The sequence below is a fragment of the Chiloscyllium plagiosum genome, chromosome 19 (genome assembly GCF_004010195.1).
Source record: "Chiloscyllium plagiosum isolate BGI_BamShark_2017 chromosome 19, ASM401019v2, whole genome shotgun sequence".
NCBI classification, from domain to species: Eukaryota; Metazoa; Chordata; class Chondrichthyes; order Orectolobiformes; family Hemiscylliidae; genus Chiloscyllium; species Chiloscyllium plagiosum.
The window spans coordinates 45,387,831-45,459,919 of record NC_057728.1 but is presented as its reverse complement, the minus strand read 5'-3'; the positions used below and the strand labels follow the sequence as shown (position 1 = coordinate 45,459,919).

At 38.7% G+C, this 72,089-nt stretch overlaps 2 protein-coding genes across 2 annotated transcripts in view; both read right to left on the bottom strand.

Annotated features, from left to right (window-relative positions):
- Positions 1–15,440: 15,440 nt before the first annotated feature.
- alx1 (ALX homeobox 1) lies at positions 15,441–41,799 on the bottom strand. Its single transcript, XM_043709693.1, has 4 exons — positions 41,308–41,799; positions 32,124–32,428; positions 25,746–25,874; positions 15,441–19,386 (listed from the first exon to the last, which is right to left on the bottom strand). Exons 1-4 carry the CDS (start codon positions 41,537–41,539, stop codon positions 19,066–19,068), a joined length of 987 nt encoding a protein of 328 aa, XP_043565628.1. The 5' UTR covers positions 41,540–41,799; the 3' UTR covers positions 15,441–19,065.
- Positions 41,800–46,478: 4,679 nt separating this feature from the next.
- Positions 46,479–72,089, bottom strand: part of lrriq1 (leucine-rich repeats and IQ motif containing 1) — a 180,313-nt gene continuing 154,702 nt past the window's right edge. Inside the window, exons 25-27 of the mRNA XM_043709694.1 lie at positions 52,508–52,568; positions 51,903–52,023; positions 46,479–46,940 (exon numbers count right to left, since the gene is read on the bottom strand). Coding sequence (XP_043565629.1) covers positions 46,816–46,940; positions 51,903–52,023; positions 52,508–52,568 — 307 coding nt within the window. The 3' untranslated portion in view covers positions 46,479–46,815. The remainder of the gene's footprint in view (positions 46,941–51,902; positions 52,024–52,507; positions 52,569–72,089) is intronic.

The window sequence follows — 72,089 nt, the reverse complement described above, 5'->3', positions numbered from 1 at the left end:
CACATTCACTAACTTTCTGAAACCTAAAACAATAACAAAAAGCCTTTGACTTGCCATATTTTTCCTGTGGGTACATGATGAATTTTCTTGCATTCCTATGAGTATATAGTTGTATATTTATCTGAAGCAAGTACTGATGAGAATTAATTGAAAGCTTATGAAGAAATACCCTAATTAATTGACAACACCTGTATTTTTGAAAGCTCTTTCTAAGAGTAATACTTTCTCATGTTGCAGTGCATTTAATATTAGCTGTTTTTGCTGATAACCAAGAGCATTCATAGTGTCAGCTAAATATTGAAATAAATTGAAATAAACAACAATAAAATCCTAACAAATCCCTTAAAATGAAGAAAGGAATAAATATATGTGAATATTAGAAAATTGAAATCGAACTTTTTAAATTAAAAAAAAAATTGACTTCATATTAGGCATGTATATGCACATGAGCATTTTTTAAAATCAGATATGAGCATGCATAATCGTAATTTACCATTGGATGGTTGGTATCAGCAGATACTTTAATATTTGTAAATGTGCTTTCATGTAGAAAGGTTGCAGTACAACAGTCTTGGCCAATCAGATTAGGAGAGTAGAGATTTCACATTTATCAGCAGCTGGGATTGTCTTTACGGACGTTCCCACATTCTCTGTTTCCATCAATTGTCATAATTAAAATATAGTTTGAAAGATGTAGCTGTTTGCAATTTATAGAATTTTGAGCGTTTACAAATGCGACCCAGTAACAATACTGATAGCACTTTGAACTCCCCAGGTACAAACTAATAATTTCATACTGAGATTTGCCTGATGTTGAACAGATTGCAGATATTGGCTTAGTTCCATTAATTGTTATCCAGACTGCTGAAGTCAACAATACAATACAGAACAGCATGCAGTCACAGGACTTTGTAATGTTAAAACAATCAGGATCAATATCTATCAAATAATCATACATTTTTATTGATGAATTACAGATAATCCACATATGGTGTAAATGCAGAAAATGGTTAATCTTCTTTGAAAAAGAAGTTTTTTTTCCATCATCAGAATGCAGGATTCAACTCAGAAACAAATTGAGAGATTTCAGGGAAGGTCAAGCTCTTTGTGACACCCACAGGATTGGAGTCTTTTCAGCATCTGGGGCATAATTTTCAACTCTTGCTGACATACAAAACTGACAAGATTGGATCAACCACCCATTAAACACCCTGGACGATTTTCCTTTCAGGAAAGTCAACCAGGGTGTCCAAGTGTTGCCATTTTTATACTCCTGTCCAATTTGAAAATTCCAACTACAAAGTTGGGATAAAGGCAGTGACCAATAGAACAGAGAAAAGTACAGCACAGAACAGGCCCTTTTGCCCATGATGTTGTGCCGAGGATTAATCTTAATGAAAAATGAAATAACTTAACCTTCACAATATTTTCAATGAGTATGATTGGACTATGCCTGCATTATGTTGTATGCTGTAGCTGCAATGATAGAAAGAATTTGACTTGCATCGCAGCATTGTAACATTTCAGCAAGTCTCATACTGCAAGGCTCATAGTGAGCATACATTTATGAACAATTCATAATATTTCCTCATGTTTGAGCCAGTGAAAATGTATTTAAACAGAAAGTGTGAAATACCAAACTGTCATAAATTCATATGTATCTTACCGAAACATTTGAAAATTAAAAAAATAAATATTACATGTAAATCTAGATTACAACTTATGAGCTTGATTTATTGTGTTGTGTATTTGTTGTTCTTACTGAAAGAGATAATTGTAGTTCCTGTAAAATTTATAAAACTGTGTTAAAGTTCTTGCTCACATTTAGACTACATTCTATAGGTCATTGCCAAAATCAACAAGGAAACACATTTGTTTTTTTCCATTTTTCTTCTTTGTAGATTCATTTAATAGAATCCCTTTAATCGAACAGTTCTATTTACACATATGTGATTGTGCTTGAATTGTTCCTGTGAGGGATCAATCATAGAGGAAAGAAAACACTTCAATTTAAATAGCGCCTTTCATGACCTCACGGTGTTTCAAAGCACTGTACAGCTAACACTGTATTTTATAAAAGTTGCATTGCAGTTAGAAGAGTAGGCAATTTGCACATAGCAAAATTATACAAAAAAATTAATGACATACCCTGCTTTATTAATGTTGGTTGAAGAATAAATATTGACCAGAAAGGCAGGGTTGGGGGGAGGGAGTTGGAGGTGGGCACACTCTGCTACACCCTATCCTTTGACAAACAGTGGCAAGGGATCTTTTATGTCCCCTTATCAATGGTGCTGACTCCGTTAGACACCTCACATCACTCAACTGTCTGATTGACACATGATATCAGCAGGCCTTCCTTGGAGGAGGCGATGTGAGTCTCTTGTTGGCTCTCTAGACAGTGACTGAGGTCCCTATCATTTTTATGTTTTAACATGGCCATCCACAAGTGTTGCTAAGTTGCTTTATATTTGATCATCATGAATTTTATGATGTGGTCAGTACATTTTGCAAGACTGTTAAACTGAGGGTAGTGAGGATAATAAATAATATGTTAGATGTCCCATTTCCTGTGCATTTCCTGAAAGGTTGCACTTGTCACAGAGAGTCATACAGCATAGAGATAGACCCTTCAGTCCACCATGTCTGTGCTGACCAACAAACATCACACTTGTCAGACACATTGTGGGGAAGAACAAACATGCTGAATGTGGTGGTCAATGTGTCAACAATCATTGCACTGGTGGGTATACTTGATTTGTTGTATTTGGTATTTGGTAAAGTAGGTAATGGTCAGAAGGTAATCATGCCTTCCAATATGGAAGAGATCAGTCACAATTTTGCACCATGACTCAGAAAGTATCTTGTGTAGAATGAGAGGTTCTTTCGATCATTGAGTTTGATGGGGTTAACATGTTTCACACAATTTAGTCAGTTGATAGAAGTTAGGCTATTACATGGACTCAAATGCCAATCTCTTCCTTCTGTGCCTATTTACATATATTGACTTCGAACTTCAGTTGTATGCCTTTAACAATTACATTCCTGAAGCATCCTAACCTTTAAACAACTGGACAAAATGAGCCTTCTTGGAGACCTCTCCAATGTGTCCCATCGACCGACTGGTTATGATCATTTGGAGCTATTGCAGCTGGTCATCATTTAACATAGTTTGTAAAATCTGCTGTGTTCAGCTATGACCACATTGTATGAGGTGATGGAGAGATGATCTCTTAACCCAGATTTAATAATGTCCATTTCTATGTTGAAAGAAATTTTTCACTTTTCATGTGGCTCAGAATTTGGCTAAGAGCATCAAACATGGTTATATGGGAACCTGCTTTTTACTGTATTTTTATATCATGCCCCTGGATCTTCACAAGCAGTCATCCGACTCCTTAGGAACATTTATGAGTGGCTTTCAACAGATCATTTACAATGGTTTTTTGTTGGAATACATCCTGGCTAGTGGAAAATTCAAATGGAAATCTGAGAAACAATAGTTATTGAAAGGTTTTCTAAAAGTTGTCATTTTCAATCAGTCTGAGGAAAGATGTATCAAGCTATATCCATTCTTAGCATCAAACTTGGAGAAATGTTTGCCAACTGTGAAGAGGATTAAGCTCTCATGGGCTATGGATCTTGTGTGGGCATGTCTTTAATCCAGTATCCAATAGCCTTGGCCTTAAACTACATATAGAGTGCCATCTCTCTTCAAAGCACAATTAATGGAGCTGCACCATTCAGTAGATGACTGACATTGCAAATGCTTTCAATTATTGCATGGAATCTAATTCCAGTTTAAACTTGTCTTCAATGCTTCTGTTGCAGTTACGAGGAGGATTGATGCTGTAGTTGGCATCACCTTTCAGATGCAACACTCAGCCTTTAAAATTACCTAAACATCATCTGGTCTGGGTAAAGTTTAACCTGATCATGGAAGACTCAGTGTTGTGATCTGGAATCTTTGGTGTTGCAATGAGTAATTTTGTTACCTCAGGGATCATAATGATATGTGGATCCAACATGAACCAGCCGTTTAAACAATGTAAAAAGTTATAGGTGTTTATCCCAAGGAACTACATTGTCGTATAAGATGGATAATGTCAATGCATGGTTTTCCAGACCCGTTGTAAGTAACTGAATTGAATTGAATTAGGTGACTGTCATATCTACTCACATAAGTACAATGAGATGTTTACAAGTCACCACTTATGGCACCTTCTTAGGTACCTAGCTACAGAATTGTAGTTACAAAGCAGAAAATAAGGAAATGAATTTGCTTTTCATGTATGGTTGACACATCTCTGTTCTCTGAGTGCTTCTTATCTAAGATGTGTAAAAAGATGATGTTCACACATGTCTAAGTCAATTTTGCTTATCTTTTCTATTTGGGGTCTATCACTAGGATGGATGTAAAGTTTTTTTAATGGTGTTGAGTCAAGCTGACGACTTGTGGAAGCTGGAAATCTGAAATGAAAACAGAGTGTGCCGGAGAAATTCCACAGCATCTGTGGAGAGAGATGTATAGTTAATGCCTCAAGTCTAAAGATGCTTCTTCAGAATATAACAACTGCAATAAGAGTAGGCAATCAATAATTTAATCACAGTTAATTCAGAAACAATTTGTTAAGCCCAGAGGCATGTTTGTGAAAATCATGGAAAAAGTTTATTCAGCTATAAATGGTGGGAAATCATCCATTACATCTAGGCAAAACTGGGAAAATAACACTTTGCCCTCGAAAGCAAAGAAACCTCTGTTTTAACCTTCAGTAAACACTATAGAGATAGAGTATTGCCATGCGGCTAAGTTTAAAAGTCTTTAACACAAGAGAAATGTAACAAATTAATAATTTACTTTAGAAGTAGATCAAAACATCATTGATATAGTGCAAGACTAAAAACTCTTAAAGCCAAGAATGGAGGCAGAATTGAGATACTGCAAAATGAAAACTTCTGAAGCAAGAAGAATAAGCAATCACATTAAGAAGAAATGGCAAGAGAAATAATACTGTCTGGAAACTTAACTTTGGCGATAGGCCAAATAAAGACAGAATTGCACATCTTGAAGAAAAGAATTCTTAAGATAACAACTTGCTGCCAAACTAGACACTAAATCCATAGCTTAACAATTAATTACACTATTGTTTTGAATAGGCCAGTGGCTGATGACATTATAGTTTGTCAAAGCATAAACAAAGACACAGATACTTTTGCCAAAATTCTATAAGTTTTAGGATTAAGAATTACCAAAATATAAAATAAGAATTCAGCATTCAGGTGAAACCACACATAATTCAGTCATTGATCTCTGTGGATTAATGGAAACACAGAGGATCAGATGGATTTTGGTGGACATGTTGACAGACACTTGAAGGCACAAGACAGATTGGTAAGGCAGTTTTGAAGATATTTAGAATACTTGCTTTTGTTTGTCAAGATGTAGAGGTGCCAGTGTTGGACTGAGATGGACTAGGTCAAAAGTCACATGACACCAAGTTATAGTCCAACAGGTTTGTCAAGATGTTGAATACAAACACAGGGAGATTATGATGCAGCTGTATAAGATTTACTTGGCAATAGCTGGAGTACAGTGTGCAGGTCAGATTGCACTAGAAAGTGTTCACAGGAGATTTGTGAGGCTGTTGCCTGATCTGCTCAGCTGTGAAGAGTGACCTAAATAGACTGTTGTTGTCTTCCTTAGAGTAGAGAAGGCTGAGTGGTGGGACCTAACTGATGTCTAAAACATTACAAGAGGTATAGGTAAGGTAGATAGGAGAAAAGTTTTCCCCTCAATCATGTGGTCAATAACCAGAGGACATTGATGTAAGGTAAAGGCAGAAGGTTTACTATGGATTTAAGGGAGAACGTTTTCAGCCAGAGAACGTTTTCAGCCTGGAGCTTACTGCCTGTTTGACGTGAGAACCATCATGACATTCACATGAACACTTGAGACCATCTAGCTTACATGGCAACAGACCTAATACTGGAAAATGGGACTGGGATACATAGTTAATGGCCTAAAGAGCCTCTTTTTGTGCTGTCAAACTCTCTGACTCTATTTATGGCTGTGTCTTCCTTCTGCGAGTGGAGAACTAAATGAGAATCCTGAACAGCTTGGTACTCTGCCTCTGAAAATTCCCCTCTTGAAAGGAAATATGGAAAAGCCACTTCAGAGACAGTGAAAGGTCGAAGTCTCAACTGGTGAATGAAAGCTTGGGTATTGGTGCATTCACAATTTCATGTCCTCGTCAGCAGTCAAAGGTACCAGAAGAAATCCGAAGGAAAATATCACATCAATGTCTGCAATCTGGACTTTTGCCCGAACTGTTTCTTTGATTTTTTGGGGGGGTTTCTTTCTCACCCTTAATATGTGTTGGTGCCACTGTTTAAGAAAGGTGGTAAAAACAAGCAAGGGAACTATAGACCGGTGACCCTGATGTCGATGGTGAGCAAGCCGTTGGAGGGAATCCTGAGGGACAGGATGTACATGTATTTGGAAAGGCAAGGACTGATTAGGGAGCGTCAACATGACTTTGTGCATGGAAATCATGTCTCATGAACTTGAATGAGTTTTTTGAAGAAGTAACAAAGAGGATTGATGAGGGCAGAGCAGTAGATGTGATCTATATGGACTTCAGTAAAGCATTCGACAAGGTTCCCCATGGGAGACTGGTTAGCAAGATTAGATCTCGTGGAATAGAGGGAGATTTAGTTATTTGGATACAGAACTGGCTCAATGGTAGAAGACACAGGGTGGTGATGGAAGGTTTTTTTCTGACTGGAGGCCTGTGACCAGTGGAGTGCCACAAGGATCAGTGCTGGGTCCACTACTTTTTATCATTTATATAAATAATTTAGATGTGAGCATTAGAGATATAGTTAGTAAGTTTGCTGATGACACCAAAATTGGAGGTGTAGTGGGCAGCAAAGAAGGTTACCTCAGATTACAATGGGACCTTGATCAGATGGCCAATGGGCTGAGATGTGGCAAATGGAGTTTAATTTATATAAATGTGAGGTGCTGCATTTTGGAAAAGCAAATCTTAGCAGGAAGTATACACTTAATGGTAAGGTCCTAGGGAGTGTTGCTGAACAAAGAAACCTTGGAGTGCAGGTTCATAACTCCTTGAAAGTGGAGTTGCAGATAGATAGGATAGTGAAGAAGGCATTTAGTATGCTTTCCTTTATTGGTCAGAGTATTGAGTACAGGAGTTGGAAAGTCATATTAGGACATTGGTTAGGCCACTGTTGGAATATTGCATGCAATTCTGGTCTCCTTCCTATCGGAAAGATGTTGTGAAACTTGAAAGGGTTCAGAAAAGATTTACAAGGATGTTGCCAGGGTTGAAGGATTTGAGCTATAGGGAGAGGCTGAACAGGCTGGGGCTGTTTTCCCTGCAGCGTCAGAGGCTGAGGGGTGACCTTATAAAGGTTTATAAAATCATGAGAAGCATGGATAGGATAAACAGACAAAGTCTTTTTCCTGGGGTGGAGGAGCCCAGAACTAGAGGGCATAGGTTTAGGTGAGAGGGGAAAGATATAAAAGAGACCTAAGGGGCAACTTTTTCACACAGAGGGTCGTATGCATATGGAATGAGCTACCAGAGGAAGTGGTGAAGACTGGTACAATTGCAACAGTTAAAAGGCATCTGGATGGGTATATGAATAGGAAGGGTTTGAAGGGATATGGGCTGGATGCTGGCAGATGGGATTAGATTGGGTTGGGATATCTGGTCGGCATGGACATGTGGGACCAAAGGGTCTGTTTCCATGCTGTACATCTCTATGACTCTATGACTCGATTGTTCTTTTTGCTGCGTGTGTCAGTTTGCATGCATGTGGGAATTTCTTAAATGTCATAAGATGAAGTTATAGAGAATTACAAATTAGCAATTCACGTTTCTTTTCTGCCAACAGTTAACAACAATCTGCTTGCAATAAATAACTATTTAAATACTGAGATCTGGCAAATGTTTCCTTTTAACTTAGTTTTGGCAATAGTTGGAAAGCTTGAGAAAATCTCTTCACATTTATGACAACTTTAGTTATAGTGGGGCTTGCTTCTTTCCAAAGCATTACGCCAGTGAGTAATAAGGAATAGAGGAACAAGTTCTTGAGGAACACAGAATACTGTAAGTGGAGGGCTAACAGCACCTATGCAAATTAAATATGGCTCAGCTTTTCTGCTGGTCAGACATTTATTATTCCAGCTAACTTGGGTGTTGCGAATGGGGAACTTGTAGAATCACCATCCTAACAGACTTTGAAAGAATTGTCTGAGAAATTGATTATTTCAATGGGCAGTTCCTCTTCGCTTGAAACCCTTCAAACGTTTCAATTTAAATCAAAGATTTAGAGGGTTCTGATAAAGTTAATAAAATAGCTGCTCTAGAAAAGTTAGATGATTAAATATTTGGTCTAATTTCTGATCAACTATTAACTGACCCCATACTGACTTCACACACCTCTAACTACAGGTTGCCCTGAGATCACTTGCATGCTGCAGACTTTGATCTCACATCTCCAGTGTCCGACACACCTTCTCCCTTATGCCCCTAAATCCTTTCACCTGTCACCTGATATCCCTTCACCCACCACCTAACATGTTCCCCCCCTCCTTCCCCCACTCTGCATCCCGAGCCCCTTCTCCATTGGAATGACTTGACATCCTTATTCTATCTTGCAACTGCTCTGTGAGAACAGTAAGAGAAAGTACACCACCTTAATAATGGGATGATTCACCACTGACATCCTTCCCTATGAAGTGCCAGGTGTATGCTCTCACAGTGGTTACTGCTGTATATAGACAAGATAAACAGTGTTCCTTCAAATAATTCTGCATCACTGTGTATATTGACAGCACAGGCCCTTTCTATGAACTGCATAGGGGCTTGAAGGTATTTTCTGCTGTAGGATTTCCTCCATGTCTAATAAGTTCATTAAACATCCTGGACTCATGTAAGGAGGCCCAAGAGAGTGATTTTGGCATGAAATAGCTTTCAGAAGACCAAAAGCCACATTTACATCACACCACCACTGTCCCAGTATGCTTTATCTAATATGTGAGACTATGACAGCTGTAACGTGATGGCTTACAGCCCCTGAGACTGTGTACCTTAGCCAAAGGAGACGATGAGCTATTGAGTGAATATGGCTGTCTCCATTGACTCCTGATGACCTGAGGGATCACAAAATGTCAATCAGGACATAATATCTTCTCAATTATTACTTCATGAGAGCAGGTCAAAATTTGATTAAATGAGGAAGTTCTTTTCAGCCATTTCAAATTTATTATATCCAACTAAACCAAATTAAACTGGATTAAAGGACACAAGCCCTTTAAACAGGCACTGTAATTTAATCAAACATTGTAAAGTGAGCTAACAGAATTGAAATTAAAATCTCATTTGGGTCATTAGCTTTGCATAGTCTGTATTGCTGACTATCTATGTAAGGCCTCACATGTGGCAGTGGACTTGGATGGGTGCAAGGAATTGTGGGATGTTTTCTGATCAACCTGTTACTACACACTTCTGGAACAGGTGGGTCTTGAAACCAGGCCTCCTAGTTCAGAAACTAGGGACATTATCACTGCACCACAAGAACCCTTAAGAGGAAGCTTGAGATTTGCTTAATTAAGTTGCCTGAATTGAAGGCAGATGTGTAGCATTGCGTAATCACTGAAGTCTTAATTTTACAGGAGTAGCCCTTCAGAGGCCTCACATTCCAGCCTGAGTTCCACACAAAAAGAGTTAGTTACTCCTCCCACATCAATTGCAGTTTTCCAATTTTGTTCCAGTCAGGTGAAGAAGGGAAAAAGCTCCCCTCTTTTTTTTACTCCTCATTGGTGGTTGCAACAAATATTTTTATTTCTTTTATCTCATGGATACATCAGACAGTAAAGATACAGTTATGGGTTATAATGAAATAGCAAAGTTTACTATTGTAAAAGAAAGAAGAATTTTATGGTCATCTAACCACTAGAAAGATGCATAAAATGAAACATGCAGCTGTTTCGGCAAGAACTAAGTTTAAAAGGGTGAGTGTCTGACACAGAGAGCAAGAATAAAGGTTATGCAGTTTAAAGATCCTTGAAGTGTTTGATTTTTTAACCTGAGGTCACTGTTGCTAATTCTTGACTGGTATCCTTAGCAGTGATCCAAGTTGTAGATCTCCTTTAACTTCTCACTGAATGGCTGTTTTGCTTATTTGTTTTTTTCATGGTATGTGATTTCCAAGCTGCTGTTGGCAATGGCAGGAAGACAGAGAATCTTTCAATCCTTACTGTCACAAATCCATTTCTTTCTCTCTATTGTGCTGCTCACAGTAGCTGTGAAATATTGATTGATGTGTATTCCTGAGTTTGGCTCCATTATCTTTCCAAAATGACTAATTAGCCTATCAGTTTTGTATCTCTCAATATACAAAATTAACATACAGGTGTATAATTTCTTGACAATGACTCTGTTGCCTGGTTTGATATCTTTAGATAAAAATGGTAATTTTATTAAATCTAAATGGATTTCACAGTGTGCCTCAATCTATGATTAGATTACTTTTTTGGTCAATGTTTCTTTCTTTTTACAAACCATTTTTTGAAACCATAAAAGGTTTCATGTATAACAACAATCAAATGATGGGATTTAAAATTCAATGCTGCATATTTACCATAATCATAATAATTGCAAAACTTCATTGTGAAGATATCTTTTGGATCAATATCATGTGATTTCATTGTTATCTTTTCTGCAGTGACTTGCAGGGTGTGTGTGTGACTCATGGGTTCCCCACTATTCCTCACATTCACTATTATGTAGTGCTTCCCATGCCCCTAATAACACTTTATCAGCCCCCATTTTGTTTGATCCCATTACATGACTGTTAATATCCATGATTATTTCCTGGAACATGTGACAAAAAAACGATGCTGAAGTCCTTATTGGCCTGTGTCCTCATCATTATTCTCAAGACACGAGGGGGTAAGTGTACTTTACTTTGAAGGGAATTCACCGTTAAGGAATTCATATGCTGTGTATACACAATGTTCTGTCTCTGTGTGGCAGTTTGGAAATAAGGACAAGAACTTCAAATTTGAGGCTCTGCTTAGTAAGGGAAGTCTATGTTAGTCAGAGAGCGCAGTGGTAATAGGTGAAGGTAACTTGATGCAGCTTACAATGGATGAATTCAAGTTTCTACAATGTGTGCAATATGCAAGGAGAGACAGGAATGCAATGGAATAATCATGAGTCGAGATTAAAAAAAAGGTGTGGATGAAGCTTTCATCTGAGGAGTTCAAATAGTGACAGAGTGAGTTGATGTAATGGAGGTGAACATAGGTGGGCTCACTGTTGGAGTTTGGCCAGAAGCTCATTGTAAAAGTTGTAAATTGCCTGGTTCAGTCTCAAACAGTTGCCAAAAGGAGGAACACAGTCAGCAGCTGGAAAATGGGACTCACTTTTCTTGATTAATCAGTTCTGTTTGGACAATCTGGAAATTTTGAGAGATGGCATAGTGAGGCAGGAGTGAGTGTCATCAACATACATGTGGAAACCCATTTGTGTTTTCAGATGATGTATCCAAAAGTAGCTTGTAGATAAGAAATGGAGGGTGCCTTCAGATGGATCCTCAGGGAACACCAGAGGAAAAAAATGCATGATTTGTCAGAGCAACCAATGAAGTTAATTCTCTGGCTATGATTTGGATAGAGTTGAATGGAATCAAGTGAATGCAATATGATCAAACTTGACGAGAGTGGAAAATTGTTGCTGAAGGCAGGTGTGGTCAAATATCTCTTCTAGACATGAAGATACAGTATTTTGACTTGGTGTCTTTATGCAGGAAATCCTCTGAGAGTAATGAAAATCTAATGAATTTGTGAAAAGTCTACTGTTATCACTTCAAATTTTCTCTTAAAAATTAATGAAAAGCATATTAATAACACAGTAGACTTCTCACAAATTCATTAGATTGTGCATAAAATCTTCTCAGAGTAATGAAAGAGTGCAAACAGTTGTGAAATAGTGTTGATATTGTTCATGAAGTATAATAAACAGATTCACACTGCATTCAGCCAAATACTGGAATAGATATTGCTTAATCAGAATATTTGTATTTCATTTTGAAACTGTTTGAGAAAATCTTTAGAATTGAAATTCTGTATTTGCGAAATTTATCATAAATATTTTTCACTTGGTAATTTTCTCAAGAATCATCTTATTATAAACAATGTAACCACAAACTAAATGCATAACATTTTTACTTCAATGTTAATCACTGCATAATATTTGAAGCCTTTCTGATAAATTTGACAGCCGAATACTTTACATTCACCGAGTTGTATTATTCTTCCAAGTAAAGTATTTACTCCTCCATTTCATTTAGCCTGTGCCAGGTGAGAAATGTTTGACCTATGATCTTGGGATCAAGTGCCCAATCTTTAAGGATGGCAACTGCGTGGGGTTGTCTCTTGACATGACCCAGCTGGTAGACAAGAGGTACCCGCTCTACATCTGCTAAAGCATGATAGATTGTAAGCTACTGAGTCTTCCACTCAGTGAAGTTATTGTAAGGTAGCGACAGACGCGGTGAGAGCACTCACAACTCATTACTCAGCAGCAGCAGCCCCAAGAGAGGATCATTTATTAATTGCTTTAGTCTGCTTGACAAGGTCAAATCCATTCCTACAATGATGTATCTCGTCTGCTGCAGGAAAGAAGAAATGTTTTCTTTCACTTGTAAGTGCTGTAAGAGGCCATCCATCTCTGTATGTTCTGCAGAGAAATCAAGCTACATCTGTTTGGGAAAAGCTGTTTTAAGGGCAACTGATGGCCAGTTTGATATACGCCTCAGGACCATATTCTGCTCCTCTTTGCACTTAATTGAAAATGATCCTTTTACTGCACATTATTCTGCTGATTCTGTAATCCAGCAGTATGCAAACTTTATGTCTTTTGTGGGCTGCTTAGAGAATGCATACCATGAAGCCCCAGGGACCATATACAAAGTTTAAATCAATGTTTCTACTAATTTGCATGTACATCAAGATGCTGTAACTAACAAATCTCAGGATTTATTCACCAATAAGTTGACAGCACAAAGAAGACTCTTTTCAAACTTCCAGAGCTCTGAAATTCAAATTGGATAAATCACATTAACAACACAAATTGATTTGAGTTGCCTGGTCTTTGTGGACACTTATTCAAAGCCAGGCTGCAAACCATAACTTTCCTTACAGTCTTCCTACATGGACAATCATTGCATGTTTTGGGTTAACATTACTTTAAGCTTCTATATCATTCTGGGATTATTTTAATTTCTTTTGATCTTTATGGCAAATGCTTCAAATGCAAACTCAGTCTTAGACAGTAAGAAGATAAACAGCTTACTGTTAACAATAATTTCCTTAAAATTAAAGTTGAAAGTTTCTCAAGTTGTACTCATGAGTACTTGTAACTGTTCCAGTAATTATTTCTAATTGCAATTTACAACCAATTTACAACCAATTCACCGTTCACCCATTACATCCTTTGGTGGGAATGCTGTGGATGTTCGTTGCTGGTGTGGGATATGACATCAGGTAAATGAGACAGATTTAGAGATGCATAAGATGGAAAATCATTAGTTTATTTTTCCTAATGCATTCTCTCTCACCTTTTCTCCTATGACTTCAGATGTAGAAGGGCTTTTCTGGCCAGATGAGTTGGAGCCTAATTTAAATAATAACGCCATTTTAAAAATGGGGATAATTGTGACCCTTACTGTCTTCTGCCACCAACAATGCTGACAGCAACAAGGACTCAGGCCCAGGCAACATTTTTTAATTAAACCTTCTACTCCTTTAAGTGTACCTTGGGCCTGCCCGAACCCAGACCCTTGTTCTTGTAACTCCTCCACCCCAACTCTCACACTCCCAAGCTCAACACCATCCAGGACAAAGCAGCCACTTGATTGGTATCCCATCCACCACCTTAAATATTCACTTCCTCCCCCACTGACACACAGCACCAGCATGTGTGTACTAATATACAAGACCCACTGCAAGAACTAAGTGAGGCTTCTGCAATAACGCTTTCCAAATCTTTGACTGATCATCCAGATGGACACGACAACACCACTAGTATCAAGCCACACTCAGCTAATTTGGAACGACAATGCCATTTTTACTCTGTCATTGGATGAAACTCCTGGAAGTCTGTTCCTAACAGCACTGTGAGTTTATCAACACCATGGGACTGCACCAGTTCAAAAACACAGCTTACCATAACCTTCTCAAGGTCAATTATAAAGAAGCAACAAAAGCTGGCTTACCAATGATGCCCATACTTTGTGAAAAACTTTTTAAAAATATAAATTTCACAAAACCTACCAATTGTACTTAAGATTTCTATATGGCCCAGTGATGGCCTGATGCCATTCCATCCTTGAACCACTGTCATTCCAATTGGTTTCAGCTGGGAATTAGAGTCAAGGCATGCAAGTGTGGCTTTGGAGTTTCTGCGATATCTGGTTTCAAAGGTCTAGCTCTTTCATCACTCTTTTATCTTCTGTACTCCTGATTCTAATCCTGAGATAAAATTAACTCTTCAATTACAGTTGCTGACATTTTTGACAGAGGTATTTGTGTTACAGTATAAATTTTATTCTCCAACACCTCATCTTTCATCTGGGCAGCCTACAACCCGGAGGACTCAACATTGAGTTCTCCAATTTCAAATAACCTCCCTTCCTATCCTCTGTCTCCCTACCCAGCCCCTAGCCATCCCTTCCGTTCCTCCCTGTCACCAACCGGATTAATTCCTCCCATTGACCAACCAGGTCGTACTATCTATCTGTCTTCACCTATCCCCACTTCACCACCTTGCCCCACTACCCCCTTTAAGTAAAAACCATTAATGCAGATGCTGGAAACCAGATTCTGGATTAGTGGTGCTTGAAAAGCACAACAGTTCAGGCAGCATCCGAGGAGCAGTAAAATCGATGTTTCGGGCAAAAGCCCTTCATCAGGAATAATGAAGGGCTTTTGCCTGAAACATCGATTTTACTGCTCTTCGGATATTGCCTGAACTGCTGTGCTTTTCCAGCACCACTAATACACTACCCCCTTTAACTGCAGCTCCCCCTACATCCATACCCCAATCCCAAAGAAGGGGTCAACTTGTCCACCTCCTGTTGCTGCCTGGCTTGCTGTGTTCTTCCAGCCTCCTACCTATCCATTTTAGTATCTTCAGCATGGTTTCCAAGCACAATTTTAACGACCAGAGATCAATTAATTCCATTGTGCCAAACTCACACTGATTGGATGGTGGAAATGCTACAATTGCTGAATTGCTTCAACTGAGGATTCACACAGCATAAGAAAACAACAGATTGTTTCTTGGACAAACCTTCATTAAAATTGCACTTTTTTTCCAGAAATAAATAAACAGAAGTGAATGATGTTGATTTATTACTTAATTATTTTTATTTTGGACCTTGTTCCAAATTTATTTCACAGACACGAAAACCAACAATGACAATTTGAATTGTGAGCAGTCCAAAGGAAATGGGATTGGCCCAGTATTTAGCTGTGAATTGACTTCTCAATTGACCTTGGATATTCACTGTTCAATAATCAAGTCAAAACTTTCAACATTCTTCAGACTAAATGTACATAAAAATGAAAATGAGGCACAGAATTCGAGTACAGAATGCACAGGCTGCCAATAAACATGGAACATGGAGAAAAGTGAGCTGGATGATGGACTTGTACACTACACTTTCATCTTTGTCCCTGGTTCTGTGACATAAATAAACCTTCCTCCTCATTAACACTGACTGGTTCTAAAGGGGTGGTTTCATTCAAAAAGGTCTGAGGATGACTGGAGCAGAAATTATGTTTATTTAATGTTTAAGAAATCTTGTAATTCCAAAGTATCACAAAAAGGTTAGATTGAGCGCAAGATGAAATAATTCATACTTCCATAATATAGTCAAACTGTACTAGTGCTCAGTTAAGCTTCAGTGTTCAAGTATGTTAAAGCAATCAATTTAATGGAAACAAAACCTGTGGATGCTGGAAATCTGAAATCTGGAGAAAATCAGCGGATCTGATAGCATCTGAAGAGAGAAGTCAGTTATGACGAAGGGTCACTGGACTCAAAATGTTAATGCTGTTTGTCTCTCCAGTGATGCTGCCAGATCTGCTGAGTTTCTCCAGCCCTTTCAATTTTTAAATCAATTTAATGACATTAAAAATTTAAAATGTGGTTCTAATGGGATAAATATAGTCAAGTCAACTCTGCTCCTCATCCTTTGATATAATGCATGTAATGGCCTGAAAGTTACAATTGTGCTTCTAAATTCTGATCTGTAGATTGTTAAATTGAATTTTACACATTAGCCATTACCCCAGTCCCAGGGGTTTGAGGGCAGGTGTAGGGTGGGCAAGGGAAAGAGGGTTGCCATATCATGTAGGAAGGTAGCTGGGGCTCACCCTCAGCAAAGAGAACTATCTTCATTTGGACCCACCCCACAACCTCTGGGCTGTGCCCTCTTCCTCCCAAACCACCCTAAGAAGCCTGACTGACTGACTGACCCCACTAAGCTTTTAAACTTTCTACTCCATAGTTCCTCATCGGGATCTGATCATATGAAGTCCCAGCAATGGCCGCCAGTCCAGGAAAGCAATGGAGTGCTGCTGGCCTTCTGACTCAGTGGCCTCTCTTGGGAGGCAGGATATCCTCCCAAGTGGGGGGGGGGGGGGCAGCCACTTTCTCACTGTGTTGTCCTCAATCTATTTATGGCTGAGTCACAATCACTTTGGGCTAAAAAGTAAAATCCACCACCTTCCCCCCCTCCCCAGCATCCCCAGCAACACCACCCCAATGAGAAACATCAGATTAAAAATGGCATTTCACCTCAATATTGTCGTATTCATTTTCTCAAATGTCAGCTTGAAACAGAGAAAATAAATAAGCTATTTTTAAAGATATAAGCAACTACAATGCATCAAGGAATAAATATTTAACCCCCATTGAACCAACCTCTGGTGTTATTTTACCCTTTTAAGGAATGATAAATAACAGTCACAGCAGTTTTCCATCAGTTCAGTTTAAAGCTCGACCAGTGATTTTTAATTCTCAAGTATTCCACAAGATAAATTTAATCAGAATTTAGATTTCTCAGACCGAAGCTGTCCTTCTTGCAGTTCCGAAAAAAAAATCATGCAGCTCCAATAATTAACAGAGGTTTCCCCAGAGCTACATTAAAAACGATTGGAGATGGTTGATCTCTCTTATAAGGAAATCTTCTAATAATCTTTATTTCCTTCAACAGAATTTTAAAAAGAATATTCAGCCAATTTGAACATTTTAATTAAATGTATAGGCAAGTTCTGTGATACATATAGAAATGTCATCACGGAACAGAAATAGTAATAAGCAATAAATGCATTCCTATTTTTAAATCAATACATGGAATTTGTTATTTTGTAAATGTATTGAATAGAAAAATGAGCACATGTTGGACTTTACTACTGAAATGTGAGAACCTTATTTTGCTGAATTGATTGCACTAGGGATTACTGAGGAACAGGAGTAGGCCATTCAGCCGCTGAGTTGCAATCCTACCTCCCCCACCATTGGATTGTGGCTCATCTATTAGTTTACCTTCATGTATCATTATATGTTTTGATTTTAGTTGGGCAAAGATATCAAGCAATCTCAGTTGTAGAAATTTAAACTGGCCCAGCATCAATGGACTTTGGCCAAGAGGATTCCAGATTTTCAGTATTGTTTGTGTGAAAAAATGCTTAATGGATTTACTCCTACAGTCTGGCTGTAATTTTTAGATTCCATCAATGGAGGATATGCCTTATTAAATATTGTTATCATATTCAACACTTCAATTAGATCAGCCCTTAAACTTTTAATATGAAGGGGTTTTAAAGTGTTCATGTACAGTGTGTCTTCAAACTAACATTATTGGAACATACCATAATGTTGCCGTATAATAATTTTGTAAATGGTTTGAATATGGATGTGGATGCTTTCCACAACAATGGTGTTATGTTTTTCAAACAGTGATTTTATTATTAGCATTGGGAATATTCAGTTCCAAAAGTTAGCATGAGTAAGATTGGCAGGCAACCCATTCTGGAACATATAGTTGTCAATAACACTCTATATAAAAATGATCTGTTCTTGGGTTTAAAGAAAACAATATAAAAATTTGCAGATCACACAAAAATTGTTTCACAGTGAAAAAGACTGTTAGTGATGGCAGGACAGATAAAAGTGTGATCCTGGATTTTATACAAAAGTTAAGTAATAACGTTAAGCATACTTGAAGCATTGTCAGTGGTACCATTTGAATATTATGTTCAATTTAGGCCCCTTTAGGGCCTTGGGAAAATATCACAAATGAGAAGCTTAAACTAAGAGGAGACTTTTTTTACAGAGACTTGTTGTGAAAAGGTTAACAGGAAGTCTAACAGAAATGTTCAAAATTCTGAGAAGTGTGATCATGTACATGTACATTCACCTGTCAGTGAATCAGTAATTAAAGAGATTTGAATTAAGAATATTAAAATTGTAAAACAAGAAAAGCTTCAGAATTTTATTTTATACAGAAGGTTGATAGGACCTGTCGAGACTTGCCAGAATCAGTGGTGCAAGAAGTAAGCCAAATAGCCTCTAAATCAGAGGCAGATAAATATAAGAGAAAGGAGAGCTAAGAGGATATAAATTAAAGGCAGAGGAATGGGGCTGATGAAGATTGCTTTCTGAGACTATTATATTGAACCAAATGGCATCCTGATACATTTTAAAACTCGGTGCTTCAATGAGTACAGTACGCTCTTTAAACAGCCACACACAACATTTGATCAACCAACTTAGCTTTTGATTTGGTACTCTGTGTTAGTATTAAAAGAGCTCTACAAGAAAACCTTGTGTATTGCTCTCCTCTGATGTGCATTCAACTACTTCCTTATTTAAGATGTAGCAGCTTATTAAAGTTTTCCAGGAGCAGAATGGCCCAGATATGTTCATTAATCATTTGTTTTCTGTTTTCATTAAGTTTCCATTACATGGCCCATGATATGTTGGCAGTATGTTCCTTGGCTTTCATCCGAAGCACAGCAATGCTTGATGATCTCCGTTCACACTCTGGCCTTGGTTCGAAGGCATGTCCATCAGATGAACCAGACAGTACTGAGTCATTGAATAGGTTGTTGAGAGCAACTTGATTGAACTGGCTTTGGTGATTTGATATGCCCATGTAGGAAGTGCCATTTCTGTGTGAGTGAGGGTAAGGTGACATACAGGGGGATGATTCACGTGGTAATATACAGGACGAAACTGCTGAGCCAGTGGAGTTATTGCCTGCCCACAAATTGTTTTGCAACTGAGGAAAGAAAACAGATGAGAGCATGAATGTATCAATCTTCTATTCAGACTTATAATTCAGCAGTTGCTGGAAACCCAGTAAAATTTCAAACCACATTGTTTCTTTGGCATTATTATTTAACTTTTTACAATACAGATCCTTTTACCTCATTGACTGAGGGAAAAAATAATCACACAGAATTCTGTGTTGTTTTCCCAGGTAATACTTAATAAAGAAAGTACATGGAGGAAATGTTTAATTTTAAAATCTCATGCTTCTATTACCTTCTATAAATAACTTCTTGAATATAGTCAATTCTTTGTTGTAATTATAAGAATTTAAAATCTGCTTTTTTCTGTTTAATGTTCTAACTGCTCATGTGAGGATCTTCCTATTACATTCCCAGTAAACCAAAATTAAAGTGTTCTTTATAATAAAGATCCTGAAATTGTGCCAGCAGAACTGCCGGTCAAAATGTCAAAGCAGTGGCATAGTTATAATATCACTGAAATTGTCATATAGAAGCTCTACACTAATGTTCTGAGAACATTAATTTGAATCCCACCATGGTAGATAGTGAAATTTAAATTCAATAAAAATCTGGACTGAAAAATTTGTCTAACAGTGATCATATAACCATTGTGAAAATCCACCTGGTTCACGAATGTCTTTTAGGGAAGAGAATCTGCCATCTTTACCTGGTCTGAACTACACCTAACTCCAGACTGCACCAATGTGGTTGACTCCTAATTGCACTCTGACATGGCTTAAAGAGCCATGCAGTTCGAGGACAACTAGGAATGAGCAACAAATGCCAACATTGCCAGCAATAGTCGCATCCCATGCAAGAATCAAAAGGAACTGGCTTCATGTTGAACCCAACCAGAATGCCTGGGTCAGTGAATATACATTGCTTAAGCACAGGTGTTTGTTCCATTGCAGCACAGTTGAGAATGCCTGAACTCAGAGAATGCGGAAGTGCTCCTTGTCTTCATTGTAAAAGATCTCGGCAGACAGGGTAAAATTAATGAAGAGAATGAAAGGACTGAAATGTGAAAAGCAAAAGTTGTTTGCCATGGGAAACACAGATATGTTTGAGGAACTAAAGATCCCCACTTCCATTCTTTTAGTTTTAAAATAAACAATGTTCTTGGGATGTAGATGCCATTAGCAAGCACTGGTATTTATTGCCCAGCACTCATTGGCCTGTCTGCATATGATGTATGCTAAGCTACTTCAACGGGCTGTTAAAAGTCAGCCACACAATAGCATTGGATTAAACTGGGTCAGGACAACATGTTTGATTCCCTGAAAGGACATAAATGAAGTAGTCAAAATCACTTCTACACAGTTTTTTTTACTTCTAGATTTTAAAAACATTTTGAGGTAATAATAGGCAGTCAGTTGCTTGGCAGCTAAAGGGAGACCAGTATTGCTTTCAAGGGATGGTATGATCAGTGGAAAGAGGAACTGTGAGTGACAGAAATATTTCAGAAATTGCAGAGAAAGAGAGAGAGAAACAATGCGAATGACAGAAGACATTATGGAAACTGTAAAATGATGAACTGGGTGCAGAGAAGAATAAAAGATTCTGAAGAGAAAATGCAGACAGAAAAAAAAGCAAGTAAAGACCAACATAGAAAAACAAAAAGAATCAGAATTTCTTTTTAACCGGAAAGAAAATATATCAACTACAGTTAAAATCGAGAAGTTGGAAAGTAAGTGACCTGGAGTTTCAATGAGTTTGGATGACTTGAGATGCAAGAAGGATCCAAATTCTGGGATGACCAAACACACTTCCATGGCCTCTGATTCTCACCACATTCTTTTAAGGGTGTAGGATGGTTTGGATATGAGACCAACCCGACTGTCCTGACTTAGCCAGTTCCATTGCAGAAATTGGATTCTGGGTAATTGTGGTTGTAAGAGATGCTCTTTTCAGCATTGAAGCTGATTTTCTTGAGTTCGAGGAGCGCAAATTCCTGTTTTATAAGCTGCTGCATTGTTTAGGAACTTTGGGGAAAAAAGGATCAAGACAATGACACTTCAAAAAGGAGGAAGACAGACAAATGCAGTGACAATTACATCATTTAAAAGGCGTCTGGATGGGAATATGAACAGGATGAGTTGAGAGGGATATGGGCCAAATGCTGGCAAATGGGAATAGGTTTATTTAGGATATCCAGTCAGCATGGAATAGTTGGACCAAAAGGTCTGTTTCCATGCTGTACATTTCTATGACTCTAAATAGTCTTAAGCTACACGTCTGCAATTGTTGGAGAATCAGGTAGACTTTTAAAGGACTCAGGGTTTAATACACTTGAGTGAGACATCAGAGATCAGAGAGCCAGCACTTTCAAATCAAACGGTATTCCCCATACATACCCGAAGAACCTTCATGCCGCATCTCACTTCACTGCCCGAAACAAAAGGTATGGTGTTTTCATTATAAATATGGCAAAGTACTGGGGATGCTGGAAAACTTAAACAAATACAGAAAATCCTGAAGAAATTCAGTAGATCTGATAATATCGGCGGAGCGAGGAATGGAGTTAACATTTCAGGCCCAGAATGACTCTTCTTTACATGTAAGAAAATAGCCAGATAACAGGATATATAAAATAATGTTTTTTAAAATGTGTCATTCATTCAGTGCTTTCGAGTTTCTCAAAAAAACAGTAAAAGTGTCAACCATTGAAATGCCTAAAAATGTCAATAGCAGATCAGCCCTCATTACCTATCCTTGGTTGAAAAATCCATTAGGAGAAAGTGAGGACTGCAGATGCTGGAGATCAGAGTCGAGAGTGTGGTGCTGGAAAAGCACAGCAGATCAGGCAGCACCCGAGGAGCAGGAGAATTGATATTCCTGATGAAGGGCTTACGCCTAAAATCTTGATTGTCCTGCTCCTCGGATGCTGCCTGATCTGCCATGCTTTTCCAGCACCACACCCTCGTCTGGGAAATCCATTAGTCTGTTGAAGCAGCTGATTCCCCCCAATTCCTTCCACCCACTCTCACCCATCCCCTGGGAAAACTGTATATGATTGAGAGAGCTCTGGTTCTCCAATTTCTTCTGCCAATTGTATAGGTACAGTGATATAATTCCAACTCAGGATGGTGTGTGGTTTGAAGGGGAATTTACTGGTGGTGCTGTTTCCATATATCTGCTGCCCTTGACTTTCCAGATGAATGAATTTGTTGTCATCTTGAAAATCTGATAATGCTGACTTCTGATGGAATGGGCAAAAAAAAGCCTAGTGAGATGGAATTTGCTAGTGAGGAGACAATTCAGCTCATCATGCTAGTCCTGTAACACAGCAAAAGTGATACACAAGATTTAGAAAAATAGCCAGCATTTATGAGGAAGCAAAGAAGAGAAACCTGAATAGAAAAAGAACACGCCTTGTAATCCTGAAAAGTTATTGATTTGAGTAAGTTTTGGACTTAATTGTGGGGTATTTTTTGACTGCATTGAAGGGTAAATGACTTGAACGTTATAAAAAAATCCAAGTTAGTTTCAATATGCACATCTTTGCCATGTAGTAAACGTTGCTATCTATTTTTACCCTGTAGGCATTGCAAAAGATTCTGTTATCCTCAGATGGGTGTACTTAATCACATGACAAATGAACAAGAGCTTTCTTGATATTAAATATTTTTAATGTTTTTGAAAACGAGAGATGGAGTCTTACCCTGTTTGAACTGTCCGTGTCCAAAGTCAAAATAAATGCACTATTCAAAGATCAAATGCTCAGTCATGTTAATGCTGTTAGTGTATTCGATTTGATTCATATGTGTGAACTGATGTAACTTAAAAGCAGAAAGTGACGACTGCAGCTGCTGGAGATCAGGGTCAAGAGTGTGTTGCTGGAAAAGCAGAGCAGGTCAGGCAGCATCCGAGGAGCAGGAGAATCAATGTTTTGGGCATAAGCCCTTCATCAGGAATGAGGCTGGTGGGTCGGGGCTGAGAGATAAGTCGGAGGAGATGGGCTTTGGGGAAAGGTAGCTGAGAAAGCGATAGGTGGATGAAGGTGAGGGAGAGGGTGATAGGTCAGAGGGCAGTGTCAAGTTGGAGGCTTGGAACTGGAATACTGTTGGGGGAGGGAAAATGGGGAAGCTATTGAAATCCACATTTATCCCGCATGGTTGCAAGGTCCCAAGGCGGAATATGAGGCGTTCCTCCTCCAGGTGTCGGGTGGTAGTGGTTTGGTGGTGGAGGAGGCCCAGGACCTGCATGTCCTTGATGGAGTGGAAGGAGGAGTTCAAGTGTTCAGCCATGGGGTGGTGGGGTTGATGGATGCGGGTGTCCCAGAGATATTCTCTGAACAATCTGCAAGAAGGTGTCCTGTCTCCCCAACGTAGAGGAGACCACAACTGATGTAGTAGATGACACTGGTAGAGGTACAAGTAAATTTCTGATGGATGTGGAAGTATCCCTCGGGGCCTTGGACGGAGGTGAGGGGAGTAGTGTGGGTGCAGATTTTGCACTTTCTGCAGTGGCAGGGAAAGGTGCCAGGAGGGAGGTGTGGGCTGGTGGTGGGTGTGGACCGAATGAGGGAGTTGCGGAGGGAATGGTCTTTTCAGAATGCTGATAGGGGTGGGGAGGGAAATATACCTTTGGTGGTGGGGTCTGTTTGGAGGTGGCAGAGGTGGCGGACGTGGCGGAGGATGATGCGTTGTATGCGAAGTTTGGTGGGGTGGAAGGTGAGGACCGGGGGGTTCTGTCCTTGTTGCTTTGGGAGGGGTGATGGTTAAGTGTGGTGGTGCCTGAAGTGGAGGAGATGAGCTGGAGGGCATCATCAACCACATGGAAAGAGCGTTTGCAATCGTGGAAGAAGGAAACAATCTGGGACTTTCTGGTGTGGAATTCGTCATCCTGGGAACAGATGCGGCGGAGGCAGAGGAATTGCGAATAAGGAATGACACTTTAACAGGAGGTAGGGTGGGAAGAAGTGGCTTGTGTAGATAGCTGTGGGAGTCGGTGGGCTTGTAATATATGTCTGTGGTTAGGTGTTGGTAATGTTGATGAACTGTTCAACCTCCTTGTGGGAGCACGAGGCGGCCCTGATACAGCCATTGATGTAGCGGAGGAACAGCTGGAGGGTGGTGCCGGTGTAACTGTGGAAGATGGACTGTTACACATGTTCAACAAACAGGCAGGCATAGCTGGGTCCCATGCAGGTGCTCATGGCTACCCCTTTGGTTTGGAGGAAGTGGGAGTATTGGAAGAAGAAGTTGTTGAGGGTGAGGACCAGTTCAGCGAGGCAGATGAGGGTGTTGCTGGAAGGGTACTGGTTGGGATGGCGTGACAGGAAGAAACAGAGGGCTTGGAGACTTTCGTCGTGGCAGATCGATGTCCATAGGGACTGGATGTTCATGGTGAAAGTGAGGTATTGGTGGAGAATCTTGGAGGAGGTGAAGGGCATGGATAGTGTCACAAATGTAGGTGGGGAGTTACTGGACTAAGGGGGAACAGGACGGTGTTGAGGTAGGAAGAGATGAGTTCGGGTGGGACAGGCGCAGGCTGAGACAATGGGTTGACCAGGGCAGTCAAGTTTGTGAATCTTAGGAAGGAGATAGAATCGGGGGGGTTCACGGACAATGAGTTTAGAGGCTGTGGATGGGTGATGCCCAGAGGAGATGAGGTTGTGGATGGTCTGGGAGGTAATGGTTTGGTGATGGGAGGTGAGGTTATGATCAAGAGGGCAGTAGGAGGAGGTGTCTGCAAGTTGGCGCCTGGCTGCAACAGTGTAGATGTTGGTGCGCCACACTACTACTGTACCCCTTGACTGCGGGTTTGATGGTGAGGTTGGGGATGGAATGGAAGGAGTGGAGGGCTGCATTTTGTGAGGGTGGGAGGTTGAAGTGGGTGAGGGGGCAGCTGGACAGGTTGAGGCTACAGCGATGTTACAGCGGTGGTTTGAAATGAAGAGGTCAAGGGTGGGTAACAGGCCAGCACAGGGTGTTCAGGTGGATGGGGTGTTTTGGAGGTAGGAGAAGGGGTCCTCGCTGGGTGGTTGGGTGTCTTGGTTGAAAATGTGGGCACAGAGGTGGAGCCGGCAGAAGAAACGGTCAAGTTCACAGTGTGTGTGGAACTATGCAGATTGGACTGATATTATGTTATTATCTGCATCCACGAAAGTAATCCAAAACCCATTGAAGTTCAGCAGTAGCTGGTATTCTATTTTTGTATTTTATCTCTCCAGAAGGGAGCTTCATAACCAAATCAAGTAAATACATATGCCTAAAACAAACACTATACTTTAAAATACCATTAAAGCTATTGAAAGGATTTATTTATGATCCTGTTTTAAATATGGGTAGACTATTTGTCAATTTACAGTGTAACACGATGCACTGTTGCATTCTCTACCAACCTGTGAATAAGGCTCCGTCCGGGGTAAAAGAGAGACATCATAGGAGGTTGCAAAGTGGTTTCGAGCTTGTTGTAATTGTCCATAGCGTTCCCTCTTTCTCCATTTCGCTCTTCTATTTTGAAACCAAACCTGCAAAGAAATAAGAGATTGCAGTTCTAATTTCCTATATTACAGAAATTGGCAGATTGCTGATTAATGTTGAGATACGCTGCATAGCAGAAATGGAGCTCATTCATTTGGTGGGACATTAAATCAGGGAAATCTTCTGAAAACTTTGCAAATGGGCACTTTTTTATACTTTCTTATGTGGTAGATCCCTTGAACATGCTGAAGCAAGCCAAGGAAACCCTGTGAATATGGACAAAATCACAGAGTTTTCTACCTTAAATTTTTTTTAAAAAGTCAGTGTCAGCTCACCAATGAAAACAACTTCAATATCCAAGAAAATATTTTCAGAACCACAGTCCAAGAGCAAAAAAAAATGTAAATGAGTAAATATAAAAATCTGATGAATTCATAGCTCCCGGGTTGAAATTATGTGCTTTACAGGCACATAGGAAGATAACTTTGGGCAGTAATAGCAAAAGGGCAAAAGGAAATGGGGAGATTGTAGAAAATCTGAGAGTACAAATGGGCTGTAGATTTACTATTGCCCATTTTAAGTTACAGCCAAAAGCAAATTTACAAAACAATTTATCATACATAGAAAATTTGTAGCTCACAATTTGTTTGAAGAGTCAGTCATGGTGGGATAGCAGTGTTGTCTCTGACTTATAACATTGAGGGTTCAAGTCTCACTCCAGTACTTGTGCACAAAAATCAAAGCTATTACTCCCAGTTCAGGACTGAGGGAGTACTGTGTTGTCAGAGGTACTGGTGGTATCTTTTGGATGAGCTGTTAAACCAAGGCCTTGTCAAATGAATATAAAAGACCTTCTGCTCGTGTTTTGAAAAAGAGTACTATTAAACATGGTTCACAAAGGGACATACAGCAGAGGTACTTTTCCTGGTGATCCAGTGACACTCAATCATGTTGCAAAATCAAACAATCTGGCCTTGATTACCTTGTTGTTTGTTGAAGCTTACAGTTCAATAAATAGTTGCCATATTTCTCACAATAATGAATGCACCTCAAAAGTATTTCTTGGTTATAAAGTGCTTCAGAAATCCTGAGGTTGAGAAAGGCCCGATGTAATTGCAAGTTCATTTAAGGCAGGGCAAAACACTTATACATTGACACTAGTTTAGTTTGTATAATGGAAGAATGACATTCACAATTCAACTTTACACTGCTTAATTTTTAGATTAGATCCCTACAGTGTGGAAACAGGCCCTTTGGCCCAGCTAGACCCTCCGAAGAGTAACCCATCCAGACCCATTCCCCCTAACTAATGCACCTAACTTTATGGGCAATTTAGCATGACCAATTCACCTAACCTGCACATCTTTGGACTGTGGGAGGAAACCCATGCGGACACGGGGAGAATGTGCAAACTCCACACAGTCAGTCGCCTGAGGCTGTAATCGAACCCAGGTCTCTGGCGCTGAGAGGCAGCAGTTCTAACCATTGAGCCACCGTGCTTAATTTTCTCTCCCATTCTAGCGGTAGAACCATAGACCCCATGAGAAAGCAGGATAATGATCCTCACTGACAACAAAGGCAACTGAAGCTTATTCCCAGGCACTAGTCTCCCATAATCAAATCTAAAACAAACGCCAACATGAAAGTGACCTAATTGGTTATTAGGGACCAAAATAACTTTTCACTTTAAATGAGAATTTATAACTGTATTCACTGTTCTTTATTTTCTTTGATTGCAGATAAAATACTTCATTTCCAGTTACTAAACACTGCTAAACTGACATTATATGCAAATAAAGTTAGAAAATAACAAATTAAAGTGAACCAGAATTAAACATACTTTTAAAACTAAAACAAAACCCACAAGATTTTGTGTAAGATGTTTAATGTAATAGGCCAAATGATAGTCAGTTTCACAGCCCCATGGTAGTGTTGGCAGGATCTCTGTCATGAATAAATTGTCTAACTCTGAAACGTGGAAGGCATTAGGAAGTCAATTATTGATGAGATTGCCCAACCGTTCATATTAAGGACTTGATGATATTCTACGTAGAGCAGTTGAGGCACAGAGTTTGTTAGATAATTAGAAACAGATTCTGGGAGAAGGGGGAAGCAAATCCAATGCTGTGGCTGTTGTGAAACTCTTGGCATTCTCTCCTCAACATGTCATGCTAAAAGCAGTAATTATCTCCTTTATGTCTTTTCTGTTGTTGAAGAGATTGCGCTAACAACAATTTGCAACTCCTAGCCTGCTGGCATAATATAGCAGAGGCTCATAAATATTCACAACATGTCTGTTGAAAGCAAGGAAAACAAAAACATTGAATCTTTTAATGGTCTTGCTTCGTTGATTCTTGATTTTCGAACAAAACAATTTGATAGAAATTTGATGCTGTGTCTCCTGACACACATTGCTCATATAGAAATTCTGCACATGCTCACTTTGTGAAACACTCTGCCAGTAAATAAAAACATGGTGGCGCCCAAATAAGCACCATAAATGTGAGTGAATGAGTTGAGATAATTTTACTGGAGGGAGTAGTGCACATGCATAATGAGAGCATTTTCCGGGTGTCCACAGACAACAGGGCGGCACGATGGCTCAGTGGTTATCACTGCTGCCTCGCAGCAACAGGGACCCGGTTCTGATTCCCACCTCAGGCGACTATCTGTGTGGAGTTTGTACATTCTTCTCGTGTCTTGCATGGGTTTCCTCCCACAATCACAAAGATGTGCAGGTCAGGTGAATTGGTCATGCTAAATTGCCCATAGTGTTAGGTACATTAGTCAGGGATAAATATAGGGTAGGGGAATGAGTCTGGGTGGATTACTCTTCAGAGGGTCAGTGTGGATTTGTTGAGCCAAATGACCTATTTCCATACTGTAGGTAATCTAATTCTCGAACTTTAACATGGAAATCTTTATATACTAATAGAGGAGGTGGGGGAGGCCTTGTAAAGATTGTCAAGTCCTTGCTACCAAGTCAGTACGCTCTTTAACAGTTAGCTTCACTTTAAGAGCAAGGGAAAGTTGGCTTTCAAATATGATGCAAAACCAAGACCTCTTCTACCCTTAGGCGATGCAAATGGTCCCAAGTCACTTCTTCAAAGAAGAACAGGCAATATTTTCCTTGGTGTCCTCGCCAATATTTACCTCTCAGTCAAAATAATAAAGTAATGATCTAGTTATCTTCACATTTCTGTTTGTGGGATCTAGCAATGTGCAGAATGTTAACATTTTCTACATTATGATAATCACTACACTTTAAATGAAGCTAATTGGCTGGGAAGTGGTTAGTGTTATACAGTGATCAAGTAAGTAATTGTATAAATGCAAGTCCTTCTCCTTTTCCAAAGTCATCTTATGCTAAGAATAATTAACCCTCCTTAACATGTCTTGAAGTACCCCATTCATCACAAAACAGAGGTGGGAATACTCTTTTATATGGCAGAAACACTTGAAAAACTAGGAGTCATCTTCACAAAATATTACAATCAAATTAACTGAATCCATCAATTAATGATTTCAGAGATTACAATCACAGCTTTCAGCAAAATTCTCAGAAACAACTTTGCACTTGCACTGTTGATCTCACCTATTAACATTAGAATGTTTTTAATTGACTGTGAGGTATTATCCCAACCACAATCCATTTTATAATTGTATCCCATGATCTTTTTCTTTATGAAGAAGTACTATGTGGCTTATATCAACAAAATGCTGAAGTTAGAGAAGCCTTCCTCCAGAATGGTTCAAGAAGTTAATGTTGTTCTATGTGTTACTGTGTGCGATGTTGTTCTGCTGATGTTTCGATGAATGCAGATTTCTCCAGCTTTCTCATTTCCCCTCCCCCACCTTTTTGCCTGACCTGCTGCGCTTTTCCAGCAACACATTTTTAAGCTCTGATCTCCAGCATCTGCAGTCCTCACTTTCTCCTTGCTGATGTTTCAGCCAGTCCCGAAAGAAATTGTAAAATATCAGGAAATTGCTGAAATTGATAAATTCTAAAAAGTGGAAGCTGGAGTTTTCAAATCTGTGGAATTTCAGCTATTATATTTCAACTCTTGTAGTAATTGCTACTCTAAGGTTATTTCACCATATGTGCTATATTGACAGCAATGTAAGCTAATAGTGCATGCCCAAGAGTACAACTTAATAGCTCACAGTCCAAATTCTTGAATGAATGATGGTTGAGGGAAGTGATACTTCATCAGATGACGTTCTGCAACATGTACCATTAGTTTCATTACTTCCCATTTGTGACTTGATAACTAAATACCAGCATTTTACTTTTAAATATCTCAAAAAGATTCTACCTTTTGAGGATGTCTGAGTCATACTTAACTATTTAACAAACCTATTTTCAATTCAGTAGAGATAATTATTGTACTTATGTATTAATCATGATATAGTTTGATTGTAAGATCTGTGAGTAAATTTTGAATTAAAACAAATAAATGCAAGTTTCTGTACCCTATTTTAATGCCAAAATTCATTGGAAATTAGATTCTGATGTATCAATAGACATTAAGATTCAATTCCATGATATACAAGCACAGAGATGAGTTATATTTATTAAAGATGATGCATTAAAAAATAAGTTCTCCTATTGTCAATGTTATTACAGGAAATGAGAAAACGTACTGTCAAAATATACACAGCAGCTAGCATGATTTAAGTTGACTCATAGCTATCAACAGTATATCTTTCTTTAACTGTTGTGGCTCCTATCCGGTAGAATTCCTGTCAAAAAACAATGAGGTTTATGGTCTTTCCCATTATTATTGTGTAAGTATAGTTTAGAAATTTCAGAGGAAGGGTTGATTTATTATTAAATATTATAAATTCAAATATCCAAAAATGATTATCCAAGTTGTGGAATTCCTTCATTCACTTTGCAAAAGCATCATTTCCGTGCCTTATATTGAAGTTGATGATTTTATGGATTTGAGACAAATTAAGCCATGGACAGATATTTAAGACTAGGAATTAGTACTGTAAGAATTCTTTTAATCACGATAATTGTTAATTACAGCCAGTAAAGTCCTCTGGTCTTGAAATTTAACTAGTAAACTTAAAATCTCACTCCTCTGTGTTTTGAAGAGTTGAGGAATTTTTTTGTTAAATATCAAATTTTAAATGTCACCCTTTCAGCCTTTGCTGTCTTTTGTGGTGAGTCATGTCCTAATCCAACATCTGAGGTTATGCAAAATATTTGAATGATTCAGTTTTTCACTTTCAACCTGAAGAATCCTTACCAACCAACACCTAGTCTGAACGAAGGAAATATAAAGCTGGAAGCCAAAAATAATTTAAATCATGTGCAGAAAATAAAACAAAAAATGGGATGACAGATATGAGTTTGGGAGAGATTTTACAAAGGAGAAAGTGAGGACTGCAGATGCTGGGGATCAGAGCTTAAAAATGTGTTGCTGGAAAAGCACAGCAGATCAGGCAGCATCAAAGGAGAAGGAAAATCGATGTTTCAGGCATAAGCCCTTCTTCAGGAGAGATTTTACAAAGGCAGAGAGAAAAGCTAAGAACATTTCTAAAATATCCTAACTAATGAACCTCAGGAGGAATAGGATTCCACACTTGTAAAGTTAAACATTCAGGTCAGTACAATTGTTTGGTAACTAGCACTTATCAAAGTGTTACAAATGCGCTACTCCTAAATGCACCAATCCAATTACTTAATAAAATCCTTACAATGTGGAAGCAAGCCATTCAGTCCTCACCAATCCTAGAAACAGCATCCCACCTTCCCGTTCCCTAGCCTATTTCTGTAACCTTTCATTTCCCATGGTTCATCCACCTAACCTGCACATCCCTGGACACTATGAGCAATTTAGCATAGCCAATCCACCTAATCAGCACATTTTTGCACACTGGAAAGAAACCAGAGCATCTGGAGAAAACCTATGCAGACACAGAGAAAATGGGCAAACGCCACACAAACAGTCACCTGAGGGTGGAATTGAACCCGAGTCCCTGGTGCTGTGAGGCAGAAATGCTAACCACTGAGCCATTATGATACCCAGTGTGTTTAACTCACTAATATAACTATATTAACTTTTCACAATTGTGAATAACGTTAACAAATAAATTTTTAAAGCATGTTTTACAAAGTTAACTACCTGACAAAGGAGCAGTTCCGAAAATTTGTACTTCCAAATAAACCTGTTGGACTATAACCTGTTGTCGTATGATTTTTAACTTTGTCCACCCCTGTCCAACACTGGCACCTCCACATCATTTCAAATCTTTGTTAAGGGATAACAAACTGAATGATTTACCTGTACTCTCGCCTCTGTGAGCTCAGTCCGTAGAGCCAGCTGCTCCCTGGCATACACGTCTGGGTAATGGGTTTTCTGGAAAACCTTCTCCAGCTCCTCTAATTGTAAACTGGTGAATGTTGTCCTATTTCTCCGCTTCTTCGTGCTAGAGACATTAGAGTCACTCTTATCAATGCTTTGATCTCCGATGGATTTTTCCTCTAGCCCTTTTGGCGGTGAAACCTTCATGTTACAGTAGTTTTCAATGGGTCTTGATAGTTCAGAACACACAGGTTGGCCCATCGACTTTGAAACGCTGTAATTGACTGGATGACAAAGAAAATAATCAGACAACTTATGTAGGAATTAACCCGCACTATGAGGTTTGCCAACTATATCCTCTAGTACTTTACTACCAAACAATATGATTTAAAAAATAAAGAGGTTACAAACTGCTGACATTTAATATGCAAAACATATTGCAGAGTTTTGCAGAAACTTAAACATAAGCAGAAAAAGACAATTTTTCAGCATCCAGTTAAAAAAAGCAAGCAAATGCAATAGATTTTGAAATGTAGATTGTCCTAGCAAATAAGACAATCCCAATTTTTGCTGCAAAAGTTATATCTTTGCAAATACTTAGTGTATAAACTGATCCCCTTTTCAATAGCAATATTCTACACATACATTACTAGTCAGCTGCAATTTCTAATGCCACAAATGGATGTTGTAACTCCTAATACATTATAACTAGGTACATTATAAACATTATAATACTTTATAAACAGGCATCATAGTCCAGGTTGTGAAAGTGAACAGAAGTTCAAGATATATACACATGCACGGCAGAGCCTGTTTAACAAATAACAAAGACGGTGACCACCCATAACCCACGCCAATGGTTCATTTTTATCTTCAACACCTAAGTTAACTTCTGTTTTTGGATAGATTGTTCAAGCTTTTTTCAAAGCTTGACTTATAAATATGTACAATATTTCACATATAGATCTCTTCTCAAGACTGAATGCTGAAAGATAAGTAAGTTCCTTTAAAGGAATGGGGAAAATGTTCTGTCAAAAAAAGGAGGTAATTGAGTTAATTATATAAATTCATCCTCCCATCATAGATTTTGCCTATTTAAAAAAAATGTGTGTGGAGTTCAACAAGTAATAAAACTCTTGCAGGATCCGTTGACTTTGTATCCAGATTCATAATATGAAAAAGGGTTGAAGTTCCTCATAAAGAGCACAAGTTCATCAGTTTTCAGCCCCCCTGCTGTTTTTGGTGTATATTAATAGCTTACACTTGAGGGTACAGGGCACAACATAAAAAGTTTCAAATTACACAAAGTTTGAAATGTAGTTAACATGAGGAAGATAGGCATAACATCAGAAGGAAATTGGCAAGCTGGCAGAATGAATAGATATGGGGCAGATGAAATCTAATACAGAGAAATGTGAATTAATATACTTTTGATAGGAAGAATAAGGAGAGACATTTCATGCTAAATGGCACATTTTTATAAGTATTTGAAAATAGAGAGACCTGGAAGAGTTATTGTGCAATAAGCTTTGAAGATCACTGGCCAGTTTAACAAAACAGTGAATAAAACTTTTGAGATTCTGTACTTTAGAAAAAGGAGTACACTTCAGAGCACAAAATCCGAGAAATTATGTTAAATCAGGAAAACATATGGAGTTTTGGTACCACATTTCAGGAAGCTTGGAGAGGGTATAAAAAGATTTAGAAGGATAACATGCAAGATGAGGGAATTACAGTTATGTAGACAATCTGAATAAAAAAGCAGGAATTGTCCTCGCTAAGAAATTTGGTGGAGAGATTTAAAAACAGGCTGGAATTGGTAGACTCTTCAATGGGAAACTGTTTCCAATGGGTGGAAGATCATAAACCAAGGGATACAGGCTAAGTGCCATTCTTTTAATTCTTGAATGGGATGTGGACAACATTGGCTAGACCAGCATTTATTGGCCATTCTTAATTGCCTTGGAGAAGCCAGTAGTGAGTTGACACATTCGACCACTACAGTCTGTGTGTTGTAGGTACACCTACAAAGTTGCTTGGGAAGGACTTCCAGAATTGTGACTTGGCAATAGTGAAGGAATGACGCTACACTTCCAAGTCAAAGTAATGCGAGGCTTGGAAAGGAACTTCCAGGTGTAATGTTCCTGTCCTTGGTTGCTGGGACATTATATTTACAGGATTGGAAAGTGCTACCAGAGGAGCACTAACAAGGAACCAAAAGCAAAATGTGGAAAAATTAGTTCAATGAGTATCTAGGGTGTAAAATGCATTTCTTAGTTGTGTAGAAACAAATTCAACTGCAACCTTTAGTAAAGACTTGAATCAATACTTAAAGAGAAAAGGTGTGTTGAGATTGGGGAAAGAATGGAGGTTGAGACTGAGAATTGATTAACAAAAAACCAGTGCAAATTTGGAATGTCCAATGGCCTTGCCCTGTGCTATTACATTCCCTGATTCTGTGACTCTACCCTTCTGAATTGAGCAGGTTTTATTTTCAAGTTTGATTGGTTAATCACTTCTATAGAATGTTATTGAAATATTATAAAGAAGTGAAGAGTGGCCAAAAAGTGTGAAGATTCCCTCATTCAGGCAATGAAATAGAGTGAAAAGATCTAAAGAGTATGAAAACAACTCATGGAAAGAATCTCAAATGGTGTGAATTGGATCTCAAATAAGGAACAGAAATTGTGGGATATCTACAGGACATTATCAGCAACTGAACATTGGCTGGAGGGTTCTGGCTGGATCCATGTTTTGATGAGATGTGCAGACTGTTCCAGGTATCCTCCTATCTTGATGGACATCAAGAATGTAATTCAGCTAAACAAATCTCATCCACTCACATAGTTCAAATTGGGCCTCAACTCTTCACCCACGGTACACCCTGCCTATAAGTTAGATTAGATTACTTACAGTATGGAAACAGGCCCTTCGGCCCAACAAGTCCACACCGACCCGCCGAAGCGCAACCCACCCATTCCCCTACATTTACCCCCCTACCTAACACTACGGGCAATTAAGCATGGCCAATTCACCTGACCTGCACATCTTTGGACTGTGGGAGGAAACTGGAGCACCTGGAGGAAACCCACACAGACAAGGGGAGAATGTGCAAACTCCACACAGTCAGTCGCCTGAGTCGGGAATTGAACCCAGGTCTCTGGCACTGTGAGGCAGCAGTGCTAACCACTGTGCCACCGTGCTGCCCATAAGTTCAAAGGGGGATAACTAAAGTCTGAATTTGGAAAACAAAGTTCACAGACCAGATAGCCTCAAGATCTTCATGATAAAGATTTTTAAATTTCATATGCTGGCAGTATATATATGTGTGTGTGTGACAATTATAATAGGAATATCAATGCATTCAATGAAAAGGCAACATGATGAAGGATTCCTGTTGTCATTCTAAGTTTTATATAATTAACATACATGTGAGAATAAACTTGCCTATGGGTGGAACAAAATTTTTAGTTGCATAGATTGATTATGATACAAATCTGAGTTTGGAAAAGTGACTTATAAAGCAACATTCTCCTGGTAACCTGGGAAATGAGTGGTATATATCAGTTTCAACTGAAAAATTTAATCACATCCTAAAATCAGCAATACAATAGAGCTGAGTAGAACAACACCACAGTATTCATATCATAACATTAAAAGCTGTGCATTTAAAAGACACGTATATGAAGAAAATTTGGTTCCAGACTGTGATCATATAACAGGCACATATACAACATATACCCACATGCAATATTAGGCATCTAAGCTGAGATACAGACAGGAAAGTCAGTCTTAGACTTGAAGATGGTCATGGAGAGGTCAGAGAAAGTTTCAAAGGAGAGTGATATTGGAACTGAAACTTTAACTTTCTTTTTCCCTCCACAGATGCTGCCAGGTCTGCTGACTTTCTCCAGCGATTTCTGCTTTTATTTCAGAAGCCCAGCGTCTGCATTATTTTGCTTTGGTATGGTCTTGGAAAGGAACTTACTGATACAGTGTTACAAAATTTGCGAGGTTTGATTGATGATTAGTCTAAGTAGAGAATTTATTGACTTGCAGTTACATTTTGTTGTACAGGGTTGGACCAAATTTAGTTTGCAAAGTGGGTCATCTTTGTATTTTTTTGACCATGCATAACTTTTACTGCTAATATGTAAATTGTGTTTGTTTTAACTGGCACATTTATATGATCAGTTCGTAAAACGTAATGAGTTTAGTTCTTGGAAACAGTTCAGAGTGGACGCTGTATCTCTTTGGGAGGAGGGAAATCTTCACTCGCACATGAACAGAACTAATCGCTAAACAAAGGGAATCTTTAGCTCATTCACCTCTTTATTACTTCCTTTATTATTCATATTCCCACTTTGTCTCCTTTTAGCGTCAGGTATCTTCCGAACGTGACTTCAAAACACTAATTTCGATATTTCAGCAGCATCTTTAGCACCAGTGCCCAGTGTACCGAGTTCACCGTGTTCCTAGCAACTTGGGAAAGCAAGTTCTGGGGCAACTTTTATCAACTTGATTTAAGGATCTATGGAAACGCGGCTGTTGACTGTTTCGCAAAGGAAACCCGCATCAAATTGGGTCGGAACCTTATTATCTCACTGCGTGTTTATTGTAAATTTTCTAACTGGCAGATTAATAGTGACAACATAATCCGCTCCCTCTGGATACCGTTATAAGAAAATTGATTTTTTTTAAAGAAAGGAGATATTCACTAGTTACCTTCTCTCTCCCTGCGTTACGTTTTATTTTTCCCTGTTAGTCAAACTAATTATATGAATCCAGGGCACAGAATCCGCATTACAACCTTTTCTGGGAGTTATTACATACTGCGCCCTAACAATAAATGAATTTTATGACATAACTGTTCAGATTAAATGCAGCAACATTTTCTCTCCAGTGTAAGTGAACCTTACAAACTCCCGCCTACTACTCCCAAAGCTTCGGCATTCAATAATCCGTGCGTTACTTTAACGGTTCCGAAAGTTGTACAACTAAACCTCAAACTACGCTAGAGCTGTCGGTATCCTTTATTTGCAAATTCAGAAATGAAAGATAAGCTTTTAAATCAGAGACACCCGCTAATCAGATTAAATTTGTGGTGTGTAATAGCTGTATACATTTACACTGATTGTTATTATCCAGGATCTTTATTCTTCATGAAGCAAAAAGGAACTGCGGACACTGCAAATCAGAAATAAAGAAAACAGCTGGAAAACTGTTGAAAACGCCCAGCAAGTCTGGCCCCATCTGTGCAGAGCAAACAGAGATGACATTTAGGGTCCAGTGACCCCCACAATGCTGACTTTTTTCCAGCAGTTTCGGGTTTTGTCTGGTAACTCTTCATCCGGGTTCAGGGCGTGTGAAGAGCTTGGGGTGTGATTAAATCCTCGAGTCATAGAGACCCTTCGGTCCAATTCGTCCACGCCGACCAGATATCCTAAACAAATCTAGTCCCATTTGCCAGCATTTAGCCCATGTCCCTCTAAACCCTTTCTATTTATATACCCATCCAGATGCCTTTTAAACGCTGTAATCGTACCAGCCTCCACCACTTCCTCTGGCAGCTCATTCCATACACGTACCACCCTCTGCGTGAAATAGTTGCCCGTTAGGTCTCTTTTATATGTTGTCCCTCTTACTTTAAGCCTATGCCCTCTAGTTTTGGACTCCCCCACCCAGGGGGAAAGGCCTTGACTATTCATCCTCTCCATGTCCCTCGTGATCCTATAAACCTCTATAAGGTCACCCCTCTCCCTCCCCCCCCCCCCCCGCCCCCCTAGGCTACACTCCAGGGAAAACAGCCTGGAGTTCAGGGATAAAATGCTCCAAGGAAACTTTTGTGTGATGGTATCTGCCCTACGGGACAACCAGGGAAAGTGCTTTCACATTAGGCTTCAGGGATCAGTTCCTCGCCATCAGATCAACAGGAAAATGGCATAAGAGGACAGTAAGTACAGTTTAATTTTATTCCTCTTCTGGGGATGGAGATGTTATAGAGAGTGTAGTAGTTATCGCCCATTCTGTGCTGATCAGTGGTATTATCGCTGCACTGAAAATCCACATTCTGCTTGGGAGAGCCTAGTTCGCATCCCACAATGGTAGATATGGTTAATGTGTGTCTGGAATTACGATTGACCATCTATCTGTGGTTAATTGATTCTGCTCTGTGGGCTTTTGAAACAGTTCCATCCACAGTTTGCAATCGGTAGGAAAATAAGGGATTGCCAGCAATTTCGTTAATTTCTGAGAAAGGTCAGAAATATCCTCCCACTTCGTGTAAGGATTAGTTATAGTTTGAGAATGAAGCAGAAAAATACAAGATATGATCGAATAAAATTGGTGACACTGTTGCTGTCTTCATCACCTTATTTCTGTTCTGACCCTTTTATTACAAATTATTTGGGTTCACGCAGTATCAGGCCCAGCCACAGGACTGTTCTCTTTACCTGACACCAACGCCCAAGTTTCCAGGCAATTCTTGCTCACTGATTTGTTTAGCAAAGTTAAATTAGCTATTAGATCGCCGGTGCGTATTGTTCAAAGAAAATGTAGTTTTAAAATTGAAGTAATTTGCGCTCCCACTGGGACGATTGAAAAAATGGACATTTTAACGAAGAGACGATGCTGATAATCGCCAAAAGGCGCACAGTTACAAAAATCTATGTTTAAAAATTGCTCTTTAAGACCAAAGTTTCGAAAACTCTCACCCAACACCCCCATTATTTATTTACATTTAGCAGAACTGTCGTAAGTTTAATTCAAACTCCTTCAGCCGATTGTTTTACGTACTTGTAAGTTCCATTTTAACTTTTACAAAACATATAACGATATTTTACACGTGTAAAACGAAACTTAATGATATTTAACCCTTTTTTCATCACTGGCATGTTTTTGTAAAGTAAAATAGCTGATTCCTCAAATACCCCTTTAACAAAACTTGTATGGCATCTCTTATTGCGTTTGTTGAGGACCGGCGCAAGTCTATTTTTCTGAGTCTACTTTTTGCAAAACAAAATCCCTCTTTCCCCGCAAGAAGTCAGATTTGAGTTGGCTTTATAAAAATGCAGCATTACAGCGTACATTTTTTTTTAGGTTCACCATATTTGGGAGAAGAGGGCGATAAAGTTAGAATGTTAACTCAAGCACACGAAGCCACTTTCACCGATGTGCGCCCAAAGACAGAAGATGGAGGTGAAATATTGGGCAGTTAGCTCAATACTGAGAAAGGAATCCATCATAAAGCAAAGTTGCAGAACTTTCGTATCCTCATTAACCTTGTCTTTTTTTAAAAAAAATAAAGTCGTATCTGTCATATACATTTCTTCAAAGTGCCTGTTGAACGCAACTGTATTTTGAGGTAATTCATTTTGAAAAGCTTTAATATTTGTACTGATTAAAGTTAATCCAGAACAGATTGATTTCTGCCTCTACTTCTGAGCAGTACATCGTGAAGCCTAAAATGTAAGGTCCTCAATTACTTATTTTTTCAATTAATTCTCAGGTCGTGGGCATTAGTACTGCGTTGGGGAGTGGTGGGGGAGCGATTTTGTTTAATGACCCGTGCTTTTGGACAGGGAGCTTGGCCTGGCCTATATGTGACTCCAGCCATCAGTCAATGTGGTTGATTGTTGCGCGGTTAAGCAGTTGTATCGAACAACTTGCACGCTGGCCGTTTTCCTTGGACTTTGATACAACTTTCTCCAGCCTTCAATTAGTGTGGTTGACTCTTAAGAAGTTGTACGAAGCATGGTTCAAGAAAAGAGGCCGGCATACATTGTTTAATACAACCCGCTCGGTCACTTACGAATCTGTAAGTTAAGGCTGGGGTCACGTTGGGAAGTGAATTTGTCAATTTACCTGTAGTACATTAGTGGACCAAATGGTCGACTTTTTAAAAAAAAATGCACTCAAGTATATTCAAGAGCACTCACAGGATTTTATCGCCAGATTTAAAAAGAACCTGTGAGTTCACATTCACAAATTGTAATTCTAGGTTGGAGTGCGCTGGTTTGTTACTGCAAGCACCCTGGAACACCAACAAGCAACACAACGCTTTATCACCATGTTACATTTTAACTCAGCGATGAGAGGTCTGACAAGGGAGTTGGGGTTTCTGCAGATATTGCACACTACTTACATCAATATTATTTTTTTTTTCGCGTGTGTCGTTAAAATGGGAATATTCATTCACTTGAACTTTAAACATATGTCCCGGTTGCCAAACTTGCCCTTATGGCAAATCTATATTTACATAAAGCAATGGTGATAGCATAATTTGCTGCTTCGATTAGAAATTTTCTCGTACTGGATTGAAAGATTCGGGAACCCCCCCACCCCTATCTTTTGGCGTTTTATTTTGCGCGAGAAATTGCGAATGCGGTAACATGTAAGAGGCATACCTAAGGAAACTGCATTGGACCGATCCGAATGGTTGTTTAGTTCAGAGATGTGTGGTTTAAAGGCCAAGAAAACTAACAAAACCAGAAATGACTTGGAGATGCCGGCGTTGGACTGGGGCGGACTAAAACCAGAAATATTTACATTTAGCGAATAAACCTCGACGAATTGTTTCTTCCCCCAAAACACACGAGTACCGTATTTTATCACTCTAATAGAATTAATGGATTTTAGATTCCAGAAGCGTCTTTACAGCCAACTGATGTTTAATTTTTACTTACCGCTGTGTCAGAGGTGAGAAAAGGTTTCGGTTTAGACCATTGACTGTACAATTGATTATTGAAACAAGAATGATAAATGGTTTGTTATGATAACATCCCACCTCCACCCAGAGCAACAAGCCTGGAAGACAATTCTTCCTGTTTATTATTTATGGTTCTGCTGATAGTGCACACAATTCAGTAGCGATGGAAGTGGGCAATTCATGGGAGAGTCAATATTATATAAATATATATAAATCCACCATTGTTTAAATTGCTTCCATTTAGAATAAATACTGTATTGGTAACCAATCAACCTTAGAAACTTTAATGGAAAAATGCACTGATTAAAGATTTATTTAAAATTTCTGGTGATAAATCCATTAAAATAGGCGGATATTTAATTCATATATACCACAAAATGTTTCCATCTTTTATGTGTAGATTTTTAAAAACTGTATGTGTAAATCAGTTATGGTGATATTGGTGATATTACCTACCATTCGCACCGTCTTCATGAGCGGGCGGCTTTCCAATCCTTTCCGGGTGCTCGTTGCTGTCCATGTTAATAAAGGCTTGGATGCGTTTCGAGGCATTCTTGTTGTAGAAAGACCCCCCCTCCATGCTCTCCATAACTTGTTCCAGGGTTGCTCCTGCTCCCATGTAGTACTCGCTCCCCTTCGAATGATGGCCAACGACGGAGAAATTCTCACTTGTAAATTCCATAATCATGTAAACCAGCTGAGAGACAGCCTCAAGGAAGGTAAAACCGACCTGCTCGGGAGGGCGCAATCGGTGCTTGCTACTAGCAAGTTCGGGTTGAAATGGAAACAGCAGCTTTTGACCGTGACAAGCTTTCTGCAAACGGCTCTATATACAGTAAAAGCGCTGGGTATCCCACTGCAACCTCCTCCCAACATAATGAATATGCAAATCCCAGAGTCGCTCTCTCCACCCTCTGTCCATCCCCTACCCGTGAGGAAAACACATCGTAAAAGTGAGTGCCTTTGCTGTGGGGACAGCCACAGACTTGACTTTTTGATTCATTTTTCAAACTGACTTTTAAACATGCCCGGTATGACATTGAACTATCCAAACGTTCTCCCCAACCCTCACTAAATAATTCGCGTTTCAGTCATGGGAAGTGCCTACAATGTGATTTCAGCGCTGAATCTTTTAGAACTACAATGAATGTTGGGGATTATGTATCTTTCTGTATCTTTTAGGCTACCACGTAAGGAATACAACGCCTTTTGTTAACTTCGTTCAGGAGCATAGCCTCGTGTCTGGATGTTCAGGCAAATCAGATGATAATTATCGACGCCTCTTATCTAAGAATGTCAGAATCTTTAAAAGAAGTTCTGGAATTTACATATCAAAGAACGGAAACCAGCGTATCCCATTATAAAAGATGAACGTTTTAATCTAAGATTGTTTACTGTATCACATCTCCATGACACTGGACTCCTTTGGCTATAAATTCTGTGATCATGATCTTAATTTCCACAATCACTCGATGAAAGAGCGGCACTCCGAAAGCTAGTGCTTCCAAATAAACCTGGTGTTGTGCAATTTTTAACGATGTTGGGATGTTTCTTTTAATATATGCTGGGCAAGTGAGGCTAATAAATCACAAACAGATAAAAGCAAAACACTGCGGATGCTGGAAATCTGAAAAAAACCCACAGAAAGTGCTGGAGAAACTCAGCAGGTCCGGCAGCATCTGTGGAGAGAGAAGCAAAGCTAATGTTTCTAGACCGGTATGAGTCTTCAGAAAAGTCTTGAGTTATGAAGAGCCGTCATACTGGACTTGTCCCTTTCCTGTTTCCCTTTTCATAGATGCTGCCAGACCTGCTGATTTTCTCCAGCAATTTCTTTGTTTGTTGTAATATGTGACGGTACCAGCCAATTCAGCTCGGTCATTAAACATACTGATATAGACAGGAAATATATATTGTCTGTGCCGTTAACTGGTACGAATAGATCCAGTTTTAGTTTCGCTGGTAAACTGATTAGCAAACCCAAGGTTAGTAATGAGACCTGACTGAATTTAAATCGTCAACTCCGTTTTTTTTTGGCGTTTGCAATTGTGTACAATCTAAACACGAAGTCAGAAAATGCAAATAGATTCGTAATTGAGTAGTTCCACGAGGCACGTTATGTTGATTTGTCTCCGCATTAAAAGTGCAATCAGTTCTTCAGGTTCGCTCCAGCATCAGTTGTGCAGTACCTTGACTTGGAGGGAATGTAAGACATTTGCAGCACAGACTTGCCACACTCACTCAGTACCAGATTAAACGGGATATGTTTGGTGTCTTGGGCATGAACACGCAATAGCGATCTGTTACAAATGTATATTTAAATACCTCCCCCAGCGGATTTGTTTCTCAGAATATAAAGAGAATGCGTTTTAACCAGTTTTCAGTAACTTGGTCGCTTTTCTGCCATCTAAAGGTTTCTATGCACTTAGTAAGTTTTAAATAAAATTAAGTATTTTAAAAATCTGGAATAAAAGTTTCGCTGCCCTCGTTCCTTCTGCACTTCTGCTGAAAGCGCCGTTATATATGTGTTTCCTTTTGTCAATTGTGTTTAGTTTAAAGAAAACGATAACTTCTACTTCTTCACAAAGCTTCGTGACCGTGTACATGAAACTAAAAGGTGGTAGTGGTGGGGATGGGGGGTAGTTGGGTTGCCTTTAAAGTGGAATTGCTGACGCTAAGTTCATTTGGCAATTTCGAAATGAGAATTATATTCGATCTGAATGTTGGATATTGTTTTGCAGCAGGTCTACTTTCGCTCCCACTCGTTTTGTTTTCATGATCTGTATTTTTCGAAACAGACATTTATTTAGCGCTTTGTTGGCATTTTAATCGTGGTTTCTGAGATGCTGCCCTGTCCACTCAGCCGATATGCCTCGTTTCCTAGCAATCAGTATAGAAACCGATAGCTACAAATACATTGTGAGTAATTTTCATGTTGTCGAAGATGAATTCGTTACTTGATGAGGTTCTGTCAGGATTGATTGCTGTAGTTATACGCTTAAAAGGAAGGTTTGCATAAGCTCTGAAATTAATGCGTTTTTTTATTGTGACACGCACGGGTTAACTTTTCACATACAATGGTCCGACAACACAGACTTAGCAGATTTAATCAACAATCCTTTGGCAATAGAAACGTAAACAGTTTAAAGCAACTAAAAGAGCGATAGCACTAGAGCAGCTTGAGGTGGCCCGAATCGGAATACTAACTTGAGGGGCAAGTTTGGAGTCATTTGACTGATTCATACTGAACACGACATTTACACTACCCTGAGGGTTCCAAGCCATCGCTCAGTAATTTATTTTTAACATGTTTCTGACAACCCCTAACCACATATGTATTTAAAACCGCGCTGATGTTGGGAAGGTGTCAATGGATCTTAAATCATTTGTGAGATGTGTAAAACGAGTGGGCTCTTACTGTGCCATTCTTGCTGTCATTATTCGGAGATGCCGGTGTTGGACTGGGGTGTACAAAGTTAAAAATCATACAACACCAGGTCGTTTTGTTGTCGTTTTGTGACTTTGATGATTGACCATTTATACAGATTTAAAAATCAGATACAAGTTCTGGGTTTCTGCTCCCCCCCCCCCCCCCCCCCTTAAAAGGGGTGTATACTTGGTATGGGAGATCGATTTTCTTTTTTAAGAACTGTTTTTGCCTTTTGTCACTGAATATGATTGTCGCCTCACCCCAGATCTCTGCATCCGGCTGCTTTTCTGCATCAGTCGGAAAGACAATCAAGGACTGGACGAAACAGAAATTTACTCCGTGCAATGCAGCAATCGAATTTCGAATGTGAATAACTGAGTTTGGATATGGTAATCCCTTACTAGAGCCCAATAGATCCGGACGAGCAAACGCATAAGTGGCCAGAAGAGAGAAGAATCACTACATAGCAAACAACAAAAAAAAATCAATGTATTGACAGGAATTTGTTTGGGAGATTTACAGGAAAAGACTTTTAATTCACTTGTAGCTTAATCACATGACAAAAACATAAATAGGAATAATGTCCTATATTAAAAGATATATACCATATTGCCTTCAGAGTTGGCCATGAATAAGCATAACTGGAAAATAACTTTGGTGGAATATTCCGTGCTGCTTTCGGCCAGCATTGCGCCTTATTTGCAGAGTTATAGCATCACACTCTCTCACTCTTGTCCCGAGCACTTCCATGTCGTCGCGCTCACTCGCAACCGCACATCAATTTGAGGCAAAAGCAACGCAACTTAGAGGTTAATGAAAATAAAACGCCGAGGTCAAGTCCTGATTCTGCGCTGAAGCGGGAAGTACAAGCGCTCCCCTGATGGATGGGGCTAACATAAAAATAACAATTTCAAACAAAAATACAACCGCTCTGCTCGTACGTGTCGGGCGAAAATTGAAGTTTTATTATGTTAGGTGTGCAATCCTTAATGGGGTGATATCGTATGTGGAGATTTGCCTCAAGTGCATTATCACTCGTGTCAAACAGAAGCCACACGAAAGAAATGGGCCATTAAAACACACTGGAAACTTTGTAGCTGTCGATTTATTTTAAAGAACGCAATGGCCTTGTCCACTCAAATAAATGTATGCAGATTTCTCCGCGTTGTAAAGTGTGAGGGACAGTTAGATGTAGGATTATTTACTTTGGGCTGAGATCAACATTTAGTAAACTTTTCTTGCTTATTTTCCATTTCTTGTTCCAGATTGGTGTGCATTACAGCCATCACCTCAACGGCAGAGTACAATGCAGGCGGTGTCTTCCTGAACACGGTAAGCTTTGTTTCAAACTCTTTTACTATAAAGAGAAAGTTACACTTCACTATTGATCTTTACTCCACTATCAATTTCTTATGTTGTGTAGTTGTAATGTCCAAATGTAAATGTCCACAAGGCACTTCAATCCTCGTCAGTTTAAAACATCCCAAATTCACTCACATTCCCGGACGGGAAGTTTAAACATACTTATCTAAAAGGAAGATTACACTAACTACAGCTAAAGGCTGTTTGTTTTGTAAAATTTACGAAATCAAGGTCACATTAATGTCATTTTCTGTTCTTGGATTTTTATGTTTGTAATGCACAGAATTTTGCAGAGGTTGTTTAAAAACGGCGATGGATTTCAATCCAACTTCAAGGGTTTTTTTTCCCCAAACAAAATACTCAGTTCAGGTACTGTTACTTCCTCTAAAATAATACTTGTATGAATAAAGTGTGTTTAAATGAACCACAAACATACGGTGAAGTGATTGAGCAGAATTGTTTTTCCCAATGTAGATTAGAGGAAAAAAAACCTGCAAGCGGTGATTCAGGTATGTCACTTGTTAAATTATAAGTCATAATATTACTACATATAGGTTGAGGTCATATAGATTGAGCACTGATATTGGCATACAAATAGTTTTATTTCATGTGTGAAGGACTTTTGAATTCACTGTCTCATGGAACAGTTATGGATCTTTGTTATTTATAAAGTTAAGCTATGGGGAGTGATGTATTTTTAATGACACCCCTTCATAAAATATTTTAAAAGTATTATACCTTTTAAACATTCAGATCTGACATACTGATGAGATTTCAGGATCAGTTCTGTCAACAGAATTTGCTCATTATGTGCCTAGTGGATAAAGAATTACTCCGCTGTATTTGGCCATGTATTGCTTTCACATATTTACTTTTATTATCTTTGTGAAATTCACTAGTGGAGTCAGCAATTTTACAGTAATCAATTTAGACTAAAGCAAAGGAGCTAAAACACTTAACAGTTACAGATGCAATTTATATGCCAAATCATTATTTTCAACAAGTCAGTCAAACAATTATCATTGAAGTAAAATGGCCACATTTATACATCGAATTTAAATTTCTTCATAACAAGTGAAGAAAATTGATGAGATTTTTAAATTTTAACACACAGATTTTATGATTATGAACACATCTATGACCTTTTACTGTCACTGCCTCAAGGCAGAAAATGATTATAAAGTTTTTCCTCGTCTTTTGCCACTTCCCCATCCTGTGCTGAGCCGTACTTGGTTGCTTCGGAAAGATATGCGTTCTTGCTTCAAAGGTTTGGTGCCAATTTTCAATGATGCAATAGTTTCTATTTTTAAGATTAAAAACAAACATATTATCTAAATAAATAAAAATCCATAAACCATTATAACATGTAAAATATAGTGTTCCAAATATCGATTCAATTGCCCAGAATCTAACAGAAATAAAAACAAGCCCCGCACAATTTTAAGAATGCACAGATATATATCTTACAACCTAAAGTACTTTAGCATTTTAACCCATGACATGGTGCCCAAATAAGATGCCTTTGTTAGTGTGCTTAACTTCATATTTATATTTTACATAGAAGTAAGATGACCAACTAAGCAAGGCATTGGTTTATGTAAGATTTTATTGATACCTTTGTTATGCACGTTGTAATTTTACTGTGTAGAAAGATATTTAGAAAGTCCATTGTGTTTTCTCCAAGTACTTCATTTACATAACAAACTGATCAACTAGCATCACATCATTAAGCCAGAAGAACATTTCTTTTACTTCAAAGGGGGAATTTTGAGAAATCTTCATGTGTTTTAAAAATCCTCTTGTTTTAGCACACTGACTTGAAAAGTACCAAACATTTCTCTTGAATTATGTTAGTTGTACCTATCAACACTGACATACGCAACATATCGACCAATCCAAATTATAATAATACACACTACTTGAAACTGTCAGAGCAATGAGCACCATCCTTTCAAATCCATGAGCTAGCAAATAAAACATGTCATGAATTTGCTATGGATTTAAGTAAAATAAAAATCAAAATCAATCTGGCAGGACCAAGGAAAGAGTCAAATGAAACACTGCAGCAAGTTAAATCAGATTATTGTATTGGTGCTGCCTATTTAATATAGAGACGGAGATGGCCTGTGCTCTTCTCCCTGTGTAGTATCTTTGTCATGCAAGACCTTCAGGAAAATCCTTCTCAGAAGGGCAGCTTTCTTCTAAAATAGGTCGCTTGCTATTTCCTGTCATGCCTTAAGTTTTTTTTCTGTGTCCGTGGAATGACCTCTTCAAACATTTACAGCTGCATCTTCTAGTAAACTTCAGGAAAAAAATGTATCAGCAAACTTATATCTTAGTCCATATATGAGTATGAGTTTAAAATAGATCACACAATACCTTGTGCATTAAGATGTTTGCAGAATTTGTACTGATAAAATCTGTCCATTAAGGAACGATTTTTATTCCTGCCCCAAACAACTGCTTTTGATGTCCCATTGGTGAAAACATATATCTAAGTATGCACACTGCTCCCACCCAATTTTCATACTTTTAACTAGTCATAGGTAGTCGGGGTAGGGAGTTTGCTCTGGTCACTATATGTAGTCAACATCCAGATTTCCTATGAGTGTACTCAGCAAAGTAGTTTAAATGTCATTGGAAATATTGGCTGGACATGAACATAATTATCATGCAACTAAAACATTTCCATTCCAGGATTAACAAACACTTTAACTTTTAACTCCAATATCTTCTGTTGAGTATTAGTTTTAACAAGTTCATAAATTCATTTAAAATAACTTACAAAATCACTAAATCAAACGAGGAAAATATTTGTCAGTTTTAAAATATTTAATAACTACTAAAATATTTTGTTTACTTCCTTTTTGTTCAATCAATCTTATACCACTATAAAGTAGAGGTCAATTCCATCAATGTCTCATTCCCCGTTGTTTAGTTCTACTATTTTTACTTAACGTTTTTCACAAGTACAAGGATGCGTGACTGATGAATAAGGCAACCAAGTTTTATTTCTCTAGCCTGTTATCCATACCTTAATTACAATCTTTATTTACAAATGTTTAAAATAAGAAAATGTCCCAAAGGCCTTCACTGAATGAAAACAGAAATTAAAAAGGTCCATGCCTGGAAATTACCAGTAACCAGTGGATAGGTCCAAAATATAAATCTATTTGGTAACAAAATGTTAGTCTACTTCTTGAGAGGAATAGAATACAAAGAAATAGGAGTTACGCTACAGATAAATCAAAGCTGGTTCGACCATATTTGGAGTATTGCATTAGGTTTTGAGCACCGCATCTCAGAAAAGATGTACAGGTCTTCGAGGGAATGCAGTCCAATTTACCAAAATTATAGAAGGACTTAATTGGTTGCATAGATTGCGCATGTGAGTATTAACTGCTAATACAATTGACATAAGCAACATGATTACAGGATTTGGGAGGAGGTAGATGATTTCCTCTGGTGTTTGGAACATGGAGGTATAACACTCAGATCAGAAACGGTTTGTCAGGATAATGTCAGATAATGAAGACCCTCTTCACATAAGTAGTAGTGGAATTCTGGAACCCCTTCCCCAGAAACTGATGAGACTAGGACAACTCGTAATATCAAAACAAAGTCCATTAATGCTTTTAATCTGTCAGCTAGGCTGCTTATAATATCTAAATCAACACTTTCAATTACAATACTTTTCTAACATTCCAGTTTTGGACAAGTGATTCCGCTGTTGCCATTTACAGCTTCTCTAAATTAATTTGTTTACTTGATCATCCTATTGCCATGCTCTTTTGCTTTATACTAACATCCCTACATCACAATCATTCCTGTCCTCCAGCCTATTAGAGACAGCCCCTTTAGTTTTTTCCCCTCCATCTCTGCAAGCCTCACAACTATCACTGATCCCTTACTTGTTTAAAAATGATTCAATTGAATGGTGGAACATGGAAGGAGGCCTTTCAGTCCCGCATATCTTACTCTGGTAGATCAATCCAATTAATCTCACCGTACTGATCATTCTCCATATTTTGTGCATGTTTTCATTCAAATTATCATTCAATTCTCTTGTTAACACCACCCTGCAATGCACTACCTAACATATCATAAGAACACAATGTGTTCAAAAAACATTCACCCGTGTTTCACTGGTTCTTTTGACAATTACCCTAAGGCTATATCGGCTGGTTACTGATCATTACACCATTAGAAACAGTTTCTTTTTATTTACTCTACCAAAAACATTCTTGATTCTGACCACCTCTATCAAAAAGCCCCTTAACTTTCTCTCTTCTAGGGAAAGCAACTCCAGCTTCTCCAGGTGCCTCCACTTGACTGAAGTGGTTCTAGTCCAGTCAGTCATTTCTGCATTTCTCCTTATTAAATATGCCCATAATTGAATACATTATTCCAGTTGAGACCTAACCTGGGTTTTATAAAGGATTTGTATCATTTCCTTGCTCTGTGACCAATTTCTCTATTAATAAAATCAAGGATAGCATTTTTATTTGAAACAGCATTCTCAACTTGTCCTGCATCCTCAAATACTTATGTATCTCCCCAGTGTCTCTGTTCCTGTATCATCATTAGAATTGTATCACCTAGTTCGTATTGCTTCATTTAATTCTTCCTGACCAAAATAGATAACTTCATATTTCACAAGGTCAAATATCACATACCACATCAGGTTTGTCAAAGTCCCTCTGAATCTATCTTCTTCATTGCTCACTATATTTCTAAGTTATGTTCTGTTATATATGAGCTGTGAACTTTTAAGTTATGCTCTCATTCTGGTTATTAGTATATTTCAAAATAAACAGACATCCTAATACTGATCCCTGGGGAACACTAATGTATAATTTTCTCCAAACTTTGCTTTCCGTCCCTCAATCAATTGTCTTTTCTGCTGCCAGTGCCCCTTTAATCCATGACCTTTAATTGTGCTGACAAGTCGATTATAGCGTGTCAAAGTGCAACATGACATCAACTGCAAAACCCTCATTAATGCTCATCATTATTTTACAAAACATTATGGTGACAGTATCTAGCAGTTTGTTAAGGATTGTGTGGACATTATATTGAAAATGCTAAAGCAGTTTTTTGCTTCTGAAAGCCGCAGGACTTTTGCCAACTGATTTCAAAATAGCTCAGTTTCAGGAAAGTCCTCAGATTGATTTTAGATCCATATTTGCACAAGCAAACGGGCTAGTGCTTGTTTGGGCACGAGCCGTGAATGCCTCTTTGGATTCTTTCCCAACATTCAAGGCAACGTGCAGAATGTGCATGGGTGGCCCATCTCGCCATACTGGAAATTTCGGTGTCATCTTACAGTTATAAAACTGGCTCGACAACACTCGCTTTCTTGACTAATTTGTTAAGCTTATTCCCTCACTTTGGCTATTCAGAACATCCTGATCTTTGGAAAGGTGGAAGTAACAGCACAATTCAACAAGAATAGGATAAAAAAAATTCAAATAATATCCAATGTAAACCAGGTTCAATAGAAACTGATCTGTTAGTTATGTATGGGTCACAATCCAGTAGCTGCTAGTGGAATCAAAGAAGATACTATAGTTTAGTATGGTTTGGATTATCAGTTTTTCATGGTTAGCACTATTATATAACACTCTGACTTTCTGCATTAAAAATGCAAACAAATTGCTGAAGTATAGCTCTTAAAAATGGTTTCTTTAAAGTTTTGTTCTTTACCTCTGCTACAGAGCTGTGTTCTAATCTTGCATTTTTTACATACCAGGAACAGTGTCCAAAAGTAGCAAATTAGGTTCACTCAAGGGCATTAAGGAAAAGTTCTATATTCAGTCAGAAAACAAAATCAAAATGGCTATTCTCACCACAAAGAACTGAAATAGGTGCAATATGAACTTGAACAGAATTTGGCATTGAACAACTGGCTAACAAATCTTGGACAAACTCCAGAATATGCAGGGCATCAAGTAAGACTGAACTTGGAAGAACCTAATTTTCAAAGAACTATCTCCATTTTCTAGAATGAACTGCATGAGTAGATGCAATGTACTTCCACCTTTTGCCTTAAAGGCAACACCATTTGTGATATTTCATGAACTAGAAATATATCACAGCAGCTGCATTATAGGTATAATTTATGCTGTACTATCATTAGACGATAAAGATGCAACAAATTAAGTTCCAAAAAAGACTGAAATGTTATAATTCAAACATCTGGACCATCTCAGCAATTGAGGTAAAGAAAGGCAAATTCAAAGAATGCAGGTTGCTGACTTACGTGTAGAACCTGATGAGCGCCGATGACTATAATTAAATCCATCACTTGGTTGATTTATAGTACTACCACTGGACACAGAGACAATGTCTAAATCTGAACATTCTTTACCTACATGACTTGCCTAAGACAACAAAGCAAAAGTAAATTATTTGTTTTGCACATAAATCATTCTATATAGTTTTGAAGTAGAAACTGTTTACGAATAACTGTTTACTTACTGTGACTTGATGGGGAGACAAATATGCAGTTATTCATTTTTGCTCAATTACAGCTTATTCAAAATTATTCCAAAAGCTTTTTCAATGACCAGAGGACATTTTTTGTTTTAATATTCTAAAAGTTAATTTTTGAATAGATCGTCACCAGAAACCTCCTAGTATGCTAAAGCAAACCTTTCTTGCAATGTCGAATTTTACAAAGGCACCCGCAGAATCCAAATATATAGAATAAAAAAGATAATCACTATGCTCACATTCTACACTTTTAGAAGCAAACTGTACAACAGATTAGCAGTGAAATAACATATTGCTATTTTAGTGTTAAAGTCCATTCATATAGAACTCTGCATGCACTAAACTGGTTTAGAGCTGGAGGCAAGTTCTTACCATGAGTTGAACCCGGCCACCATTCAGTACATCTGCATCCAGCTCTGGCAGGAAGTGATGACTGGAAAACAAAAAAGGGAAGCAAGCACAGCAGAAAAGATCAACATGCTGATTTATATGTCAGCTTATTGAATTGCACAGTTTTGTATAGTTAACTTGGAAATGACATAGTATTGAAATAAACTCAAAAACTTATATATAGAATCAATTTACCAATACATTGCACAAATTAGTAGTGCTATATTTTGTCTATAGCAAACTGATCAACAACTTAATATAACTGGGAAGTTACAGTAATCTTCAGAAAACTCAGTAGAAAGTTTGTAAATTGTCATACTTCTGTAGCAATACTATTTGCTCTTTTTGTTGCCACAGATCACAAAGACCAATGTAATGATGTTGGAGGATCGGCGACAACACTGACACAGCCACTTTCATGAGCCCAGTTAGTATGAAGTCCCATCAAGGGTGCTTAGCTGTCAACAATGTTCCTGAATCCACTGGGATAAATGCCCATCAGACCCTTCAGTGCAAGGTGGATATCCCACCCTTGGGAACTGCTCATCAATCTGAGACTGGGAGCGCAAGTAGTACACATGGAAGAAATGCAGTGATGGTGACCAGAAGAACCATCGTTGAAGCCTCTGGATGAAAGTGAGATGACAAAGGAAAGGGCTTTATTTCTAGAGTGTCCCTATTACTAATCTAAAAATGGTGGAGAAGGAGGGTCCCCACCAGGCCACAGGGTTCACCTGATGGATTGTTCACATGGCATTGCTCCGGTCTGCTATTTAAGGGTCTCGATTGGCCTCTGTGCAGGAAGCGCATCCCCACCCTTTCTGACACACTTAATCAAGGGAAGTTGGGCAGTGATGAGAGCTCCAATCTGCATCTTTCCGCCTCAAATACAACCCCCCTTGACCTACCAGCCTCCCCCGGGTGCACATTAAATTCAGTCCGAATCTTGGAAGAACATGAAGTATTTAATTCAATGCATGTGAATATAAATACTATATAAACTCTAAAAGAGTTAAAGTAAAAAAAGTCTCACATTTGCATTGCTGAGCTGCATTTTGTGACTAAAAATACTTACTCTCACAGAAATAATAAAAGTTATTGAGAAGTATTAGTTAATTAGGTAGCATCATGAAACTATAGATTATGTTTTGGTCATTATTAGTCCCAAATTTTTCAAATATGTACATTCAACAACTTAATGAGCAAACACATTAATACATTCAATGCAGATTGCATGAAACGTTTTACATCAAAAGCCAGAACATTCAAAATTTTATGATGGACAAATGCCTTCTACCTGCCTGTATAAGTTGTGGTGTGTACATTCATTAACCATAAAAGTACTGTGTGATTATTGTTTGTCTTGATCCAAATATACTTCTGGTGTTAGATCTTTTCTTCCCCAAGTCCTTAGTAAACTCAGTTCTTCAAGTTCTTTTAGAGTTCAGTAAGGTCTAAGGAAGTTTGTTGTTGATGATTGAAGATATACTTTTAAAAAATAAACTTGAGATTGCTTCAATGTTATAAACGTAAGGATAAAATAGGAACCTCACACCAGAATTCTAATCACATGAATGTAAACAAAACATTTTTTAAAACTTGCATCCTAAATAAATGATTCTGTTTGGTGAAAATCCAAAGTTTTTAATTAAACCAGCAGTTTAATATACTTTCACATAATGCATGACTACCATTTGATGTGCTCTGTTGGGATAAGTGAATACAAGACAACAAAAGCACACAGTAACAAAATGCACATGATCGCTCCCAAGAAGCCTAAGGGGCACCAAAGACATTTTATACAGCGTGTCTAATGGCTTTTCAGGACAAGTTATGGCAAGCATTCAGCTGCAGGAAATTGAAATAAAAAAATATATATTTTGAATTCTAGCTTTAGGTTAAAATCAGTGCAAGAAGGGTACAGTTTGGCTACTTATTGACCTCCCCTACCAAAAATGATGGACCTTCATAGTTACACCACACTCCACTAACAACCCAAGGCCCCACCAACACCTCCGCAGCCACCACGCACACACCCCTTTCACTCCTATCCCTGTAGCTAGGAACCTTTTTTTTAAACTCAGCATTACAGTGGGTGCAAGATGAAATGAAGTTACCCAGATCAAGATTCAGAATATACAATGAAGATTAATTTGGAAAATTCATGTTAAAAATAAGCTGGATTTGAATGAATACGGTAGAATCGAAATAAAGAACTTCTAAGTTATTTTCAAGTATATGGAGTAGTATTCGAATCATTTAAATCTCTTGCACCTTTCTTGCTGATTCCAGTTTGTCACTTTGCAGGAGTGAAGTAAATCAGCTTAGACTTTCATCTGAATTAGTTCTGACCTAGACTTGTAAAGTAATTATATGCACAAATATTAAGATTATAGTCACCTGCAAATCAAATTAAAATCAAACTGAACAAACAAATCTTTCATATGCTTGTATGATATTATCTTACAATTTTAATATAAACTAACACTTCTACTAGAAGAATAAAGGAATATCAAGTACAAATGGTGAACACAATTACCAAAGATGGCTATCTGGTATTGAGTTCATGCCCTTTCTTTGGATTCATTCTTAAGATGTGTACATTTCTGGCAAGGATGATAATTATTAACCACCCAGGTTGCCTAATGAACTCATTGGTGGACCTTCTTCTTGAATCAAAGCCATTAGTGATTGAATGGCCTTCTGGGATATTTCAGACAAGTTCAATTCGTCCTTAATTATTTACATACATACATATGGTGAGATGGATGCTGATTTTGGAAAAACCTGCCTCACTATTTTATGGGGTGTGTTTGGGGCAGGTGGGAATTTGGTGGGCTGAGCACCCTCCTTATTTTAACATGTTGCCCATCCCACGGAATGTAATACCAAGCTTAACACCTTATTCTGTTCATCAGACAAAGTTGTGTGCAAAATAATTATCATTTTAAGGCCACAAATTTGAATCATTGTAAATAAAAACATTCTTGAGAGTGAGTGACCATTCATTGTTGCGCATCCTTATGTAATTCATCAAGCATATTTTTGATTGATTCAATATTAATTATGATAGGCGCTTGTGGATTCCTTGCTTCTTTCAAAATTCAGAATAATTAGCAAGAAATGACTTACCTAATGATAGCTCCACATTAAAACTACTGTTATCCGCTTCTCAATTTTTAAATTTGATCATGGGATGTGGGAGTCACTGACTAAGCCAATATTTAAAGTCCATCCCTAATTACCCAGATCAGTTAAGAGCTAATTATGTATTGACCAGACCACGTAAGGTTGGCAGATTTCAATCCTAAACCAGATGTGCTTTTATTTCAGCTACAAATACATGGTTACCATGAGGCTAGTTTTTGATTCCAGATTTTATTGAATTCAAATTTCACATTGAATATGTACCAGTATGCTCAGAACATTAGCTTGGTCTTTTGAATTACTTGTCTAGTGACAGTACCACGACTCCACGGCCTCCTGATTTCACCCTTTCCTTATTACTCCCTCTCTTTCTGGTTATTCCTCTCCCTTGCTAAGTCAGTTCTTTCTCTCAAGACCTACTAGACCTACATTCAACATTGCAGTCTCAAATTCAAATATTCCGGTTTTTTTCCAGTTTGTTTTTTCTGTATCAGTCTCAAGATGCTAGCAAGTTCTCGAAGGTAGACTCAGAATCTCAAGGACTAGACACTGTTTACATTTAAGAACTATGATGTGGTATTGCAAAAAAGGTATTTAGTGAAAACATTAAGAAAGTGTTACAATAGTGGTATACATTGACTATCACTTTATCTTTTATCAGCTGATTGGTTTACCTGAGACCTTTCATGGATTGAAATGGTTTTTAAACAGGAAGTAACATGGACCTAAATGGCTGCAGTGGTCACCTGACCAAAGTTTTAGGCAGGCTTCATGGGATTCACATGAAATAAACAAAGTCTTCTACACTGAAATCACTTTTAATCTAAAAACTCAAAACCAGATAACTGAGTCACCATCCTATTTTACTTTACACATTCATGATAATTTCACAGATAAGTAATTTAAAAGCTCGGTGATTCAGCTTGGAAAGACAATGGAGTTAGACTGAGAAACACACACTAAATTATATTTCAGCTACAGATTTTGAACAGCAGAACACAACAAAAAGCAAACAAATAGATTTGTAAGCAAGAACTGGAACCATTTCTTGCCCTCTCTCTTTCTCCAACTGCTGGTTTCTCTCATCACCTCAGAATACAGCCCCTGGCTTAAAAAAACAAATTGGGAAAATCTCCACTCATCAAGAACACAAAAGACAGTTACAGATAAAAATTGCTGCCACAAAGAAAAGCGAATCATTAAACAACTATGGCCATGGGCTAAGAATCCAAAACCATAAGGACACTAAAAACATTTTAATTTCAATATCTTTTTCTTCATTGTCCGTACCAGACACTCTCCTTTTTAAACTTGGTGTTTCATTGAATTTTTATGTGGGGTTTGTATTCTGTTTTCTTAGAGTTCTTAGGTAATAAATTCCCTCTTTCTTTCACTCAAGATCTCCTTCCTTTTCTAGTGAAGTATGTTTTAATTTAAGTGTGATTGTAGCACAATAAAAATAAAAAATGTTTGCTGTAATCAACTGAGAGAGGGTTAAGCTAGTAGGGATCTGATTCCCAATCCTCACCCGGTCATACGGAATTTGAAGGCTCAACTGTGACATTTCCACAGGTGAACAACAGAATTAGAGTGAGGGATATCAAGTATTCCTGCAAAAAAAGGTGTTCTTGAGTTTCTAATATTGTGATGAGGCTGTCACGTTAAAAAGGTTATTTTGTCCTTGGTTTTTTTTTCCCCAAGGGAATTCGTAAAGGCAGAGGTGCCAAAGAGTCCAGGAAGTGTCTAATTTAACAATGGAAGGGGAGTGGCCAGTTCTCCCAGTTCAGGTTTTTTCCAGTTTGTTTGAGCTGTAGCTGTCTCAAGATGCGAGGATCCAGGTGAGTTGCAAGATTCACCAAAGAACTCCTCTAACCTTCTTCTGAAATCTCTTTGGATGTTGTTTCCTCCTGCCTCTAAGAATCTGTGCTTGAATTGACCTTTTTGCCAAAGGGTATGTTTAAGGGATGTTACTATATTGGCAGACTCCAGCTTGTCTGCCAATTCCGACAGTTTTGCTTTGCATACCTTTTGCAAAACTCCCCAAAGTCACTTCTTCCAACACTTGGAACAAAAGGCACTAATACCTACCGCTTGTTGCCTTTGTGTTCAAAAGCCCTAATCCCAAAGTGTAATTATAGAATCAATTCTGGACGAGCCCCCAGTCTGTTATGGACCAGGCCCAACACCCAGAAAATAACTTAAGAAGGTAACCGAGACCCAAACCTTTTCTTATTTTAAACGCAGATGTGAAGTGGATTTTCCAGGTGTGATACAGCTGGTCAAACCACTTGGCTTTAAGCAAAATAGAATTTATTTAAACACCATAGCTGAAACATGAATAAAAGAAAGCGGAATTTAGAATAACCTAACTATTGGAAAACTTAAGTGACCCGATACAGCAACTATTACTAAATAACTGCTGAAAGGGTAATTTGAAACTTAGAAAGTATATGCTCAAATACATGACAAATCAAAGACTATTAGATTCACAAGATGGGGAATTGAAACCACTTAAACATTTCAGATGAGAAAGAGAAGGAAATTCATAAGTACAAGTACCATAAAGAAGTGTTGTTAGAATTAATGAAATGTATGATTGAAATCTTAAAATTTGTGTTATTTGCAAAGAGCTTGGTGTATTCTATTTTATCTTCATTTCTTTTGTATAGGTCTAATGTAAGAGGGAAGTACACAGTAAAGGGTAGAACTGTTAGTAGTATCAACATATGGAAGAATCTAGGCATATATCATAGAATCATATAATCCCATCAAGGTCTGACTGGCCTTCCAAAGAGCATCCCACCCAGACCCATCTCTTTATCCAATCCCTGTAATCCTGCATTTCCCAGGCTAATCGATCTGGCTGCAAATTCCTAGACACTATGGGCAATTTAGCATGGCCAATCCATCTTTGAACTGTGGAGTGAAACCTGCGTCCCAAATGAACCCACTCAGACACGGAGACAATGTGCGAACTTCATACAGACTGTCGCCTGAGGGTGGAATTGAACCCAGGTACCCAGTGCTGGAAGGCAGTAGTGCTTACCGCTGAGTTGCCCATATAGGTCCAATATTCCCTGCAAGTGGCAATATAAGTAGATAAGGTGGTCAAGAATGTGTACAACATGCTTGCTTTCATTGATCAAAGTACAGAGTATAAAAATTGGCAAGTTTTGATACAGCAGTATTGAACTTTAGTTCGGCAACATTTGGAATAATGTGAACAGTTCTGCTCATCATATTACAAAATGGATGTGGAGGCTTTGGGGAGGGTACAGAGATGGTTTCCCAGGATGTTGCCTAATTTGGAGGGTATTAGCTATGAGAAGAAGTTGGATAAACTTGGCTTGTTTTCACTTGAATATCAAAGGATGAGGGGCAAGATGATAGAAGTTTATAAAATTATGTGAGGTATGGATAGAATGGGTAATCAGTTTTTTCCAAGGTAGAAATATCAATTAGCAGGGAACCTAGTTTTAAGTTAAAAGGAGTAAATTTACAGCAGGTGTAAGAGGCAAGGTTTTTAGACACAGGTTGGTAACTGCCTGGAATGCACTGCCAGAGGAGGTGGTGGAGGCAGATAAAATATACAAATAGGCATGGAAGAGGGGTAAACGGACCGTGTAAAGGAAAAAGATTTTTAATTTAGAAAGGTATTATGTGTTGGCACAGTCTTGGTGGGTCGAAAGGCCTGGTCCTGTGCTGTACTGTTCTTTGTTCTTTAGAACTAACTTCTTTTTACTGATAAACTCAAATCTACAGCATTGCATTCTTATGCTTCAGTGAAAGATCACCTCATTAAAACCAGTAAAAAGTGATCACTCAAATTAAATTTTAGTCTGGGATCTGATTTTTTTTAGTAATAACATTAGCTGGGCTCCTAAGTGTAATAGACCAATTTAATTTGGAAGAGCTAAGAATATAATTGGAATTCCAGGACAGGAAAGAAGAGAAGCAATAAGAACTAGAACAGAGAGAGTAAAAAGAATTGCAGAAAAGGAGAAATGAAAGAGAAAGGGAGTCTAGATTTAGGTCAAGCTGAGGAAAGTCATAGAATCATAGAGATGTATAGAACAGAAACAGACCATTTGGCCCAACTCATCCACACTGACCAGATACACTAATCTAATCTAGTTAAAAATCACACAACACCAGGTTATAGTCCAACAGTCTTACACCGGCATCTCCAAAAAACCTGTTGGATTATAACCTGGTGTTGTGTGATTTTTAACTTTGTACACCCCAGTCCAACACCGGCATCTCCAAATCATAATCTAATCTAGTCCTATTGCCAGCACTTGGCCCACATCCCTCTAAACTCTTCCTATTCATATCCCTTGTCTACATTAGAGTGGTGCTGGAAAAGCACAGCCAGTCAGGCAGCATCCGAGGAGCAGGAAAATCGAAGTTTCAGGCAGAAGCCCTTCATCAGGAAACTTGTGCCTGAAACGTCGATTTGTCTGCTCTCGGATGCTGTCTGACCTGCTGTGCTTTTCCAGCACCACTCTAATGTAGACTCTGAATTCCAGCATCTGCAGTCCTCACTTTTGCCTATTCATATCCCTTGTCTATTTACCTTATCCATGCCCCTCATGACTTCATAAACCTCTATAAGGTCACTCCTCAGTCCTCTGACACTTCAGGGAAAACTGCTCCAGCCTATTCAGCCTCTCCCTATGGCTCCAACTCTCCAACCCTGGCAATAACCTTGTAAATCTTTTCTGAACCTTTCAAGTTTCACAACATCTTTCCGATAGGAAGGAGACCGGAAATGCATGCAATATTCCAAATGTGGCCTAAGCAATGTCCTGCACAGTCGCAGCATGACCTCCCAACTCCTGTACTCAATACTCTGACCAATAAAGAAAAGCATACCAAATGCCTTCTTCACTATCCTATATACCCGTGATTCTACTTTCAAGGAATTATGAGCCTGCACTCCAAGGTCTCTTTGCTTAGCAACACTCCCCAAGACCTTAAGTGTATAAGTCCTGCTCTGATTTACCTTTCCAAAATGCAACATTTCACATTTATCTAAATTAAACGCCATTGGCCCGTCTGATCAAGATCCCGTTGTAGTTTGAGGTAACCTTCTTCGCTGTTCACTACATCACCAATTTTGGTGTCATCTTCAAACTTACTAACTATACCACCTATGTTCATAGAGAACAGCTTTGGTAAAAGAACCAAACCCAAGTTAGACTTAAGAGCTGAACTTCCCAAAGTTCGATGAGGAAGAAATGGATGCTTCCTTCACCTCCTTTGAGAGGTTAGCACAGCAATTTAAGTGGCTAGCTTAGCAATAGCCACTCTTGTTACAGAGCAGGCTGTCAGGGAAAGCTCATGACATTTACTGCATCTTACTAGAGGAGAGTTCACTGAATATGAGACAGTAAAAGCTGTTATTTTAAACATATACCGACTCATGACAGAGACATAATGCCGAAAATTCAAGAAATGCCCTGACAAATCATAGGTAGAATATGAATGGCTTAAACAGTTCACTTTTGATCAGTGGGTTTGGGCATTTTAACAAAAATTCTCATGAGGTAATTCTCCTTATGGAGTTCAAAATACCCTTTCCAATCCTGATGCATGTAGAGGAAAAGAAGGCAGTAGCGCTCTGACAGGCAGCAATTCTGGCTAAAATCTGTAAGTTAGTGCACGCACATCCATAAACATGAGGAAGCTGGGACTGGGAACTTTCACAGACCAGAAAGAGATAAGGATGACATAAATACCCTTGAGACAAGCTGAGAGTAAGGGAGACAGATAGACGAGAGAAATCATAACTGACCCCAACCATTAACAGGAGAGATCCAGATTGGGTAATAGGTGGGGAACAGGGGTTCTTTTACTGAGGCAAAGCAGGACGCATAATTAAAAATTATGGTTCCAGCATTCTCCAGAAATTTGAGCTGCAAGGCAGTATCTGTTACATTAAGGGTGGTCAGTGTTTGCTCAGACATAATTGTGGACTTGGATAGATGACAGGAGATGGCATCCAAAGTAATGGTGACCGCTGACATTTTAAACAAAAACAGAAACTGGCATTCTCTGAGACATTGGGTGCTTGCAGACCCTGCTAAGGGGGAATATAGAATATTCACCCCCTGGAAGCCAATGAACTTCCAATGTGCTGATAAAATGGCTCATGTGAAAGAGTATAGAGTTGTCCACTGGTTAAAGGTCACTTAGAAAGTAAACTGGTTGAGAGTATAGTAACTGTTGGGGAACTCCAAGCTTACTAATGCCAGGAGTAGATATATTACTAGGGAATAATTTGGCTATAGCAAAATATAACCCTCAAGGGTCGGTGTAGACTTGTTGGGCCAAAGGGCCTGTTCCCACACGTAGGGAATCTAATAAAATGATTAAAAATTTAAAAAAATAGAAAAGGACAGCCCAGAGAGGCTGGAAAAAATGAAGAAAACCAGTGCCAAGTGTCAGAAAGTCTGGGAACCAAGAAAGATTCAGAGCCCAACAGAGGGCAGTAAAACCTGAGAGATTGAAGCTGGATCAGCCAGAATCATTTGCATTAAAGGGTGCTGAGGATAGATCAGCAATTTCAGAAAGAGTCAGGATTAGTTGAGGATGGTAGCCATAGAAGAACAGCAAGAAAGGGCCAGAGAAGAAGAGAAAACATGACAGCCCAGAGACAGAGATCTGGTTAACAGATTCCTTCACGGTATAACAGGATCAGAGTTCTCAGATTGGTCACTAGAAAGTGAAAATAAAGCCTCACTTAGTGAAAGAGCCACACGAGAGGATAGCAGGAGCTGCACATCAATCTGATGGCAGTGGTGTTCAAAGGAAAACAGAGTAAGGCAAAGTTCATTCCCACAGTGAATGGAATGAGAAGGAAACACATGGGAATAGCAGACATTGCCAGCAGAGACCAGGGGCATACAGTGATGCAAAAACAGAGTGGAGTGGTTTAAGGAACAGCATCAAATCTCAACCAGTCAAATCAGGTTAATGTAAAAAGTCACCCTATCTGCCCAATTCTGTAGAGATCAAATTTGTAAAAACGCCCGAGAATCCAGTAAAGCAATTAAAGGAGTGGGTAGTGAAAGGTTAAAACTTGCAAAGGTGGCATAGATTGAGGAATTAGTATGGTTGCTCAGCCCAAGCTATGTTTTGAATCCAGGTTAGGGCAAAGAAGGTGCATATGGAATGTGTGTACAATCTTTGCATGTTATTTCATATTGACCTTGTAGCTGAATGCTCAGTGTATACAAAAAGGAGAAATATTCATTCTTTATGGTGAGGAAGCATCATGACAGTGGTAAATATGGGTATCAAGTTTTAACTTCACGGCCTTTCATGGCCTAAAATGGCTTATACAAAGGAAAAATAAAACTTAGATTGAAAATGTCTACAGTGACCAAAGATTGAGACAAGATTCAGGAGACCCAGGTGGAATAAACAAAAACTATCTATATTGAGATTACAAATATATTTAAAGATATCAAAACCAGGCAACTGGGTCAAGGTAAAAAAAGTGTGTTTCATTTTTAATGCACATATGAATTAAATTAAGATAATTTCACTGTTTGAGAGTTGAAAGACTCATCTGCCAGTTAGCCAAATCAAAATGACAATGGAGCTAGACTCGCAAATACACAGTGAATAATATTGCAACAGCAGTTTTTAAACAGCAAAGGGAAAAAAAATATATAAATCAAGAACTGGAAGACTTGTTTTTTACTGTCTCAATATCTGCTTTTGAATCATTTCAGATGATAGCGCATGGTGAAAAAACAAGTTGGGAAAAACATCTTTCATAGAGAGCTTAACGATATCTACAGATCATACGACCGTTAAGGGTGGCACAGTGGCTCAGTGGTCAGCATTGCTGTCTCACAGCACCAGGTATCTAAGTTCAATTCCATCCGCGGACAACTGTCCATGTGGCATTTGCACGTTTCCCTGTTCCGCCAGGTACTCCGGTTTCCTCACACGGTCTAAAGATGTGTGGGTTAGGGGGATTAGCCAAACTAAATTGCCCATTGTGTTCAGGGATGTGTAGGTTGAATTAGCCATGGGAAATGTAGGCTAGGGGGTTAGGTCTGGGTGAGATGCTCTTTGGAGGGTAGGTGTAGACTTGCTGGGCCGAATGGCCTGTTTCCACACTATAGGGATTCTATAAAGATACAAGTAAACAACTTTGGTCTCAGGTTATGTGTCCTCACCTTAAGGTCTTTCAGAACTGTGCAAAGCTATTCTTCTTGTCTATACCAGACACTCTCCCTTTTAAACTTATTATCTATATTTGTGTATTTGCTAAGATGTTCTTTAATATTTTTTTCTTGGAGTTAGTATGTAAGAAAATTAATCTTTCTTTTACTCAACAAATTTCAGTGATCGGCTTCTTCCTTTTATAGTGAACTATGTTTTAATTAAGTAGGATAGGTGCGTGTTCAAAAGAAATAAAATATTAGTTGAGTCTCATTGAAAGGGGGTTAAAACACTTCCTCCTCTCGTAACAAAAAAAGCATTTCAGATTTTATTGTTTAGAGAGAGTAAACTGGATTTTCTGCTTCTGGTGTAAGCTGCAGAGCCAAGTTAATGCCATTTTTTTGTGCAAAATAAAGTCATTGTACACAACTTTAGCACCATTGCCAATGATCTGCAGCAAAGCATAACCAAATACCAATGAAATCAAAGAAGACATTACAAAAGTAGGGAGTGTGGTTGACTGCAAGACGACCTGTAAATAATTCTGTGAGAACAAAGGCAGGTTAGTAGATTGGACAGAGATGCCAGATGAAAATTACACTGAGAATTACAAAGTAATAATCTTTAGAAGAATGAGATGAAATATACACTACTTGTTAATCTTTAAAAAACTGCAAAGAAATTGAGGTTTTGATACATAAATCTTGAAAAGTGGGAGGATAAGTTGAAAAAGTTAGACAAAAGAAAAGCATGTACTGTAGAAAGTTAGAATTTGTAAATAGATGCTTGAAGTGCAAAAGTAAAACAGTTATGCTACTCTTTGATTGGGATATCAGTAAATATCATGTGCATTGTTTAAGTTCACACCAACTGAAGAGGCAGAGGGCAGGCATATGTATATCTGCTTGGCAACGTCACTGGAAGACCTGATCTACTTCAAACTTCATTTTAATATTTAGTATTATCTCTAATACTAATTCTCCTTCTTCCAGATAACTTCCTAATTTGGACTGTGGGATATTTGGTGCATCCATTGCTGCTTAAAGAACATAGAAATCAAAAAAAAAGGAGTGGGCATGTTGGCTCTCTAAACCTGTTCCACCATTCAGGATGATGATGGCTGAGCTTCTACCTGACCTCCATCTTTGCACGTTAACTTTAAAATCTTAATTTACTTCATGTATAAAAATCCATTGATTTCTAACTTGAATACATTTGACAATGAACACCCACAGCTCTCTAGGGTAGAGAATTCCAAGGATTCACAATCCTTTGAGTACAGTGATTTTTCTTTATCTCGGTCGTAAATATTATATTAATCTAAGACTGAAACCTTGAATTCTGAAATGTCCAGACAGTGGAAATGCTACATTCCCTCATCCAGCCCCACTCCCCCATCCTCCAGATCTACCATCAAGCTTCTCAAGATATTTATATTTCAATTCGATCATCTCCCATTCTTGGAGAAAGTGAGGACTGCAGATGCTGGAGATCAGAGCTGAAAAATGTGTTGCTAGAAAAGCACAGCAGGTCAGGCAGCATCCAAGGAGCAGGAGAATCGACGTTTCGGGCATAAGCCCTTCTTCAGGAATGAGGAAGGTGTGTCAAGCAGGCTAAGATAGAAGGAGGAAGACAGCTTCTTCAAGGAGCTTCTTCCTCCCTCTATCTTAACCTGCTTGGCACACCTTCCTCATTCCTGACGAAGGGCTTTTGCCCGAAACATCGATTCTCCTGCTCCTTGGATGCTGCCTGACCTGCTGCTCTTTTCCAGCAACACATTTTTCATCTCCCATTCTTCTAAACTCTAGAGAATATAAGCCTGTACACTCAGTATCTTCGCCCAGACCAATCCCTCATCATAGGGATCACTCTAATAAATCTTTGCTGCATTTCCTCTTCTTCCTCAGGTGCTGTGCTTTGCAATGTCAATGATTACTTTTATGGCCCTGGAAAAATAGGCATGTTGGTGCTGTTCTCAAATGTTAAACCTGTTCAGCCTCAGAAATTGTCCGTATACCTCCTCCATAGTCTTCCTCTTACTCTGCTGATGTCAATTTTGCCTCTCTCCTAAAAGTAGTTGGACTTCAGCAAGGCATTTGATAAGGTTCCCCATGGTAGGCTCATTCATAACGTCAGGAAGTATGGGATACAGGGAGATTTGGTTATCTGGATTCAGAATTGGTTGGCAGACAGAAGGCAGAGAGTGGTTGTAGATGGAAAGTATTTTGCCTTGAGGTCAGTGTTGAGTGGGGTCCCGCAGGGCTCTGTTCTTGGGCCTCTGCTCTTTGTAGTTTTTATAAATGACTTGGATGAGGAGGTTGAGGGGTGGGTTAGTAAATTTGCAGATGACACAAAGGTTGGAGGTGTCGTCGATAGTATCGAGGACTATTGCAGGCTGCAGCGCGACATAGACAGGATGCAGAGCTGGGCTGAGAAATAGCAGATGCAGTTCAATCTGGATAAATGCGAAGTGGTGCATTTTGGAAGGTCAAACTTGAATGCTGAATATGGGATTAAAGACAGGATTCTTGATAGTGTGGAGGAACAGTGGGATCTGGGTGTGAAAGTACATAGATCCCTCAAAGTTGCCACCCAAGTGGATAGGGTTGTTAAGAAAGCATATGGTGTTTTGGCTTTCATTAACAGGGGGATCGAGTTTAAGAGCTGCGAGGTTTTGCTACAGCTCTGCAAGTCCCTGGTGAGACCACGCTTGGAATACTGTGTCCAGTTCTGGTCGCCCGACTATAGGAAAGATGCAGAGGCTTTGGAGAGGATGCAAAGAAGGTTTATCAGGATGCTGCCTGGACTGGAGGGTTTGCCTTATGAAGAAGGGTTGAAAAAGCTCGGACTTTTCTCTCTGGAGAGAAGGAGGAAGTGAGGAGATCTGATTGAGGTATACAAGATAATGAGAGGAGTAGATATAGTCAATAGCCAGAGACTTTTCCACAGGCTGGATTGACTGGTACGAGGGGTCACAGTTTTAAGATATTAGGGGAAAGGTATAAAGGAGATATCAGAGGTAGATTCTTTACGCAGAGAGTTATGAATACATGGAATGCATTGCCAGCTGTGGTGGTGGAAGCAGAGTCATTAGGGACATTTAAGCGACTGCTGGACAGGCACATGGAGAGCAGTGAGTTGACAGGTGCGTAGGTTAAGTTATTATTTTTTACATTAGGATTAAACCTCAGCACAACATCGTGGGCCAAAGGGCCTGTTCTATGCTGTATTTTTCGATGTTCTAAAAGTTCTTATGTACCTGCTTTTCTCAAGATTGTCTCATTAGCTGTGTGCGTCATCCAACTGATGTTCAGTACGTGTCACAGAAACCACATTTCTGTTGCTGCTAATTTTATCTTCATTGACTTGTTCATATTATAACTTTATTAGGCTATCCAGTTTAGAAAATGATTCAACTTGTTTTATTTCTTTTGATTTCACTGTTATTCTATAATATTATAGTGCTTATAGTTTGCTGCATTTAATGATAAAACATACCCTTACTGGTGTGGTATCCTTGCACTAAAACTTGAACTCAACATTAACAACACATAAAAGCACTAGAGAAATTCTATCAGCAGTGCTTCTACTCAAGATTCAGCTTTAATGAGGTGGCTGTTGAATAATCTCTGCATCCGTCATAATTATGATGCCATTCACATTTATGAAAATATACTTGTTCACAGGATGCGGGAGTCCTTGAAGAAGCCAGGATTTATTTCCCATGCCTAATCGCCCAGAAGGCATTTAAGAGTCAACCATAAATAAGTCTCCTGAAGAAGAAGCGTCAAATGCATTCAAAGTGGTAACTCAGTTTTACTCTCTCTACAGATATTGCCAGACCTGTTGAGCTTCTCCAACTTTCCCTTTGTTTCATCAGAGCAATATTTTGTTTTTCTAAGAGTCACCACATTACTGTGGATCTGGGCCATTAAGTTAGACCGGAGAAATATGACAGATTTCTTTCCCTAAAAGACCTTAGTGAATCAGATGGGCGTTTACAATCATTGATAATGGTTACATGGTCGCCAGATTTTATGGATTTCACCATCTGCCATGGTGGGATTAAAATTCTCAGATCCAAAGCAAGGGCTTTGAATGACTGGTCCAAAGACATTGTCACTACACCACTGCCATCCCTGCAAGACTCTTTATATTTTAGTGTCCTTCTTGAAGAGGGTTTCCCAAGCATTCAGGCAAAACTCTTAGAGAACCTTGGATATCAACTGACAAGGTTAGGATTAAGAAAGAAAATCAAGAAGTATATGGCAGAGCATATCAAGAAGCATATTCCCCGACTGGGGAATAAAAAGTGAATGGAAGAACTTAAAGGAAATTAGGAAAGCAAAGAGAATGTATAAGAAACCATGTGAGTAGAATAAAGGAAATATCAAACTTTATTTTAAATATACAAAGAGCAAGAGAAGAGGAACCATTAAGGATGATAGAGGTAATGTGTGCGTGGTCATCAATAAATATTTTCTGACGGTCTTCACAATGGAAAAGAATCACACGAGTATAGATACTAGAGTGGAGGGCTGTGAAGTATTAGAAGGAATCAACACAGTGAAAGAGGAGGTATGAGAGGTTTAGCAGTCTTTAAAATGGATAAATCCATAGGCTCGGATGAGATATATCCCAGACTGTTGGGGACGCAAGGAGGAAATATCAGGGCCCTAGTAGTAATTTCAAATCCTCTTTGATCACAGATGACATGCCAAAATATTGGAGGACTGCTAACCCTGTCCCATATTTTAAAGAAGAGAACAAGGGATAGGCAAAAAAGTCACAGGTCAATCAGTCTAAGCTCAGTGCTGATCAGATTATTTGAAAGAAAGAATTTTGAGAGACAAAATATTGATTGATTTATTGTCATATGTACTGAGGTACAGTGAAAAGTGCTATTTTGCATCCTGAATATGCATATACTTGCACTTGGATTTATCAGGAATAATCAGTATGAATTTCTTCGGAAAGATCATGTTTGACAAATTTGAACAATGTTTAGAGGTGGTAACCAGGACTGTTGATGAGGGTGATATATTTAGTGTGGCCTACACAGACTTTAGAAAGACTAGAATTAGGCTGCTCAGGATAGACTGGTCTAGAAAGTAAGAGCCTGTGCGATTCAAAGCAAAGTGGCACACTGGATTCAAAATTGGCTGAGATGCAGAAAACACATGTTTCATGGCAGCAACACTTTACAGTCATTCATTCAGTACATGGTCACTTCAATACATTTCCTAGCTGGGCCCTCCGTGCAGGAATCTATGGTACCATTACAGCATATCTGAAACATACTTATCATATTGATCCAGGAAACTTTTGCATCACCATCTTCTTTACCTTAGCTAAATGACTAAACAGAAAATGACCTTAATCAGATCATAAACTTTACAAAAATCATTATGGGATTATGTAAAATCATTATGTAAAAGAAATTATTGCTGAGTGGTAGGGGAAAATATTGCCCTCACTCAGAATAATGGCATGCCTACAGTCTCCCATACATTTTCAACTAATGCCTGCACAGGTACCAGGAAGTCAGCTGGATAAGACTGGCTCAACCGTGACTATATTAGCAGTCCTCAGCTCCTATGTTTCAGACAATGGAGGATTTCGAGAACAGTCAAAACAGCATATATGACAAGTAATGGAGAGCAATTATCATAGTAATCATTCGTATTATTAGCCTTTAGGAGAATGTTACCAGAAATATTTATGCACAAAATGTTTTTCCAGTATCCATTGATACAGTACTTGAATGTCATTGACAGTAATATTACTATTATTCAGTGCTAGATTACAGAATGAAATAACTGAATTACAGAATCTTTATTATTCCCCTCTCCTTTCACTCAAGGAAACCTTGTAATTTGTTCCTTCATTTTGACGTACTGGACATTTAAATGTAGCTTTGTGATAAAAAAAATTATAAATGTTCGTAGCAACTGACTGTGGGGGTTAAAAAGAAGGGAGCTGATTCATATCTTCTCACCTGGTCATAAAAACAGGAGGTGGTTTATAGTATGTTGGAGAATAAGCCAATGTAAGATCAAAATGTTGTACAACTGCACAGATAAAATTATAGAAACAATGTTTTATGGATATTAAGACTTTCTCCTTCAAGGAAACAGGAAGCTATGACCAGATGTGCACATCAGTACCAGTTTCTGCACTGATTTTATATGGCTAAGATTACTTTAGTTTCCATAGATCTGTTTTCAATGTAAGCATTTTGAAAGCTAACCGAAAGGCACAGTATTGTCTAAGCTTTAGAAATAGCAACGGTAGCTTTAAAGAACCAGTATCAACAACCAAACAATTTCTTGAACCTCTTTTTCACATTAGTATTTGACCTTCACACAGTGAGACTGTGCCTTCATCAACCTAATAAATCTCTGCAATATTTTAAAGTCACAATTTAAAGAATCAAGGGGGTCATTTTGCATATATTAGGGATAAACATGACACTAGCAATAAAGCTAGTCGATAAGGTATTATGGCCCAATGAGCCAGGATCTAGTCAAGAAAGGTTTCAGTGTGAAATATACATCAATTTTACTCCAATTTTACTTCCCATATGGAGAGTGCATAATTGGATTCTTGGATTTCATACAGGTTATGCAAAATATTAAAGCAAAATATTGAAACCTGTCTAATCCCATCTGATCTCTGTAACTAGGAGAAAGCGAGGACTGCAGATGCTGGAGATCAGAGTCAAGAATATGGTGCTGGAAAGACACAGCAGATCAAGCAGCATCTGAGGAGCAGGAGAATCGACACTTCGGGCATAAGCCCTTCATCCTGAAATGTCTTTCCAGCACCACACTCTCAACTCTGACCTCTGTAATTGAAGCACAATAGGAAAGGCCACAATTACACTGCAAAACTGATATAATGTCAATTGGAAACTGCCATACACTGATGCTAAACATGCACTGGAAATCTGGATTTGCAACATAACTCTCGAACAAAGTGAGTGTCCTTACAGCTGATAGTTTAATTTAACATTATGGAATGTACATATTATACTCTATTTATGGAGAATAAGAACTGTCTGAAGTTGAACTGGGCTCTTCACAATCTTGGGGTCATTCATGACCCTGAGATCAGCTTCTGATATCAGACTACCTATTTTCTTCTCAGAGTCACAGAGATGTACAGCCCTTCGGTCCAACCCGTCCATGCTGACCAGATATCCCAACCCAATCTAGTCCCACTTGCCAGCACCCAGCCAATATCCCTCCAAACCCTTCTTATTTATATGCCCATCCAGATGCCTTTTAAATGTTGCAATTGTACTAGCCTCCAGCATTTCCTCTGGCAGCTCATTCCATATACATACCACCCTCTGCGTGAAAAGGTTGCCTCGTAGGTCTCTTTTATATCTTTTCCCTCTTACCCGAACCCTATGCCCTCTAGTTCTGGACTCCCCCACCCCAGAGAAAAGACTTTATCTATTTATCCTATCCATGCCCCTCATGATTTTATAAGCCTCTATAAGGTCACCCCTCAGCCTCCGACGTTCCAGGGAAAATAACCCCAGCCTATTCAGCCTCTCACTATAGCTCATATCCACCAACCCTGGCAACAGCCTTGTAAATCTTTTCTGAACCTTTTCAAGTTTTACAACATCCTTCTGACAGAAAGGAGACCAGAATTGCATGCAATATTCCAAAAGTGGCCTCTGTAACATTGCCTGGCTATACAGGTACCGGAGCTGAACTACTGCTGAAAATCTTATCCACACCTTTTGTTACTTCTATGCCAAACTATTTCAGCACATTCCTGGACAGACTCCCATGTTCTACTCTCTGTAATGTTGAGGTCAGTCAGAACACTGCTGCCTGTGTTCTATTTTGCTCCAAACACAAGATTCCAGCATCTTTGTGTTTGCTGATCCACAGTGTCTCCTTAACCAACACCTTAACTTTAAAATCCAGATCTTTCTGCAGACTCCTCCCTTGCTGTATCTCTGTAATCTCCTTCCACCCCTGCAGCTTGCTGAGGTATTGGCATTCTTCTAATCCTGATGTACTGACCATTCCATGTCAACTGCACTGTCATTGAAAACCATGCATGTGTCTGTCAAAGTCATTAGCTCTGGAACTCCCTCGTTAAATAGCTCTGCCTCCTTTTCGACCTTAACTATTTGACCAAGCTTATGGTCATCTGCCTAAAGTGTTTTGGTGTCAAATTCCATTTTGTTAATCTCCTGTGAAGAACCTTGAGA

Bases quoted from the DNA above. Each gene is read 5' to 3' on its own strand.
- alx1 (XM_043709693.1), bottom strand. From the start codon at position 41,539: ATGATTATGGAATTTACAAGTGAGAATTTCTCCGTCGTTGGCCATCAT. The intron at 25,875-32,123 runs GTAAATCATTCA...ATTTCTTTGCAG, and splicing joins TCACAGAGGCGAGAGTACAG to GTTTGGTTTCAAAATAGAAG. The intron at 19,387-25,745 runs GTTGGTAGAGAA...TTCTTTCCTCAG, and splicing joins GGACGGAGCCTTATTCACAG to TTGCAAAACAATTTGTGGGC.